The 72,089-nt window shown below is 35.3% G+C and overlaps 4 protein-coding genes across 5 annotated transcripts in view; 3 read left to right on the top strand and 1 right to left on the bottom strand.

Moving 5' to 3' along the window:
• The window catches only part of LOC115699906 (zinc finger BED domain-containing protein RICESLEEPER 2-like), a 7,554-nt gene extending 3,768 nt beyond the window's left edge, over window positions 1-3,786 (top strand). The window contains exon 2 of the mRNA XM_061101942.1: window positions 1,109-3,786. Coding sequence (XP_060957925.1) covers window positions 2,121-3,368 — 1,248 coding nt within the window. The 5' untranslated portion in view covers window positions 1,109-2,120 and the 3' untranslated portion in view covers window positions 3,369-3,786. The remainder of the gene's footprint in view (window positions 1-1,108) is intronic.
• Window positions 3,787-21,382: 17,596 nt separating this feature from the next.
• On the top strand, window positions 21,383-22,471 carry LOC133030122 (uncharacterized). Its single transcript, XM_061102340.1, has 2 exons — window positions 21,383-21,787; window positions 21,864-22,471. Exons 1-2 carry the CDS (start codon window positions 21,389-21,391, stop codon window positions 22,050-22,052), a joined length of 588 nt encoding a protein of 195 aa, XP_060958323.1. The 5' UTR covers window positions 21,383-21,388; the 3' UTR covers window positions 22,053-22,471.
• A 10,148-nt stretch (window positions 22,472-32,619) lies between these two features.
• On the top strand, window positions 32,620-62,963 carry LOC115701535 (uncharacterized). Of its 2 annotated transcripts, XM_061102339.1 has the most exons (9): window positions 32,728-32,922; window positions 33,010-33,104; window positions 43,849-43,950; window positions 44,640-44,887; window positions 56,575-56,727; window positions 56,802-56,958; window positions 57,447-57,586; window positions 57,675-57,710; window positions 61,543-62,963. In XM_061102339.1, the coding sequence occupies exons 3-9, from the start codon at window positions 43,872-43,874 to the stop codon at window positions 62,404-62,406; spliced, it is 1,677 nt and encodes a 558-aa protein (XP_060958322.1). In that variant the 5' UTR covers window positions 32,728-32,922; window positions 33,010-33,104; window positions 43,849-43,871; the 3' UTR covers window positions 62,407-62,963. The 2 variants fall into 2 exon arrangements, with proteins under 2 accessions (XP_030485211.2, XP_060958322.1); XM_030629351.2 differs by lacking the exon at window positions 33,010-33,104 and having other exon boundaries at window positions 32,620-32,922.
• Window positions 36,093-36,935, bottom strand: LOC115699905 (uncharacterized). The gene has a single exon (XM_030627448.2). It carries the CDS (start codon window positions 36,933-36,935, stop codon window positions 36,093-36,095), a length of 843 nt encoding a protein of 280 aa, XP_030483308.2.
• Window positions 62,964-72,089: the final 9,126 nt, after the last annotated feature.

Below are 72,089 nucleotides of genomic sequence, written 5' to 3'. Positions count from 1 at the left end.
TTGCACTCTCTTTTTTTTTTTTTTACTAACAATCAGCCCATCAACAAATGAAAAGTCAAGAAGTCAAAACAAAAAAAGAAAAATGACTAATTTACCCTTAAAAAAAAACTTAAACTAAAATTATAACCTAGGGGTATTTTGGTAATTTTTTTTACTAACTCCCCAATCCGACATTCTAATAAAATTCTAACTTAATCCGGGATATTCTCAAAATAATTCTTTCATTTAATGTCGTGACATTGCTAACTACATAGCTAAAATTCCACAATTACCGGGCCCAAAATAACGTATTTCATTAATTAATTTCTCAAAAATTCATCTAAGTAAGATCATAATCCTACTTCATTTTCCAAGTAATTACATATTTAATAAAATATGTCCATTTAAATATTATTTATTTTCTGGGATATTACAATTAAACAAATATTCTCTTGTTAAAAATAAATAAGAGCATATATGCTTGTAAACATATTATCTAGAGTAGAAATATAGAGATAACATAAATGAATAAGAGATAATTAAAGTACGTACCTTTGGCTTTTGTAATTATATATTAGAGGTTGCTGAAACAAGCACTACTACTACACTAGACTAGAATCTTTCCTTTTTTCTTTTCTCTTTTATGAAAGAAATAGAACAAGTATTTTTTTTTTTGAGATTTTTTTTTCTTTTGACCGAAAGAAAATGGAATTAAAAAAGAAGAATGAATAATAGATTGGTTAATTATATTGAGTGTTTATGTAATCTTTCATGTAAAGTTTTTGTGAGAAATTAAAAGTTTTTCCCATCAATTGAAACTATTGTAATAGTTGTTTTAAATTTGTGATTAAGAATTGAAAAAGTTTTATGTTTAATTCACTAAATATATAGTTTTTGATTGAGATGAGTTTTTCAAAATATGATGATTGTCATTAATAGTTGTTTAAAGCTTTGTTTGGTTTTTAAAAATATTTGGAGAAGTCCATAACAAATTAGTATATGTAATGTGTTTTGTTATTTTATTTTGTTTGTTTAGTATGCTTTATTGTTTGTTTAGTATGCTTTATTGTTTGTTTAGTATGCTTTATTGTATGAATTTTTAGTAAAGTTTTTTTTTTCTTTAGAATAGGTCATGATGAGTTTAAATAGAATAGAAGAGCATGTTGAAGGTGATTCAAGTACTGACAATGGGTGTAGTAGAAATGATGATGATAATAGTAGTGATAAGTTTGTTGATTCTGGAGTTGGAAGAACAAAGAGACAAAGAAATGAGAGAAGTAGGAGTAAGAGTATGAGTAAGAGTAAGACAAGCAAGGGGAAGATGAGGGAGAAGGGGAAGATAGAAAAAAATGAGAGAGTTGAGTCAAGAAAAAAAACGATTGACATCAGATGTGTGGGATCATTTTAAGATGATACCAAAGAAACATCCCAATGACAAACCAAGAGCTGCTTGTAATTATTGTGGGATAGCTTATGCAGCAGACACAAAATTAAATGGGACTAGCACACTGCGTAATCACATAGAAAATCAGTGTAAGAAGTACCCACTAAGTGTAAGAGTGGAAGATCAGAAACAAAAACTCTCATCACTCACTAAAAAATCTGGTGGGGAAGATACTGAGGAGTGTGCTAGTAGCTTAGTTGCAGTTTCATGGAGCAAAGAATGAGCTAGACAATCCTTAGCTAAGTATATTATTCTAGATGAGTTGCCCTTTATACATGTTGAAGGGGAAGGGTTTCGACAATTTGTGAAGTATATGCAACCAAAGTTCGACCCTCCTTCTAGGATAACAGTTGCAAGGGACATTTATCAAATGTTCTTATCTGAAAAAGAGAAGTTGAGGAATATTTTGAAAGGCCAAAGGATATGTGTTACCACTGATACATGGACATCAATCCAAAACATTTGTTATATGTGTGTAACAGCACATTAGATTGATCGAAATCGGGTCTTACAAAGGAGAATAATAAGCTTTGTTCAAGCTCCTAACCATAAGGGTGACACTATTGCAGTAGAGTTGGTTAATTGCTTCAAAGATTGGGGAGGGTTAAAACTTTTCAGTGTAACTGTTGATAACGCTTCTTCAAATGATGTGGCCATAGATAAGTTGAGAAAGAAATATGAGAAGAAGAAAGACGTCATGGTTTTAAATGGGAAGATGCTACACATGAGGTGTGTTTGTCATATTATAAATTTGATAGTGGGGGATGGGTTGAAAGACGTGCATACATCAATTTCAAGTATTAGAAATGTTGTTAGGTATGTTAGGTCCTCACCTGCAAGGTTACAGAAGTTTAAGGAGTATGTTGCCGATGAAAATATTGAGTCTAAATCTCTTCTATGCTTAGATGTGCAAACGAGGTGGAACTCCACTTATTTGATGTTGGAAGCTGCGTTGAAGTTTCAAAAAGCTTTTGAGAGATTGGAAGATGATGAGAGCTACTCCAATTACTTTAGTGATGGATTTAATGAAAAAAGAATAGATGGTCCACCAAGTGATGATGATTGGGCAAATGCCAAGGTCTTTGTGAGGTTCTTGAATACATTTTACACATTGACACTAAAGTTTAGTGGGTCTTTGTATTCTACTTCAAACTTGTATTTGGATCGAATATCTGATGTTCATAGACAATTGAAAAGTCTAGTTAATTGTCAAGATCCCATACTGAGTAAGATGGCTGGCAATATGCATAACAAGTTTAACAAGTATTGGGGGAAAAGTGAGAGAATGAATCATGTGTTGATACTTGGTATGGTGTTAGATCCAAGATACAAGTTGGCATATTCAAGACATTGTTTGAGTTTCATTTTTGATGAGAACGATGTTGATGCTTTGATTAAATCTGTTGAAGAGACTCTGCGGGGCATGTTTGCTGAATATGGTGAGAGGTTTACTCCTAGCACCAATGGTAGTGGGTCACAAACCCCATCTCAAACTTCTAGCAATGTCTTAGAGTTGAGCTCATTGAATGATGAGGATATTGGTGTCAAACAGTTATGGATCCTACAACAACAAGCCAAACAATGTGGAGGAACAGAGGTGGATACTTATTTTGTGGAACAAACAGAGGATCCAACATCTCATGACTTTGACATATTAGGATGGTGGAAAGGAAAAACTAAGAAATATCCCATACTATCTGAAATCGCTAGAGATGTGCTTGCTTCTCCAGTGTCGACTGTTGCTTCGGAGTCGGCTTTTTCCACAAGTGGTAGAATTCTTGATAATTTTAGGAGTTCACTAACTCCTAAAATGGTTGAAGCATGCATTTGCTCCAAAAATTGGTTTATCTCTTCACGTGAGCCTGTGGTTGTAAGGCAATACATGGATGAAGTGCAAACCTTTCAAGATTCAATTGAAGGTGTGCCAGGTAATGTGGAATTATAAATTCACAATATAATGTTCTTATTTTAGTTTTAATTAATTTATTTGTTCATTATATTTTCTTATGAATTTTGTAGAGGATGCTTCTACTATTACATCAGAGTCTCTAGCTGAAGCAAGTCAAGAAGGTGCAGCAAGCTAGATGGATGAAGTGCAAACTTTTCATGATTGAATTGAAGTTGTGTCAGGTAATGTGGAATTATAGTCACAATATAATACTCTTATTTTAATTTTAATTAATTCATTTGTTCATTACATTTTTTTATGAATTTTGTAGAGGATGCTTCTACTTTTACCTTGGAGTCTCTAGCTGAAGCAAGTTAGATTGGGCATAAGCTAGACTATGCATGTTATTCCTTAAATATTGTTGTTTGTAATGAACTTGGTCATTGGACTCTTTATTTTTATTTTTATTTAGACATTGGACTCTTTATTTTTATTTGGAAGTTTGACTATTTTAGTTTGAATTTTATGTTGTAATATGGACTTTATTATGGATTTTGATCAACTATGGAACTTATTATGGAGTATGGACTTAATTAAGGACTTTGATGAATTATGTAATTTATTATGAACTTAATTTAAGACTTTGACGAATTATGTAATTTATTATGGACTTTATAATGATTATAAGTTTTATATTTGATTATAGATATCAAAGTATTGTAAATGGAACATATAATAAGTGGTCAAACTGTCGAAAATGGTAAAAAAAAAGAAACATTAAATCCAATTTTATGGGCCTTGTAAAGCCCAAACCGTTTCAAACCGTTTAAAAACCGTTTATAACCGCGGTCGGTTACAGTCGGTTTTTTGATGTTAACGGTCGGTTACAGTTTTGTGAACAATCAAACCGTAACCGCCTGGTCGGTTTGGCAGCAAGTAAAAACCGACCGTAACCGATTGAATTTCACCCCTAATCTCTGCATGGTGAGCCCTCAATGCCTCCATCTCTTTATCTCTCCATTTAGCGAACATACACCTTTGTTCGTCGAACGTGAGATTTACTGCAGCACGCAGTTCGTCCTAATCATGATGCAGAGTGTTGTTATGACCTTGCATGAGTGCGAGCGCGTCTCGGAGATTTTGTAGTTCAGTGGCATCTCCGATGGTCGTCTGGGCGTTGGTTCCTAGCGGAACAGTTGTATTATGGATGCCCTGGTTGGGTGCAGAACTGTTATTCCCAATCTCTTGCACACCAGGCACAATTCTAGTAATTGGAACTATTTCACCATTCCCCACGCTTCTCGTCTGTCCGGGATTAACAGCAGGCGGAACCCTTGAACTTCCTGGGTTCTGTGATGTAGGATCCAGCGTGTGTGAATTTGCTAGGTTAGATTGACCTCTACGAGTTTGCACCATCGTGTTGGCGGTTGGATGTCGAATAAAGAGCGATTTGTGATCCTTCTCTCAAAGAAAGCACCAAAATATTGACTTCGCTTTTAGCCAATGACAATGAGTCTATTTTATAAGCGATAAACGATATGCAGTAACAGATATGTGATAAAGCAATAATAAGACACAGGAATTTTATAGAGGTCCTGTTGAAATTATTTTACCAGGATCTTAGATCTACTCACAAGTATGTTGATTAACATCCTAAATATGAACTTCTAAAACGATTATAAGTAAACACATATAAAATATGAGAAACCTTACATTGGGTGCAGCGAAATAATAAGTCTCCTTCCACTCAGATCTCTAACCCTTGTATCCTTTATGTAGCAGAGTATTATCAAGATCTGAGCCCGAATGTCCTTCTTTGTTGAATCTGGATTCTTCACGATCTTCCACACTATGATTGAGGTACCACTTGTTGTGTGTGGGCACTACTCTATCACTAAGGGGTTTCAAAATAACCAAAGAAGAAGAAGGAAAGAGAGGTGGCGGCTGGGTTTAGAAAGATGGCTCAGGTTTTTCTTTGAAAGGAATTAGAAGCATGTCATTATTTCCTAAGCCATCACTATCTATTTATAGTAAGCCACATAGGGTTAGGTTTGAATTATATGGCATTAAAATAATGAAAATATTAAATGATAAACCCTATACAAGTGGCCGGCCATGGCTTGTGGATATGGGCCTCACTTTTGCAATTTTGGTGTTTTATCATTTCTGCATCCCATTTTCTCAAAAACGCCAATTTTCAAATTCAACCATTTAAATGTCAATTTCAACTATTTAATAACTATAATTAATTATTAAATAATATTGTTATTTATTATATTTATTAATTAGACTAACCAAAGTCTCTTAATTAACAAATATACCCTATAAACTCTTTCTTTACAGTTTCCCCCTTACTTAGTGATAAGTTCACAAATAGACATAGTCTAATTTGAGAATTATAATTGATTAATCAAAACCAATTAAATGAGTCTTACAAGTAGTATTGTCTCAACTAGTGTGGGGACCATGGGCCTATATATCCGAGCTTCCAATAAGCAGATCAAGAATATACCTCTTAAATTCACCGACTTATTAATTCTTCGTTGAATCCACGCATAAAACTTAGAATTGCACTCTCAGCTATAAAGAATGCTCTATATGTTCCACCATATAGACACACTATTAATTATCCATTGTTATAATCCTAATTTGATCAATGATCCTCTATATAGATGATCTACACTGTAAAGGGATCAAATTACCGTAACACCCTACAATGTATTTTATCCTTAAAACACTTAACCTCGTATAAATGATATTTCAGCTAACTGAAATGAGTACTCCACCATTTATTTTCGTTTGGTCAAGCTCGAAGGAAATCATCTTTTACTTTCTATTCGCCAGATAGAAGCTATAGATTCCATATTTATGTTAGCGCTCCCACTCAATTGCACTACCGTGTTCCCAAAATGTACGTATCACGCTGACCCAAAAGTAGGCTTAACTAACAAATCAAAGAACACGAATAATATTCTTGAGATAGAACCTAATCATATCAGAATTAAGATCATTTGATCTAGGATCAACTAGGTAATAATTGAATTGAATAGATTTTACGGTAAGTTTAATAAATCTATGTCAAAGGTCAATATCGGTCCCTTCCGATGCATACTCCATGCATCCAACCCAAGCTTTACTTTAACCAATGCTGTAATACTCGGAATTAGAAAATTGATTAGCAAAACCCTAACTAGATAATTATGTATAATTGAGAAATTATATTATCATATAATTTAATATATGTGAAATTATATGAATTTTAATATGTTAAGACCCCGTTGGTGAGCTAGGGCATTTTGGTAATTATGACTCGAGAAGGGTAAAATGATGAAATTAATTTAATTACGTGCTTAATAGGACTATATTATTATATAGTATGCCTGTGTTGTCTTTTCAGGTGTGTTTTGACAGGTTAGCGCGGTATAGTCACAACCGGGAATTTCGGGCCGAACTGGGTTCAGGCTCGAAATGTAAATTGGATTGATTATTTGGCATTTTATTTGCTGAATGATAATCTGAAATTAATTGTGAATTATTTATGCATGAAATGGCAAAATTACCCTTGTGAGGGTGTATGTGTGAATTTAAGCCATGAGGGCAAAATGGTCATTTTGACCTTTATTTGATAATTAGTAAAAAAAAGTGAATTTTGATGAAATGAATGAATTATTCTGGTCTTTTCTCTTTCTCAACCAAACCCTCTCTCCCTCTCTAACCCTTTCTTTAACTTCAAATGAATTGTTGAGTTTGTGAGTGTATTGATTGGCTTTGGAGCTTGGAATTGGAAGAATTTTAGGCTTAGAATTGAGGTATTCTCTAGCTGAAGTGATTTAGAAATTGTTGTTGTAATTCTTGTTGGTTTTAATTGTTGAAATGCATATTTGGAATGTAGAGTTGCATGTTCTTGATGTGGGTTGAATTTTTGGTGATTCTTGGTGTAGAATGGCATGATTTTAGTTGTTAAGCATGGATTCTAATTATAGTATATTTTCTACTGCTGAAGCATGTATTTATGAGTTGTTTTCTTGGCTGGGAGTTATTTAAATTGTAGGAGATTGAAGCTCTTATTCAAGAGCTTGATGTTGCCATGAACATGTTTGAATTCTATGATTTTTATGCAAACTAAATGGTGGGATTTTGGATGCATGAGATATATGTTTTTGACCCTATAATGTTTGCTAGCTGCTGTAAGTAGTAAATTGAGATTTTAATGGTGAAAAGCAAGCATGGAACTCAAGCTTGGTGCTTTAATGGCACTTTTTGATTCTTAGTGAAATTATTGTGTTTTGTAGGAGATTGAAGCTCTTATTCAAGAGCTTGATGCTGAAGCATGTATTTATGAGTTGTTTTCTTGGCTGGGAGTTATTTAAATTGTAGGAGATTGAAGCTCTTATTCAAGAGCTTGATGTTGCCATGAACATGTTTGAATTCTATGATTTTTATGCAAACTAAATGGTGGGATTTTGGATGCATGAGATATATGTTTTTGACCCTATAATGTTTGCTAGCTGCTGTAAGTAGTAAATTGAGATTTTAATGGTGAAAAGCAAGCATGGAACTCAAGCTTGGTGCTTTAATGGCACTTTTTGATTCTTAGTGAAATTAGTGTGTTTAAGTTGTGGAATATGTTTATTATGACATATAATGATGCTCTGGAAAGTTTGGTAGTGTTTTGGGATGATTTGAGTCAGTTTTGGGGGTTTAAAGATTGAGAAATTTCGTGTTCTCTGCCCAGACAACCGGAATTCCGGTTGGTTCAGGGCTGCTCCAACCGGAATTCCGGTTGGAGTTCATCGGAAATGTTAAATTTTGTTTTTGCCATAACTTTTGACTCGGGACTCCTTTTTGGGAGTTCTTTATATCGTTGGAAAGCTCGTTTCAAGCTCTATGTGATTATCTGTGTTTGAAATGCCATGAATTTATTTTATGAATGTGAAATCAGGGGTTAACCCTATTTGTGAAAATCCCGGATTGTGTGTGACTAGGATTACCGTCACCTGGTCAGGAGCACCTGGGGATTTGGAATCTCTGCCTTTGAGGGACAACAGGTAAGACAGTGATTAGCACGTAGAGTATGCACAGTGGCGCTTATATTGAGAATGATATGTATGAATGTTTAGTAATCGGGATAAGAGTTATTATCCTAATAGGAACGGTCTAATAGCCTAGAGTTATTAACCTAGTGATATATATGTGTATAAATGCCATGCCATTTTAATTGAAATGAGATTTAGGGATTGTGCGCTCAAGGCATAATCAGGTTGGACTCAGTACTCATAACCAAGATGAACCACTTCTAAGGCCTTAATGTATTTAGACGTGTGAGAGTAACACGTGGGTCTACGTCATGTAGATTTAATTAGATGTGTGAGCGCAACACATAGGTCTACGCCACGTAGAAATAAATGGGCATGATGAAATAATGATCAGGTCTGTGCTATACAGACATATGTGAATGAGCATATTATATTTGTTATGATTTATACTGTCTTGCTGGGCTTGGCTCACGGGTGCTCTACTGTGCAGGAAAGGGTAAGTCAATGGCTGATCAACCATGAGTTTGAGGAGCTGGACGAAGAATGTACATGTTCAAGCCATATCAGACCAAGCGGGTTAAGGGTCTATCAGTGGTGAACTTTTGAATTCTATTTTGCCGTTTAGGTCGGCTAGAAAGAAATGACTTGTAATAGCGTTTGTAAATATTTTTGGGATCCCAACTATTTTATAAGTTTAAATATATTACAAGTTTATTTTTATTCTGTTTAATATAAAAGTTTAAATTCTGCGCTATTTTGATTAGTAATCCCGATTAGAGGATTAGGGTTTCATAAGTATTTTGGGTAGCGTGCCTAATTATTTAGGGCGTTACAAATGCTCTGGAAAGAACATAACATTTCTCCAAATGCAAGTAAACTCTATTGTAGATTGTCATATTAGTAAAACCCCAGTGTTATGATAAATCTAGGAATCTTTAATCACATAGTCATGTTTACTTTCCATTGTGCTGACAATACAATAAACAAGAACAAGTATGTGAAAAGGGTTTTGATGAATTTATAAATCAAATAGACAAATAATTGATAAGGTGAGCCAAAACATACACAAATGAATGAAAAATACTTCTGTTTCTTTATTAATATTGAATAATACGGATTACATTGAAATGGAGTTTTATTTAGGGCATAAAACCCAACAGGTCCAGTGTAACACCCTAACTATCTTAGGCGTATTACGTGATTTTTAAACGTACTGTGCAGCTCGTTGCTAATCAACGAGGTTTATGGAAAAACGTGATTAATTAAAATTTTGCTTTTTCATTAAACTTATAAACCATTTTACAAAAGTCTCGGGATCTCGATTTATAAAATATTTACAAAAGTTTTAACTGATTAACTTTTACATCAAAATAAAGTCGTCTAACGACAGTTACAAAAATCTCGGCCCGTCTTTGTCCCGAGGGATCGTACGCTCCAGGCCTAACCGCCCCGACATGTACAACCTCATAAGCTCGGCTCACGGTCCATCGGCCCATGTACGGCCTTGCCTTTACCTACACATGAACGTAAACGCGAGTCGACGGACTCGGACAAGAAAAGCATAATAATATCATACATAAAACTGACTGCCGTGTCCAACACGATACTGAGTCCCGCTACGCCATGTCCAACATGGTGCGAGCACTACCGCCATGTCCAACATGGTGCGAGTTTAGAACGTTCAGGGGACGGTACTATTGACAAGTATCCTCCTGATCGGTCGAACCGGTCATACTCCGGCTGCTGGTCATACTCCGGCTGTCTGCAGACGGGATAGGTCAATAGCACCGAACCACCAACCAAATGTCGGCTGATCGGTCGAACCGGTCATACTCCGGCTTGGTCATACTCCACTGTACCGACGTGACGGGGTTGGATGGTTCGAAGCCTAAATACATAACTAATGTAATCTAGCGGGCTTCCTACATGCACGCTAAACATGTAATCTACATATGCATACCGTTATACTAATCTTACACTGGATTCCGATTTCGAGTGTCTTAGGTCAGCCCGAGCCCAGAGAAGGCTGAGCGGCGGATTACTGGCTCCTAAACCATAAAAATCACAACGCTATAAGTGACACGCTAAATCACTTCCCGGGGACTAAAACTCGAAACTAAAAGTTTCCCTATCGATAAAAAGCATGGCAATACCCCTAAAAACCCAAAAACGAGGAAAGCTAGGGGTCTGAAAAATCCCCCAACCGAAGGCCGGTTGCCCAACCGAATTCCGGTTCGGGAAATTCAGACCCCCATCCGAATTCCGATGCACAACCGAATTCGGTTCCTCGCAGGCAGCCAACTAAAAATCCCATAACTCGACCAATTCAACCCCAATTGGTCCCAAACTTTCCAGACCTGTTCTAAACTATCCCTAGAACAAATCCAAAGCCTCAAAATCACCCAGAAAGCACATATACAAAATTCACCATTAAAGACCAAGCTTTGAGTTCAAAAACTCAAACTTGGTTAAATCCACTAACATGCATCCTAGCCTAGTTAATTCTACTTAACTAAGCATAATAACACCTCTGAAAACATACAAGAACATCCAGCAATTCACAGAAACAAAATATAACATTTCTTTCCAAAATTCATAACTTTTTCACATAAAAACTACAAGCTTGAACAACCTAACTAATATGCTTTCAACACAGCTCAATCAACATCAATAATCATGCTTTGAATCACACAAATTAACCACAAAAACACAGCAGCAAAATCAACTAAAAACTCATGCATGCATCATCATTTTTCATCATATTTTCCAAGAAAAACCAAGTAAGAATTAAAGCCAAGAATTACCTCAATTAAAATCACTTGATCTTGCTAAAATAACATGAAATCAACAAGGAAATCCAGCCCTAGCTGCTCCCCAAGCTTGGCCGAACAAGAGAGGAAAAGAGAGAGCTTTGTGTGTGTGTTTTGAAATTTCTAATTTTTTTCTCTAAGTGTTGAAATTTGTGGCAAAAGGAATATAAAACACATTACTCATTTTATTTCAGCCAAGTAATAATAAAATAAACATTTATTTTTTTCCATTTAATAAATCACATAAGACAAAACACTAATGGGGCAAAAAGACCATTTTGCCCCTCCACCATAAAACCATGAAAATCATACTAAAGGGGTATTTTTGGGACATTCTAAATTCCCGGCCAATCCCGACATTCCCAATGTCTAAAACCCGTCCCCAAATACTAACATACTAAGTTGTGATTTCTACTGAGCCAAACGCCGAGTTCCAAAATACCGGACACCGGAAATGCGAAATATAAAAACTACTGATGACATAATCATGCATATCTGAATTCCATAAATAACAGTAATAAATTATTTAAATAGCTATAAATAATTTCATAATTAACATAAACAACTGCTAATTTCCAAATTAACTAAGCGGGCTTTACATCCAGCCCCGAGCAGTTCGGTAATAGCCTAATCCTCGTTATTTGTGTTGACTTAAGATCAAGGAAGAAGATTCTTTTTCTTATAGCTCTTACAACAGTATCTCTGAATATATAATTTTTAGATAATAGTATAGTCTTAGCTTAACTGCTTTTCGACTGATCCTTCGCCCAGTGAATATGCATCACTATTTATAGGGCTAGGAAGCTTGAGGAGGAAGACTTTCCTCTCTCGTTACAATGCGTATAAACAGAAAGATCGTGGGATCAATGCTGAATGCAATGATCGTGGGAATGAGGCTGAATACACTGATAGCGGGATCGTGTGTATGCCGTATCTACGTAAATTGATCCCTGAGTTATAGGGATTGAGCTGATGACTCATGATGCGAAAACTGAATTCGCTAAGTGTTGATTGCTCTGCGCGGGTCGCTGGATATCTTGCTCTGGGCATGCTAGCGAGGCATCCTGCTCGGCCTGTCTTCCCGAGCAGATGTTCCAAGTGGACTCCACGTGTCACCATTCCCGTGATGCCACGTCAGAGTGCAAAATTTGGGATAACAGACGGGAATTCTTCAAGTTTATGTGAACAAAATTGATGAGGAATTGTAAGAGGTTAATAAAAGGGGTGGAAGTAAGAAATGTTCTAATTGAATATCTATTAGAAACGAATACTTAACTTGTTAATAAGTTAAGTCAGTACATCAGTTTAGGAGGTCCCATAGGAGGAATAGAAAGACATAATTATGAATTATGTACTGTGGGATCTTACGGTTTCGACCGAGTAATAATAGTTGGACATACCGAACTAACATGTTGTCTATCAGTGTAAACAATTTATACGATAAATGAGGATATTGAATTCATACAAAAAGAATAGTCTACTCTTGTGAAATCTCAAAGTTGATATCTTTGCTTATGATGTTAAGGATTAATGAAGGTTATCGAGAAGTATGGGGATTGAAGTGAAGATAGCATAATATTTTTTTTTATTATTTTTGAAAGATGGGTAATCTGGGAGGATCAATGGAATAATAGAAATGTGTTGTGAGCATATTTGATAAAGGTACTTTAAGAAGTGTGGTACGAGAAAAATGTTGGGCACCTGTTCACTGGAGTAACACAGGTGATAAAAGAACACGATGGACCGAAAAGTTCCAAGGAACTTATAAAATCATAGAGTGAGTTCGAGTTGTATGCTCATTTCATTGAGCATACAAAAAAGCTACGCTGATTTAAAGTGTAGGGATATTAAATTTCAAATGGGAGACTCAGTATTTCTTTTGAGTATTACCTATGAAAAGGGTGCATAGATTTAGAAAAATAAAAAATTAAGCCCTAGATACACCGGTCCTTTTGAAATATTGGACCAGAAAGGCCAGGTGGCCTATTGGTTAGCTCTACCACCCGCATTGTCCGGGGTGCATAATGTCTTCCACATTTCTATGTTGAGAAAGTATGTGTCAAATCCGACATGTATTTTGAGTTACGATGATATTGAACTCCAAACAACTTATTTTATGAGGAAGCGACTTGGGAATTAGAGTCGCAAATGCATGAGCTATATCCCCAAAATAATTAGGTAAATTTTGAGGACGAAATTTTTATAAAGAAGGGATGGTTGTAATATCTCAATAAGCCTAATGGTAAGTAATTAGAATTTATAATTATATTATGGGTTAATTAGGTGGTAAGTGGGATTTTTATCCTACTAATCTAGTTTAACATAATTTTTAAATTCGCTATAAGTGAATAAATAAGCGTAATTTATAAATTACGGAGATTTATATAGCATGTGTGAATGTAATTTGAGCTATATGTGGAATAAAAATATTTTTAAGTTTGGCTACCTTGGAGACTCAATCGGGGGCAAAAAAAATATCATAATAGGTTTCATTGGTAGATTTGACGGGAATATTATGATAAATTGATAGTGTAGGTATTGAAGTAATTAAGACTATACAGGATTTGACTTAGCACCCTAGAAGTATAAATTTCTTAATGGCTAAAAAATAATAAGATAATTATAAATAATAAATTTTTTATTAATAATAATATTATTTATATCTTACTATTATAAAAGTGTGATAATGGTGTGATATTACTATACCACTTTTGCCCCTTACAAACATATATAATTACATTGATATTAATAAAGTCAAAGTATAAAATAATATGATATATATAGTCAAATCTCATATAATATTGTGATAATTCTAACTCTTACTACATAATTCATATTAGTAATATGAATATGATAGTAGAGAAGCAAAGTTTAATATTTTGTCGTTTACTATCTCATTTACCTTTTTTAGCACTTAATCATAATAATAAAAAAAAAACTTTCTAATTTTGTTTTATTATTATTATTACTACTCACCTCAATAAATTAACTAAGTCTCTTTTAATTGGAAATTATATTAATTTAACTTTATTGATATTAATAAAGTAAAGTATAAAATAATGTGATATATAATCAAATCTCATATAATATTTTGATAATTCTAACTCTTACTACATAATTCATATTAATGAATATGATAGTAGAGAAGTAAAGTTTAATATATTGTCTTTTACTATCTCATTTACCTTTTAGAGCACTTAATGATAATAAAAAAAAAATAACTTTCTTATTTTGTTTTATTATTATTACTACTCACCTCAATAAATTTAACTAAATCCCTTTTAATTGAAAATTATATTAATTTAACTTTCTTATTTTCTCTAATAAAAAAATGCTTATTATATAAAAATAAATAAGTCTAATATTTATGTAACAATTTTATGATTTTTTTTTTATAAGCCAATATAAAAATTATGTACAAATTATATAAATAAGGTGTAAAATATATCAAAATAATGACCATCTTATATACGACTATACTTGTATATAACTAAAATACTTAATTTAAATATTTATTCTTACACTTGTATAATATTAACATATGTATTTTAATTTGTAATTAAAGAACTAGGCACGTGCATCGCACGTGCTAACCTCACCTAGTATATATAAAACATATATTAAGTTAAAGACAATAAACGAAAACAGTACGATACGAACCTTTCTCTTTTTTTGACGAAATCCTCTTCTCTCTATTCACTTTCTTTGATTTTCAATCCGAAACCTAGCGATCTAAGCTCCAGTAGTAACGGAATAGCAAATCCTTGAAGAATGAAAACTTAAGGTATGGTTTAATTTTGTTTTAAGTTAAAAATAATTGGTTTTATATAGTGACTTTGTGATTAGAGTAGTTATGGAGATTCTGACATTATAGAATTGTTCTTTGGTAGCTATGAGACTAGTTTCGATGTTTACTTGTTGAATTTGAGGTAATTTTGAGTTAGAAGTTGAGTTTGGAACTTTTTAAAGCTTAGTTTGAACGTTAATGACGTTTTCCATTTAAGGGATCGATTTTAATTTCTGTTACATAAAGATGGTAGTATTTATGATATATATGTACCATGTGAAGTTTGAAGTGATTTGGATAGGTTTCGGCGGTGTTTCAGTGAGTGCAAAATTTGGAATTTTCGTGTTCTATCGTTTTTGGAAATTCCTAAGAGATAAAAAACTGTATTTTTGTCATAACTTTTCACTCGGATATCCATTTTGGACATTCTATATACCGTTTTGAAGCTTGCAACAAGCTCTATCATATGGTGTATGTTTTAGAGCCAAAATATAAGTTCTATTTTAGTGTAATTGTGCTATGAGATTTGATAAGAAACCCTAGGTGTTCTTTGCAGCTGCAAAGAAGTGTTTTGGGATAAACACTTATTGGATTATTATTGTTGTGACATAGGGTCGAGGTCATCGGGGATAGTTCTCCACTTGGATTGGCCGACATGTATGAATCTGAATTAAAGTTAAGAAAATTATAATGTACTACATGGCCTGGCCCGGCCCTAGGCATACGCGGGCTAGGCCGGTGCCTAGGGCCCACTCTTTATAGGGGGCATTTAAAATTTTAAGACCTTATTATTTGATTATTATATTTAACTAAATTAACACCCAATATAATTAAATTAGGTTCAGCGTAGTGGCAGCCGAATGATAAGATTAATGTTGACAGCCAAACTTCACATTTTAGTATTAATTTGGGATATTGGCGGCTAAACCACTTGAATTTTACCGTTTGTAACACTTGACCACAAAAACCGAAATTTTGGCGGTTAAACTACCTAAACCCTGAATCTGTTTTGCTCTGCACACTTCCGTCCAAAAATCCCAGTTAAGTGCCACATTGGACTGCCTACGTGTACACAAATGTACATGTGGCAAATTTTTAGTGGCCCACGTATTATTACTTATTAAAATATTATGAAAAAATTATAAAAAAATTACTTTATTTTATTCTTTTTTTTTCTTTTTTTTCTATTGGTCCATATTTTACTTTTTTCAAAAAAGAAAATCATTAAATAATAATAACAAAATAATTCATATTTATAATTAAATACATTAACTTAAAAAACAAAACATTTTTCTTCTTTAAAAAATATCTGACCAGTCAGCCGTCATCTTCAACAACATCAGAATACAATAATCAAGCTCAAAACTAAAATCAAATTTAAAAAAAAAACTTGCAAACCTACCATTCATATATGGCTGTCCAAATCCAAAAAGAAAATAAATAATCGCAAACCATATATATATAAAAGAAATGGAGATACAGAAAAATATAATTAATTTGCTCATGACCCAAAATTATAAACATAGATTTATTCCAGTCGCACAGCCAACGTTAATGGCGGACAGAGGAAGACCTCCGACCCGTGTCTCCGATCTGGCATCATAAAACTCCCATCACAGACGAAGTCTGATCCGATTTGTTGCTAAGCCATCTCCATTCTGCAAAGCCCTCACAACCACCATGGGAGTGAAAGAAAGAAGAAGGTTAACGATGGATCTGAGCATAGAAGAAGAAGAAAGAGAAAAAGAATAAGAATAAAAAAAAGAAAAAGAAAAGAAATGAAAAAGAATAAAATAAAATCATATTTTTTTATTATTTATTTATTTTTATAATTTTAAATTATTTTTATAATATTTTAAGAAGTAATATTACGTGGACCACTAAAAACTTGCCACGTGTACAAGTGTGTACAGGTGGACAGTCCACAGTGGCACTTAACTGTGATTTTTGGACGGAGGTGTGCAGAGCAAAACGGAACCAGGGTTTAGGTAGTTTAGCCGTCAAAATTTCAGTTTTTGTGGTTAAGTGTTACTAATCGTAAAGTTTAGGTAGTTTAACCGTCAATATCCTTTAATTTTTTTTAAAATAAAACTATTTAAGAAACAACTACAAACATATACACTTAATAACTAAATTCAAAGAAAATTAAATACATAATATTATTTAAGCTTTCTTTCTAAATCTAATATTTTATAAGCTTATCTATTTTTTTTTTTATTTTCTTTCTCTCTTGTTTATTTTCCTACTTCTCTTATCATGTTTTGTTTTCTATTTATTTTGCTTCAATCAAAATCATTTTTAATATTATGAAACAAAACATTAATCGAGATATAATATTTAATGTCAATAATAATAAAAAAAATATTTTTTTTTCTTAAATATTTTTTGAAGTGATTTAAATTTATATCTTTTTAAATATCTTATTATAATTATGGACTATAATTTAATGTAGTTGTTAAAAATTATTTTAGCTATAGGTAAATATAAAATCATAGTTTTTTCTTTTATATTTCTTTTTATGAATTTGATGTATTGTATGGTTGAAATTTTGGCAAGATTAAAATATTATTATGGATGATAGAGCAAATTTAAAAATACAAATCTGTTATTTTAGATTTTTAATATATTTTTTTTTTTTTACTTTTATGTCATGAAATGTAGCATATAAATTTTTTATGTTAATTTTTTTATTTATTTATTTATTTATTTATTTATTAAGGGGCCCAAAATTTTATATCGTCTTAGGCTCCAATTTCTTCAAGGCCGGCCCTCCACATGGCATGACATGTTTTGTAATCATCAATTGTCTCATTAGTGATAATGTGAATGTGACATACAATCTCACTTGATTAGGTGATATGATATATGGATTTCAGATTATAGTATGGGTTTGCTTGATTAGGCAATGTGATATATACCTAATTAGATGATATGATGCCAAACTATGGTATAGGTTTGTCTGATAAGGTGATGTGGTATACGAATGCCAAATTATGACATGGGCTTGCCTGATTAGGCAATGTGATATATGTAAATGATAAATTCTAGGCTATTGTATAAACTTGCTTGAGTAGGTAATGTGATATGTGGATACCGATATTCAGGCTGTGCCTGTGAGGCAACCGTTATAAAGTCATGACTATGAACTGAAACCACTGTTACGTTTCTAACTGGCAGCGTACCTTATTAGATACACGCGACATTAATATAAAAATGCCTGGTTATGGCATATATCGAAACCATTATTAGGTTTCTAACTAGCGGCGTATTATTAAATACGAGTAGCAATAATATGAAAATGCCTGGTTATGGCATAGATCGAAATCGTTGTTAGGTTTCTAACTGGCGGTGTACCTTATTAGATACGAGCTACAGTAATATGAAAATTCCTGGTTATGGCATAGATTGAAACCGCTGTTAGGTTTCTAACTGGCAGTGTACCTTATTAGATACGGGCGACAGTAATATATGAGTACCAAGCTATAGTACAGGTTCGTCTGATAGGACGATGCGATATATTGGTACCAGGTTGTGGCACAGGCTCACCTGTTTAGGTGGTTCAATGATATTATATATGATGTTGTATTATGACACGAGCTTGCCTGATTAGACAATACAAATATATGAGCATATCTATTTCTATAATTATGTGGTATAGTGATATTATATATGATGTTGTAATATTCAAACTGCAACCACATTGCGAGATCTTAAACTTGCAAAAATCACACTAAGATAATGCGGTGTGATGCGGTGCAGTTTGAACAATTTGCACTATCATCGTATCACATTACAATTAAAATTTTAAAATAAATCTAACAAAGGTTTAACAATATAAAATAATTATTATTAAAATTTTAATATTATAACATATAAACTAATCCTTAAGTCATTATATTAGTTTGCCTCTAAAAAAATAATGTAATATACATAGATATATATTAGGGGTTTTTTCATATTTACACTTTAAAATAGTTTTTTTTTTTTTTTATGTATTTTTATGAAATTCTACATAGAAACTCTTATTGCAACTAGTGCTGAAACCTAAAGCAACAAAAAATCGTGTACAAACCACCCTTATTGCAACTAGCGCTGCAACTACCTTAGAAACTAAATTGTAAATTTAAAAAAAAAGTTAAAAAAATAGTATATAAGATAATTCCCCTATATTATTTATATTTGTTGAAAAAATAAAATAAAAATCTTAGGAAAATTTGAAATTCTATGCTTAAAATACCATTTAATTTTTCCCCTAAATGCATAATTATTAAAATTGGTACTATATGACAACTTTCCTAATTTTCCTAAACTACCCCTCACATTTTTTACTTTCAGCATCACCTCTCTATTCCTCTCTCTCAGCCGAACCAAGAGAAAACCCAAAACTTTCAGCCGCCGTCGAAGCTCAACCCCCAGAACGGTCCGTCGCAACCCACGGTGAACCCAGCTCTGTCGTCTAAGCTTAACCCCGAGGAACGCTAAAATCCGAGCAACTCGCAACCCCGACCTCGGCCGAAAATGTCGAAGGTATGTAGGTTTTGTTTTTGTTTTTTTTTTTAGATTGGGCATTCGGATTGTTTGTGATTGTTTGTGAATGGTTAGATTTAAGAATTTTGTTGTGAAAATGGTATTCGGATCCGTGAAAATGGGATGGGACTGGTTGTGAGATTGGGCATTCGGATTGGGGAAGAAGCTCGGTCCGATGGTCCAGTTCGGTCCGATGGTCGTGTATGGGTCCGATGCTTCCGTCCGATGTCCCTTGGCTCGGGGTTCGATGGTCCGATTTATAGGGTCCGATTGTGTGATCTACGAAGGGTCCGATGGGTACCCTATCGGGCCAGTCGGACCCATCGGACCCGAGCATGTTTTTTTTTCGTTTTTTTTTAATATTAATAATTTAGTAATTGTTTTATGTATTATTTTATTTGTATTGATTTATTAAGTATTGTTTAATTAATTATTGTTTTATTATTAAAAATTAATTAGTGTGTTTTGTTTTATTAATTATTGTATTTTTAGTAATTATTAATTAATGTTTTATTATTAATTATTAATTATTGAATTAATTTGTATTGTTTTATTAATTATTATTTTTGTACTAATTGTTAATTATTAATTATTAATTTTTATTATTTATTAATTATTGTTTTATTATTAATTATTAATTTTTGTACTAATTGTTTTTTATTATTTATTGATTAGTGTTTAATTATTAATGATTAATTATTGTATTATTTTTTTTATTGTTTTATTAATTATTAATTATTGTTATAGTATTGTTTTATTTGTTATTGTTTTATTAATTATTGTTTTTTATTAATTATTTATTATTGTTTTTTACTAATTATTAATTAATGTTTTATTATTAATTATTAATTATTGAATTAATTTGTATTGTTTTAGTAATTATTATTTTTGTACTAATTGTTATTTATTAATTATTAATTTTTATTATTTATTAATTATTGTTTTATTAATAATTATTAATTTTTGTATTAATTTTTATTGTTTTATTAATTATTTATAATTGTTTTTTATTATTTATTGATTATTGTTTTATTATTAATGATTAATTATTGTATTTTTATTAATTATTAATTAATATTTTATTATTAATTATTAATTATTGTATTAATTTGTATTGTTTTATTAATTATTTTTTTTACTAATTATTAATTATTATTTTTTGTATTAATTTTTATTGTTTTATTAATTATTGTTTTTTTATTAATTATTTATTATTGTTTTTTATTATTTATTGATTAGTGTTTTATTATTAATGATTAATTATTGTATTATTTTTTATTGTTTTATTAATTATGAATTATTGTTTTAGTATAAATTATGAATTATTTTTTTTAATTTTTATTGGTTTATTGATTATTGTTTAATTATTAATTATTAATTATGATTTATTGTTTTATTAATTATTGGTTATGGTTTTATTATTAATTATTTATCGTTGTTGGTTTTTTTTTTCAGGGAACTGCACATCTTATAATTCCAGTGTCGGACCACTACACAGGCCGTGTCACATGGCGCGGGGGTAGTTACTACTACTTGAAGATTAAGGCTAAATTTGAAGAATTCAACCTATGGGACAGAGTGAGGGAATCCCCTTTCAAAATTTTTTTCGAGAGAGCGCCCATCCAATTTTCAGGAGCATTTTTTCACCAGTTGATGCTTCACAAAATAAAATCTCACAAGCCGGACGAGGTGCATTTCTATGTGGGAAGGAAGAGATGTAGATTTGGGAGGGTGGAGTTCGGCTTGGTCACCGGGTTAAACTTGTTGCCCGGCCCTACTGAGGAAGACATCAAACAAAATGGAAGCTCTAACCGGTTGATTCAGGAATATTTCAACGGTAGTGCTTCGATCAGCTTTGGCCAACTGCGCAGAGTTTTTGAGAGTTGAACAGAAGCTGATGATGTCTACAAGTTGGGGATGGCCTTGTTTGTTATGGGTGTCCTCACTGGTAAGGATGAGAAGACTGTCGTTCCTCCTTTTGTGATAAGAATGGTTGATAACCTTCCATTCTTCTACGAGTACCCCTGGGGAAAGATTTCTTACACCAAGCTGATGGAAACTTGTAAGAAGGATTACTTGGATGTGAAGAATAAGATGTTGAAAAAGATTGAGAAGGGAGTCACTCAGAAGAAGGCAAAATACTCAGCCTACGTCTATGCTGCAGCGTTGCAGTATTGGGCATACGAGGCCATATTACAGCTGGGCAACGAGTATGCAGTGAGGAGGTCGCATCGCTTTTCGAGAATGGTCAACAGGGAGAGTAAGCCGAACACTACACTCGGAAAGGATGAAGTGACCAGATTATTTGCTAAAAATGTAAGTTTGTTACGCTTTATGTTGAATTCATGTTAATTTCCATATATTATATTAATATATTTGTTATATTTTTCAGTTGACAGTGTACTCCATGTTATGTCCTCGGCCGAACGAGATTGAGTTTGTGAGTTACATAACCGGGGGTCAGCCTCCGTTATTTGTTGACTTGGAGGAACTTGTGTTGGGTGAGGATGGGCAACCAACACAGGATGCTTTGCGAAGCCAGGCCGAAAAGCTTGCCTCCACATTGGAAGAACGAGCATAGGCAGCCCGAATATTTAAAGACTCTACACCACCTCCACCGTCTCCTCCACGTGCACCGCCTGCAGTTCCAGATGGGTCTGGTGTTGACCCATCTCCAGCTTCAGTTCCTGATAGGTCTGGTGTTGACCCATGTGCAGCTTCACAGGATCCTCCTGTTCCCCCGTCAGCTTCTATTCCCAGCACCTCAGAGGCTCGCGATCCAGTATACCCTGCCATTTTGGCAAGGTTGGAGACTGTGGAGAGGGGGCAGGCCGCTCTGCTAAGAGGACAAACAGCGATTATGGATCAGTTGAAGACCATAATGACGCTCCTGCAAGATCTTGGAAGGCCGGGAGCAGATTCACAGCCACAGCCACAGCCACAGCCACAGCCACAGCCACAACCGGAAGAGGAGGCTCGGACACCAGAAGATGACTTCATTCTCCTAAATGATTACCAACCGGATGATGATGACATGTTATGTACACCTGAGAAGACGAATATCACCAGCATCGGGGATACTCAGGATTCTGAGGTGCAGGTGTTAGAGACAGCTCTAGAAGTCATGGAGAACCGGAGGAAGAGAAGGCGGCCTAGGTGGTTCGCTGAGTACACTGAAATGAAGAAGAAGGCTAGGGCTACTTCGACACTCGTGAAGGCGGACCCACTTAGAGTGGTTGATCGGAAGCTGCTCAAGACTTTTCACAATTGGGTACTCGGCCAGATTGGGAACAATTACCCGAGAGAGTGCTTCACCGGTCGATACCATTCGTCTTGGTTCCTCGAACTGCATACTCCGAAGTTTTGGCTTGGGAACGATGTAAGTTTTTAAGACTTTTTTACTGCTTTTGCTTTTAAAGACTTTATCTAACTCTTTTTTATTTAATCTCTGACATATTTAATTTTCATGTTTTAGCATTTGGATGCGGCATTCCATTTGATGAGGAGGCGGCAACACTTTTATCCCGAGGCCTACCCAAATAGATGTGTCATAATGCCGTGTATTTTCCCAGTAGGAGTTATTGCTCAGTGGGAAGCTGCGGGTGATGAGCAGGCTAACTATCAGTGGGACGAGAGCATATTAGATTTGATTCGAGGGGATGAAAGTCAATTCTTGGCCAGTTGGAAGAACAAGGAGAGAATCTATATGGCCCTGTACTTCGATGGAGCAAAGCATTGGGTGGCACTAGAGGTAGATCTGGATCATTGGTTGTTGAACATATTTGACTCGAGCCTCGGATCGATTTCCCCGAACGAATTGAAGCGTCACCTGGAAATGTGGGAAAAATTACTACCAAATTTGCTGCTGCAGGCCAGGTCATGACATGATCCTCGTGCCTCAACTTACCGCCTCAGAGAGCCAGGTCAGAAATTTCACTTCAAAAGTCATGGATCGGGCCGTTGTTCCACAGACAAAGACTAGGTAACTTAATTACAATTGATTTTTTTGTTATTTAACTTGAATTTAATTTGCATACTTTTATTTATTTACTTTTTATTGTCTCATACAGCGGTAACTGCGGGATGTACGTGATAGAGCACATCGAGCATAGTATGCTGGAGACTACGTTTGATAATGTGCACGATGAGAATATGAAGAAATTTAGAGAGCGGTGGTGTGTAGATTTGTTTTACCAGAATTTAGCATGAACAAATGTGTTTTTTATTTGGTATTTATTAAGATAACAATGTAACTGGTTTTTTTTATTAGTATGTTTATGTTTTTTTAAGAGTTCATACAAATTTTACGCCTTTCTTTCATGCAACAAATTATAATAATTATGTAAACATAAAATATCACAAATTCGAATATTTAAAATAGTCCAACATTAATTCAATAACAATACATAATAGTCCAACACATCACGATACAAATAAACTAAAATAACATTTTTAACCTCGGTAGTTGCAAGTGCTTCTGTTGTGCCCCTTGGCACCGCACTTGCTACAATTTCGTGATTTGATAATCCTTTCACCGTTACAAGCAGTTCAGTTGTTCTTAATTCTTCCAACCTTTTGCTTCTTGGGTCGCCCTACTGGTTGCTTCTCAACATGCACTCCAGCTGTCATGTTCTTGATGTCATCAGGCAATTCCCAATCATCCTCGTCACCAATTGGCATAATTGTTCCTTCATATGTCCTCCTCCAATATTCAATCGTGTAATATGGCGAGCATAGTGTGTACGCGCTAATACTTCGCTCCTGAGATGCAACACATGCATGAGGACAAGGAAACTTCATGCACTGGAACAAGCCGCAAGTGCAAGTATGTTCCTGCAAGTCCACTACACCACCGGTCATAACTGTTCCTCCAGGGTGAACCTGCAACGTGTAAGGCCCGCATGAGTCAACGTTCAAATAACGACCTTTTTCAAAATGCAATGTCAAGTCCTCCTCCATTTCTGGTGCTAGGGGTTTCGTCCACTTGTCAGCTTTTTCTTTTCGTGAAGCAAACCACTTCTGGACTTTGGACCTCAGGAATGCTACAGCAGCAGTGATCGGGAAGCCTCTTGCATCCTTAGTTGTGTTGTTGAAGCTCTCAGCCCAGTTGCTCGTCATTACATTGTAACGTACCCCTGGAAAGTACGACCGGACCCATTTTTCAAATCTAATTTCCTCAAGATATTGTGCAACCGCTGGATTCATGGCCCGAATGTTCTCAAATTCTCTGTGAAACTCTGATCTTGAATACGTGTAGGCACACGTGTAAATGTGATTCGTGAAGACGTCAGTCTTGAACTTGTGGTTGACGTTCATAATAATGTGGTGGTAGCATGCACCGTGGTGTGCATCAGGGAACACGATATCCAAAGCACGAACAATGTTTTGATGCCTATCCGAAACAAAAGCTAAGTTTTCAACATCACCAATCAATTCTTTCAATTTTCTCATAAAATAGGTCCAGGAATTGTGGTTTTCACTGTCAACTATAGCAAAAGCTATCGGAAAGATATGACTCCCTGCATCCAAAGCCACTGCACACAACATTTGCCCACCATACCTAGTCTTCAAATAAGACCCATCAACGCATACAACAGGTCGACAATACTTGAAGCGACCATCTTCTACCACAAAATCCGTGATGGCACCTGGATTCCGCAACTGTAGCATGTGCAAGTAACTAGGTAATTTCGAGTACGAATCTTCAGGTGTACCCCGAGCTAGGTGTTGTGCCTTCTCTCTGCACCTCCATGCCTTTTCGTAACTCATTTGGATCCCGTAATCCTTGTGCATACTTTTTCTTATATCAGAGGGCAACTGATCCGAGCCGTCAGTTGCGAACTTATCCTTAATTAGATGGGCAACTATTACAGGTGATGCTTGACGGTTATCTTTTCCTCGAAGATCAAGGGAACATGTATGTACATTATGAAATGTACTCACCTCAAACATGTTAGAAAGTACGTTCTTCTTCGCTCTTAATCTCCACCCACAATCTGTATCCTTACATGTGACGTACCAAATATCAGTACTGGACTTCCTAATGTAGTAGTCAAACCCTTTCTTCATTGCATACAGGCCAACAACCATCTTTAAATGCTCTTTGTCTCTAAAAAACTTTCCCACATGTAACTCCCCGCCTGGTGTGCCACCCGTAGATATATAATGACTATGATCCTCGATGTCTTCTCTTGTATACATTTTCTCCTTGAATTTACCGTAACTTGTCGAAGAAGAAAATGGATCGCTCCATCCAGTCACATTGGTCCCTCGAGCATCAGTAGGACCACTAATATCATTGGTCTCTCTACCATTATTAGGACCTGTACTGTTAGTAGTTCCTCTAGCATGACTGGTTTCGCCTGGACGACTACTACTAGTACCAGGTGTTTGGCAATTTTCTCTACGGGGCATTCTTTTCTGTGTCGGTGGCCTCGGTGGTATTTGGTACGATAGTGGAGTCAAGTTCAAAGGTACAGCAGCAGCGGCCTCTGTACCTTGGTCGTCTCTTACGCCATCATTGCCCTCAACATAACATTCAGGGTCTGGACCATTAAAAAAACCATCGATGAATGGCATTTGTGCTGCAATATCAGCACTCGGCATCATATTGTTTAATTCAGGTAATAAATCTGCAACCAACACCTCTGGATTTGTTTCTGGAACAAAACTCCCAACCTCGTTACGATTATCCTTAACAGAACTTGGTGTGGGACTAGGATCTACGCAAACATTCTTCTTTAACAAAGTCACAAACAAAGGAGTAAATTCATCTGGCTTCTTCGCAAGTGTAGATAAAAAGTACCTTGCACGTTTATCATTTCCAATAACTTCAGGGCGATACTCAAAGCCTTTCTTGTACTTGTAATGTACTTCCAATTTCAAGTCATACTCCACTTTGTTGACATCCAGTTCTTCGTACAAAACATCAACCAAACCTGAGTAGCTTAGGTTCGGATCAATGTCAAATGTCAAATTGTCGCCCCGTTTATAAACCCAATCTCTAGCATCAAACTCCCAAACACCATTATACATAACACACGCATTAACAGTTGAACCTGCCACATACATTCAAAAAAACACAGTTATAATTTACAACAAAAATCTCACAAAAAAAATCTTAATTAATCATGAATAACGAAATAATAATAATTAACTTATAATAAAATAATAATTCATATTTAATAATTAATAATAAAACAATTATTAATAAAAAAAATGAAAAATAAAACAATAATTAATAATTTATAAAAAAACAATAATTAATAATAAAAAAATAATTATTAATTGATAATAAAATATAATTATAATTATTACTAAAACCATAAAAAATAAAACAATAATTAATAATAATTCATAATTAATAATAAAACAATAATTCATAATTCATAATAAAACAATAATTAAAACAATAATTAATAATTAATAATTAGTAATTATAATTAATAATAACTAATAATTGATAATTAATAATAAAATAACTAAAAAAAATAAAATAATTCTTAAAACATTAACTAAAATAATAATTAATAACTAATAATTATTAATAAAAGAATAATTAATAACACAAATATTAATAAATCTCTACAAAATAAATTAATCATACAATAATAAATAATAAATAATAATAATTACAAAAAAAAAGAAAATAAAATATTGCCGTAGGGTCCGATTGGTCCGACCCTCCTTTAAAAAATTCAAAAAAAAAAAAATACAAAAACCAATCGGGTCCGATGGGGTCCGATTGGTCCGACCATCGGACCCATTTGGGGAGGCATCGGCCCTTGGGTCCAAAAAATAAAAAAAAATAAAAAACCAATCGGGTCCGATGGGGTCTGATTGGTCCGACCATTGGACCCATATGGGGACATCGGACCGAGTGTCCAAAAATAAAAAAAAAATTACAAAATATATATCGGGGGGCCGATGGGTCCGATGGTCGGACCCAAAAAATGCAGAAAACCAAAAAAAATCCAGATTTTCACAGGCAGCAAATTTTTTAACAGAAAAAACAGCAAAATAACAGCAATAATCCACAGATCAAGCATCAAAACAACATTCTAAACTAAATATAACAACAAAAAACAAGATTAGGGCTGAACATTTTGAGCGAGTTTGACCCGAACCCGAGCAACCCGCCCGAACCCGAACCGGTGAACCCGCAAAGTTTTTTTTTTTTAAATTTCGGGCGGGTTGGGTTGAACTCGGTACCCTTCGGGTGGGTTGGCGGGTTGAGATTTTAGGGGTACCGGGTTTTCGGGTTGAACCCGTGAACCCACTTTATAAATATATTATATATTTTTTTTATTTTTTTTATTACTGTTTTTAACTTTTTATATATATATTAAATTAATAATTAAATAAATAAAAAATCCTAAAAAGTAAATATCATTATCATATACATTTACTACATTACATTCAGACAAACCCTAAAAAATTTCACAGCCTCCATTTCCATTCCCACACCAGCCACTGCCACTGCCAGCCAGCCACCACCAGCCATCACCCACTCCACCACCAGCCAGCCACGATCCTCACCACCCACGCCACCCGCCGACGACGAGTCGAAGACGCAGGGGAGGGATCGACGACGAAGACCTCGGCTCCTCCTCCTCTTGGCTCCAAGATCGGTGACTCCTCCTCCTCGGCTCCTCCACGACTTCGTCCGTTCGAGTCGTCCACCGCCGCACCACTCCGTCGTCGCCTGGCACAGCCCCACCGCACCACCGTAACTCTCGTAATCTCTCTCAGCTTATATATAAATATATATATATATTCAGTTATATTATATATATATATTACTTGAGTTATAAATATATATTCTTTACTTTTCTTTCTTATTTCACATGTGGATCTATTACAGAATACAGATTACTAACAATAGTTTTTTTTTTTATTTGAATAATTACTAACATTAGTTAATTCTTAATTATGTAAATTTTTAGTTTATCTCTAAGACTCTAATACAAATTCTGTTTTCTTCTAAAACATTTTAATATTTGAGTACATATGAAATTTATATTATAATATTGTAGATGAATAATTTTGTTCTGTACCTAAATTTCACACTCATTTTTGTATGTGAGTTATAATTTATTGTAATTAACTCACTTTTTAAGTGAATGATATAAATTATAAAATTAGAGGGTAAAAAAATGCCTAAAAAATGTCCTTTTATTTTAATTTATTGTTTTTTTTTATTAATTTTAATTTTTTTTAATATGTATAATGTATAAAATGTGTGACATGACAGTGAATTAGTCCGGTTTGCTCGAAGGCTCGATGCTCACGCTCACTTTCACTAAGTTTCTTTTGCTGTCAAACTTTGCATTTCAAGGTTAGTGTATTAAAAAATTAAAATTGTTCATAAATTGTTAGAGGAGTTTGAATATCTTAAATATTCATTCATAGAGAAGCAGGTTTTGTGATTAATTATACTGCGGTGATTGTAGAATATGCATGTTAGACGAGTTTGAATATTTTAAATATTCATCCAAAGAGAAGTAGGTTCTGTGATTAACTGCGTTTATGGGTTGGATAATTAGATTACCATTTATATATTTTAAATATATACCGTTTTGTTATTTGTTTGATTTTAACAGGTTTGAAAAAAATGGTTGATATAGTAGAAGATAATGTTAATGAATCTGGATCATCACCATCTGCCAATGAGGAGGAGAATCAATCAAGGAAAAGGAAAACAACAAAGAAAGCAACAACAAATAGAAAAAAGCCTCCTTTGCCTCCTAAGGCTAAACCTAGTGGTAGTGGAAGTGGAAAAAGTAATAGAAAATCGTCACATGTTTGGAAGCACTTTGAAAAGTTGCCAAAAGTTAATCCTAAGGATCCCAATGGAGCTCCTAAGTGTATGTGCATTTATTGTGGTAATGAGTTCAATTGTGCTACTAGCAACGGGACGAGTCACTTAAACAACCACTTTCGAAAAACTTGTAAGCAAAGTCCTTTTAGAAATGATGAGGATAAGCAGAAGGTGCTAAGTTTCGAGCCGCTTAAAGAAGGAGAAAAAAGTTTAGTTGCGGTTGCTTTCAACAAAGAAGCATGTAGAGTTGCCTTGGCAAAGTATATTGTGACTGATGAGTTGCCCTACCGACATGTCGAGGGGGAAGGTTTCAAAGAATTTGTTCGGACCTTGCAACCAATATTTGAAATCCCTTCTAGAATCACCATTGCAAGGGATGTTCTCAAGTGTTTTTGTGAAGAAAAAGAGAAATTGAAGGATATTTTGAAGAGTCAAAGGGTGTCCATCACTACTGACACATGGACATCAATTCAGAATCTCAATTATATGGTGATAACGGCACATTGGATTGATGATGATTTCAACTATCAGAAAAGAATTATCACATTTTGTATAGTTGAAGATCACAAGGGAGACACAATCGTGGCACAAATTCATGAGTCTTTAGATGCATGGGGCATTACTAAATTATTTGCAATCACAGTTGACAATGCTTCTTCGAATGATGTTGCTATTCGGAGCTTGCGACAGAAGTATGGTCAAATGACAGATGGTCTCATATTAAATGGGAAATTTTTACACATGAGATGTTGTGCTCACATCATCAACTTGATTGTTGTGGAAGGTCTAAAGGAAAAGAGTCATTCAATTTCAGCTATAAGAAATGTCGTGAGATATGTGAGGTCTTCTCCTGCCAGGTTGAAAATATTTAAAGAGCATGTTGAGAAGGCTAAAATTGAATGCAAAGGTCTCTTGAAATTAGATGTCCCAACAAGGTGGAATTTTACTTTTCTCATGCTTAATACTGCTTTGAAATTCAAGGATGCCTTCAATAGTTGGTTGAAAGATTTGAACTACAAGGCCTATTTTGAGGAGTTTGACAAAGATGGAAACAAGAGGGACGGGCCGCCTATTGAATCAGATTGGGAGAATACAAAGGTCTTTGTGCGATTCTTGGGAGCTTTCCACGAAATCACTATGAAGTTGAGTGGCTCAACATATGTCACTTCAAATAAGTACTTCATTACGATTAGTGGAATACAACAACAGTTGTATAAGTTGTCACTTGCAGAAAATGAAGACCTATTATTAGTGAGCATGGCTAAGAGCATGAAGGAGAAGTATGATAAGTATTGGGGAAGCATTGATAAATGTAACGAGGCACTCTTGATTGCCTTAGTACTTGACCCAAGATACAAGTTGAAGTATCTCCACCATTGCTTCCATAAATTGCATGACCCAATCACGTCAAATTTGATGGTGAACAAGATTGAAACAAGTTTGAGAACTTTGTTTGAGGCGTATGGTGGGTGTGAGCAATTACAACAACCATCATCAGTTCCAGCGAGTCAAGGTGAAGACATTACTAGTGTTGATACTACTACTACATTCTCAACAGATTCTTATTCATTTCTTTCGGATGACATGCATGTTGAGTTTCTGCAAGAGAGGATCGAGCAATATGGTGAAGTGTCAAAAGATGAATTAGATAAGTATTTCATCTCTGATGACGTTGAACCTATAAAAGTGGGTCAACCTGACCGCTTTGATATACTGAAATGGTGGTGTCTAAATTCATCCAAATATCCAACCTTGGCAAAAATTGCTCGTGATGTCTTAGCTGTTCCAGTTACCACTGTTGCTTCTGAGGCGGCTTTCTCCACTGGAGGGCGTATTTTAGATCCTTTTAGGAGCTCATTGAATCCAACAACTGTGGAAGCTTTGATATGTCTGAAAAATTGGTGGAGCCAATCACATCAACCTATAGTTGTTCGTGAATATGAGGAGGAAGAAGAAAGTCTACCGACAATCGAAGACCTTGCCATTGGTATGATTATACTCTATCATTATCTACTATCTAGTATTTTTAACTTTATATTTTATATAGATTATAATTATTAAATTAAATTAAGTCATTAAATTTTATACTAATAGTTTTGTTATTAAAATTACAGATAGTACTCCCACTAACACCACCGCCACTACTTCTTCAGCGACTGCCACTTCATCAATGCAGTCAACTAACTTCACTTAGATCTTAGTAAGTAGTAGTAAATAATAACTAATAAGTATTAATTGATCATTTGCCCATATCTTCTATATATTTAAGTTGATTTCATTGTTCAAGCTAGCTAAATCTTGTCGCGTGTTTCCATTTTGAAATACAGATGATGTCCTGCCGGAAAAAGAGAGGAGTCGAAGCCAAGTCACCCAACAACTTTCAAGTCATTATATGGACTTTGGATTTATAAGCATTTTTTAGTATTGAGACATTACTATGGACTTTATGGACTTTAGATTTTCATTTTATGGACTTTATAGATTTTATGGACTTTATGGACTTTAGATATGGATATTGGATATGGATGTATTTTGAAATATTTTAGTTTTCACTTTTATCATGATTCATGAATATGAATATGAACTTTGATTTGATTTGATGAACAGGTTGTTTGTTTGTTGGTAAGATTGATTAATGCATCTTTTCTTCAATAGTATATAAACAAATTGTTATATTTATATATGCTTAATTTAATAAATAAAAAAATATAAAAAAAAATTAATTTTTTTTTTAAAGAGTTGACCGGGTCAACCCGCCAACCCAGTAAACCCGACCAACCCAAACCCGCCAACCCGAAACCCGCCAACCCGCCAACCCCCCAAATTGTGCCCTATTCGGGTCCGGGTTTGGGTTCATTTTTTTGAACCCGAAACCCGCCAACCCGAAACTCGGTAAACCCACCCGATGTTCAGCCCTAAACAAGATTACACGAACAAAAAAAATTACCCATTGCTTGTACAATGTTGCTCCTTGTATGATGCTCCCTCCAAATTTTAAAGAAAATAGGTAGAAGGGGAGTTCGGCTGCTTATAATATAGTGTAATGAAGAGAATGAGTGAAGAGTAAAAAATTTTATGGTGAGAAAAGGGGAGTTTGGCTTGTTAAGGGAATGGGATGAGAAGAAGAGAGGGGGGAGGGGGGTAATGTAATGTGGGGGTAAAATTGGGTTTTACAAAAACTTATCCCATATTACAAATATTACATAGTATTAGTTTAGGATATTAATTTTTTGTTTTATTAAGCATGAAATTTCAAATTTCTCAAATCTTATTAGAAAAATTAGTAATTTTATTATATATTAGTGCGATATAATGTAAATTATGATTATTAAATTTAAAATCATTCACATTGCAAGGCGCGATTTGATAAAAATACAAACCATAACCCTGCTGTAAAAATTTCAAACTGCAATTTTTATGTGGTGTGATTAGGTGCGGTGGGGAACACGCCTAATTATACTATGCATCATCCTCATCTTCCGATTTTTCAATTTTAGTTTCATAAGAAAAATAAATAAAACGAAAAAAGGACCTTCAGTCTCTCTCTTCTCTGTTCACGACAGTCTCCGCATCTCTCTCCTGCTTCTACCCCTTTCTGCCATTTTAGGGTTTTGGAGCTTCGCGTTCTTAGGTACACTAATTTTATTTAACTTCTTATCAAATTTATTTACACTCTCTAATTCACTTGAATCCTATTATTTTAATGTACGTGTTTCAGATTTTTCCTTTAGCGGAATATTTTATCCTGAGCACCTATTTGCAAAATGTTAGTTAAGCCTCTGTTTTGGTTAGCACGATTCCGAAAGTGATAAAGTATGAATTTTTAGTGTACGTGTGTGTGAGTTTATTTATTTACTTTTCTATTATTTAGTTGAAGTAATTAGTTGAAGTAATTGTATGTTTGAGATGCTGTCTAGTTTCGGATCTAACAAAAAATAGTAAGTTGTTTTCTCTTATTGTTGGACAAGGTTTTCTCTAAGATTATTAAAAAGGAGAAAGGAAAATTCTTGTTATCAATTATGCTGCTATTTTTAGTATTAAATTTTGTTTATAAATCCCGTCTCCCTCCACATTTTCGTTTGAATGTCCCTGTTGTCCGCGGTCGCCATCTTCATAATAATTTCTATTACTCTTGTTTTCTTTCTGCCTATACATTTCCATTCTTCAGACTGAGCTGTCCAGGGATTGCATTCTTGTTTCATAATAATTAGAGAAAGAGTACCTATATTATCGATGACTTATCTTCCTTGGGTTTTGAATTGTTGAGTTAGTTTTGAAGGCTAATATGTATGTATATTGTATTTTATATTTTTTAGTTTTTGCACGGTTATTATATTGAAATTCACGTTCTGCATTATATCTTAGAAGGTCTTCATGCCATGTTTCAGATATGAGAAAAACTTGTATCATTGGGTCAACAACTTGAGTTTTTAAGTTTTGTACGTTTGGTGGTCCACCTTCTCTTTTTCTTCTCTACCCTTAGAACAGGGCGGTGTTCAGTAGAAATACTTTAGAAGAATAGATGGACCCAAAAGAGGAAATTAGAGAGAGAGAGAGAACCATCTTAGAAGGAAATTATTATCTTATCAAAGTACTAAAAAAGATTCTAGTTCGGGAAACTAATTTAATCCAAAAAACAAATTAATTTGAATTTATCTAATTAGAAGTTGCCTTAACAATGCTCTATTCTCTCCCCTTTGTTTATGAGAGTAGCAAATCCATGCAACTCATGAGATTCAGAAGGCAGGGTGTATTTGTGTCACATGAACATTGCTCATGGGAAGGAAATATTCCATAACCCCATTGGTTGTGGACGGAATCTAGGTTTTGATTTTCTCAACTGTAGTAATAGTGGCAAAAACTGTCGCTGGAATTTTACAACATAACACAAGGTATTCATGTTGACTTCAACAATTGATGGAGGCTCAGTAAAGATATAAGAGAGAACAAGACTTTCTGATTATGTGGTTATAGTGACTACAGACATGGCAATGCGATTATTGGAGGAGTTGCAACTGAACAAGGAGACTCAAAGGTAGAAGTTTAGACGTTTTCTTAGAAGTAATTCATTGAGATCTTTGTAGGTTATAGCTATTTCGGATAATTGCTAGGGAGTTGGACACAATACCACAAAATTGGGGTCTATCCCTATTAGGTTTGATAATAGTTGGCTACACCATAAATTCTTTAAGGAGTTTCAAAAATGGTGGTGAGAGAGCAATTTTACTGGTTGGGAAAGTTATATGTCCATGAAAATGTTTGAGCTCATTAAGCAGAAGGTGAAGCAGTGGAGTTTTGCAGAAATGGAGAGTAAAAGAGCAAGAACACTTGAAAAGAATCCAAGAGTTTTACTTGACTGTGAAGAATATGGAGGTAGATGGATTCAACTCTTGAAAGATTAAAGAGAAAAGGTAAAAGGAGAATGGGCTCAATTGATAGACGAGGAGCGGACTATAAAGTTCAAATCTAAGTTCTAATGGGCCCAGGATGGTGATGGCACTTCGAGGCTCTTTCATGCTAGAAGGGCAAAAAATTTCGTTTCCAAATGAAAAAGTTGGTGGAACCATTTTAGAATTGGAAACTTGAAATAGAAGATGATGTGGTGGACTTATATAAATCTTTGTATGCAGATTGACTCATGATTACTTTGTGGGTTTTGAGGGATTGGAATGAACAGTGGTTTTCCCCATAGTACAACAGTGTGGTTGGAATGATGAAAAGAGGAGAAATTATAAGAAGAGGTCGTTTGTAAGTGTGATGGAAACAAAGCTCCAAGGCCTAATGCGGTTTATAAGGAGAATGTGGATTGGTTTAAAGATGATTCATTATAAGTTATTGCTGAGCTTGAAGAAAACATAGTGATTAATTGAGTTACTAATGAAACATCTGTATCATTCCTAAGAAGGATAAATCTTTAATATAAAGGATCTTAAACCAATTAGTTTGGTAACAAGTCTATAAGATTATTTGAAAAGTTGTCTCTATGAGGTTAAGAGAGGTGTTTGGTCGAGACAATTTTAGAAACTCAGGGAGGCAGATTATGGATATGGCTTTGGTATCTAATGAAGTTGTAGATGAGTTTAAACATTTGAAGAAGAAAGGTGTAGTCTTGAAAGTTGACATTGAAAAAGCATATGATTTGGTAGAATGGAAGTTCTTGGAAAATGAGGCATTGGATGATGGGATGTTTGAAACTGAATTCTTTTTTGGGAGGATATTTGGTCTGGCTTGGAGGCTTTGAAGCATTGATTTCCTGCATTAGCAAGATAAAGTTCTAAAAGCAGCATGGTATTTGAGAGTTCATAGTTGATAATAGTAGGTCTTCAGTAACATGGTACTTGCATTTCTTCATGAATTTAGGAGATAGAGAGATTACTGAGTGAACTTGCTGTCTAGAAAGAATGGGCAGCATCCAAGTGTGTAAATAGCTTGAAGATTGTAGAATTTGGCAGGGAAAATAATACAGGAATTTTCTCTTGCAAGTCAGCTTTTAATTTGCTAGGAGATTACAGTCTAAATTAGACTGATATTCTTTGGAAATTACATGTCCACCTTAGTTATTTTTTATTTTATTTTTTGTAGTTGATAACTTGATGATGTGAGATAGACTGAAAGTGTAGGAATTTTTTCTTTTTTTTTTGAAAAAGAGAAAGAGGCCTTTGTCTAAGACTGACCCCTCCCCCGTTATATATAGATAGCCTCACTTGTGGCGGAGGAATACCATGATTACAAGTGCTATATCAAAAACATATAAAACATTTGAAACAAAACCAATCCAACGCGACATAAACAGTTCAGGTACTATGAAGCCACATTACACAACAATCTCCAATCTCTATTCAAATCTAAGAATGAAAACTGCTCGAAACTTTTAGTTTTATAAACCCAAACAGCTGTCCAAAATCTGACTTTTTCCCATAAATCTTCAACTGAGGCTTCAATCCCTTCAAAAATTCTGTTATTTCTTTCGAGCCAAATAACCCAAATGATTGCTAGAACAGCTGTCCTCCATAGGTATGATCTACCCTTTCTACCCCCCACCTTGCTCACCATCATTAATGGGACTGATCCGGGAAGTACCCATTGGATCTCAAAGGCGTTTAGCAGCTTTATCCAAAGTCTTTGAGCAAGACAACACCCCAAGAACAAATGTGCCACTTCTTCATTACTTTTCTTACAACAAACACACCACCCCGGGGACAAGCAGATAAATGGTCGCCTTTTTTGCATCATAGGATGCACATTAATTTTTCCTAATGCCACCAACCATCCAAAGACTTTAACTTTAATAGGACACGTGCTTTTCCATAAAGTCTTCGTCCAAAACAAATCACCAAAATTTTGGTCTGAAGTAAACCAGTTGAATGTTGACTTACAAGAGAAAATTCCACTAGGATCTGGTTTCCATAATCTGATATCCTCTAATATGTTGAGCAGCCTAATATGTTCCAGTAGTTGCAATAAAACAATTAGATTAGGCATTTCCCTCTCCATCAAGTTTCTTCTAAACTTAAAATTCCAGCTTGCAACACAATTTCCTACCTCTCCTTCAATGGCAACAAGATCTTTTATACTTGAATTTTTTGCCTTTGATACCACTGCCAGGTCAGAAAACGACTCTTTAATGTTGTATCTCCAATCCATATATCTTCCCAAAACCGAATAGTTGTGCCACTGCCCACTTTGAATTTTACCAATTCCAAAAATTTACCATAAAGATCTGAAATATCCTTCCAAGGACCTCTTGGAGATAGTCTATGACCTATTTAGTATCCCAACAATTTTCTGCTCTCCCATAACGGCTTTTGATCACTTTATGCCAAAGTGAGTTTGATTCTAAAGGAAATCGCCAAAGCCATTTCATAAGTAACCCTTTATTTCTCATGTCTAACCTCCGATAGCGAGACCTCCCTCATGTTTAGGTCTACACACCTCCTCCCAGGCTACCAAATGATCCCCACCCATTGAATCTCCTCCTTCCTAAAGAAAATCTCATCATTTTTTCTAACGAGAGTAAAACCGCTTTTGGAGCTTTAAAGAGAGAGATAATAAATCAGAAGAGATGAAAGAACTGATTGAACCAAGGTAAGTCTACCACCCCTGGATAAAAATGAGGATTTCCATCCATCAAGCCTTTTAGCACATTTTTCCAATATCGGTGCCCAAAACAACTTTTTCCCAGGCGAGCCACCTAAAGGCATTCCAAGATATGACATAGGCCAATTCCCTACTGCACATCCAATCTGATTAGCACACAAGGCCACCACACTTTCATGCATAGAAATACCCAACACTTGGCTTTTACTCATAGGGTGGTGGTCAGTAGATATGTTAGGGTTGATAATCTCTGGGACTCTAAGAAAGGAAGTCGTCTATCTCCTAAAGGTCCGTGGAGAGATATCTCAGATTTGTATGACGAGTTTCTGGGTTTGGTACATTTTAAAATAGGAAGAGGGGATAGAATTCGGTTTTGGGAAGAAGTCTGGATTGACGATTATCCTTTGGTTAGTGCATTCCCTGATTTAGCAGTGATTTCAAAAGGAAGGAACGCTCCTATAAAGGAATTGATAGTTGACGAGGGGTTACCAAAGTGGGTGGGTGGAGAGCTGGAACTTCAAATTCAGAAGGAACTTAATGGATAGAGAGTTACCAAGCCTTATTTCATTGATGCAAAAAGTGGAACATGTAAAAGTGTTGAGTATCTCGGAGGATAGCCGTATTTGGAGACCAAATCCTTCTGGTGTTTTCTCTTGTAAATCAACTTTTTCCTGGCTGACATCAAATCCATCAATTAGGGGCTTGGATTGGACAAAGTCCCTATGGAAAAGTTGTGTTCCATCAAAAGTTAAAGTGTTTGGCTAGCTTGTGGCTTTGGAAAAAGTAAATGTCCATGATAAGGTGCAAAAAAGGAATCCTTTTCTTTGTATTTCCCCTGGGTGGTGCGTCTGCTGCAAAGGCAGCGGAGAAAACGTTGGCCACCTTTTCTTGGAATGCAAATTTATTCGACGATTATGGAGATATGTGTTGGGAGAATTTGAATTGTCTTGGGTTATGCCAAGGTCTGTATCATATTTGATAGCGTCCAAACTAACCGGAAGTAAACGCAAAACAAAGCTATGGAAAACAACGATATTAGCAACAATTTGGGCCGTATGGCTAGAAAGAAATGCCAGAATCTTTGAAGGGACTACTAAATCAGAAGCGGATGTGTGGGAGCAAGTTAAATTTTGGACAGCTACTTGGGTCTTTAGAACTAAACATTTTGAGGACCTATCCCTTTTAGATTTGTGTAGAGAATGGAAAACATTTGTATAGGGGCAGTAGGTGGTTGTATTTATTTCTTTTTTTCTTCTGAGGCAAAGTGGGGGAGTACTCTTGCCTTAGAATTTTGTTTTGTTATTATTTGTAACCATGGTTTTCTTCCACCACAAGGGAGGCTTTTAATATATTTCGGGGAGGATCCTGTCGAAGACAAAAGGATCTTTTCTCTTTTTCAAAAAAAAAAAATACCTTCAACTCCCCATCCCAGTCCCCTCTCGGATGTATATAATTTGGAGAAGAAATCAACTAATTCAGATACTATTTCTTCCTCCTTGTCAAGTGTCTAGCCATCCATTCTTTCAATTCTTGAGATAGCGTTCCTTGCCTTCCTTGCATTTAATAAATTATGGAACATTCTTGTGTTTGCATCCCCTTCTTTTGCCGATTTACATTTCGATTTCAGCCATAGACTTCTTTCTTCGTCAACTATATATTGCTGCCACTCCCTTTTAAGATTTCTCCTCTCCTCTGCAAGAGATTGATTCCACAAGTTACTCCCCTCTTTTTTATCCAGCTCCACTATTCTCCTTTCTACAGCATTTTTGGCCACCTTGTTATTTCTATAAGCCGATTTGCTCCATTCCTTGATATTTTTTTGCACTTTTTTCAGCTTGCACATAAGTTTAATTCTTGGCCAGCCATTAACACTAGCATTTTTCCACCAACCTTCAAGGAGCTTAGAGAAAGAGTTGTGTTCCAGCCAAAGATTATCGAATCGAAACGGGCCAGGCCCTCATTTAGGAGGATTCGAGTCAATAACAATTGGATTATGATCTGAAACTAATCTCACCAACATTTCTTGACGCACAAATGGAAACAATCCATTCCATTTGCAAGTATAAAGGAATCTATCCAACCTACTGCAGATGGGTGTAGCTCTAAAGTTAGACCACGTGAACCGCCCATTATTTAGATTAGGATCAATCAATCTCATTTCCCAAATCAACTCATCGAAAACCTTCATACTCTTAGTACATGAGTTGCTATTCAACTTCTCCCCCACTCTTCGTACCACATTGAAATCCCCCCCAAACACCATGAATATCCACAAATAGAATAAAGGCTAGCCAACTCATCCCAAAAATCTGACCTTAATTTGTACGAACAAGGTCCATATAATCTCGAAAACCACCATGGATCTAAACTCTCAGCTTGAATCAAGATTGAAATAGAAAAATTACCAATCAATGAATCCAAAACCTTGATATTTCTTGTGTCCCATATTAGCAATGTGCTCCAGATCTTCCAATGGCAGGGCTTAAAATCCATGCCTTAAACCGTGACCTCCAAATACTGCAAATAAACCTTCTATCTACATCTTCCTTCTTCACCTCTTGTAAGATCACCATATCCGGACTAGCCTTACATATTGTCGCTTTGATTGCCCTTCTCTTCTCCTTGTCCCCACTACCTCTTATATTCCATGAGAGGATCTTCATTAAACTTTCCTGACCAACCTTGATTTTTTGAAGCTTCTATCATAATTGACATTGAAAGTCAGACTATTCAATTCTCTACTTTTCTTTCTCGTTGGCTTCCTTTCTCCTTTGATCAAATTGTTGTCATCATTATATTGCAGGATTTCCATTCCCATCTCCGCCATGGATTGAACAATGTTAGACCACGAATGATCCTCATGATAGTTTGGTCTTGTGATCTGTCCCTCCTCGTGTGACTCAGTAGTTAACTGCCTTTCATGTTCATTCTGTCTCCACAATTATTTGATATCACCAATAATATCTTCTTTCTCTTCACTATTCTCGGCCTCAGAATCTGCTCCTTCCCCCTCCGAACATTCACTCTCTGAACTTAGCCCCAACATTTCATCTTCAATTGACTCTACATCAGCCTCCTCCCCCTCAAAGTAGAATTCTTCTTCTGCTGATGCTGCTGTTTCACTTCTGGTGTGTCCCATTGACTTTCTTTTTCTGATATAGACCTTCCCAAACTGTTCAAACCCCTTTTCTTCTTCTTGTTCTACCTCTGTTGTTTTTTCCAGAATAGAAGACTTATTGTTTTCTTTATTACTTCAAAATCTGCCCAAAACATTATAGTTGCAGCTCTAAAATCCGCTTGAGACTTTGGTGTAATTGATTTTAATCTCCCTTCAAAAAAATCATTGATAATCTGCTCTGGATTTTTTTTTACACATATAGCCATCTTTTCTTTTCCTTTACTAGCCCACGGATCCATTCTATGAATCTTGAGATTAAAAGGTGACTTTATCTCAGGCCTTATTCCAATCCTTTTATGGGCCCAAAAAATATTAAATGGCCCATTATGGTAATAAATCAAAGGCCCCCTCTCCCTATTATCCCCAGCCAAGACCATGTTAGATTCAAAAATACTATTATCATCCAACCCCTTTCGGCCCAAATTAATTCTAGGGCCCAAATCCATTTGAGCTGTAATTCCCCCTGGTGTACACGTGTCCCTAATGAGATTAAAGGGACAGGTATGAGGAATTTTAAGGAGGGTCGGTTCAGATCGTGCAAAATACGAGAATATACATGCTGTACATTAATCGTCCCCCAATCATCCCTTTTGCCGACTTTGGGAATCGTAATCCCATGCGATTCAAATCTTGAGAGTCGACTCCCAACATCGGTCCTTGTAATCTCATTAAATGCCTCAGACCTCCTCTATTCTGGCTTTTCCACTTCAGCCGGCCTTCCTACTTCCCCGTCGACGGCCGCCACCTCGCACTCCACCTGTGCGTCCTCATCTATATCATCTTCACTGCCTACCTCTTCGGTTGAACACTCCCTGTTTTCTTTCTCATAGGCCAGTATCACACAATTGTCCAGGTTTGCCTCACACACGTTCTCTCCTTCTATTCGATCATCATCTCCAACTTTTTCCTTTTCTCCTTCAATACATCCCCATCACCAAATACCTTTTCATTATCAAAATCTTGGTACCAGCATGTATTGAACCATCCATGGAACCTGTAGCTTAAATCATTGAGCTTGAAAAGCTTTAATTCGTAATTCCTATCCTCATGGTTAATTGATAATGATTCCGGTACAAAACCGAACTCATCACCCATCAATTGGAGTCTTAAGTGGGATAAAACACTAGCTTCAGCCGTATCCTTGTCCACATCCATTAAGCCACCACACATATCTCCAATTTTCCTGAAAATTCTCATATGCCAAAGGTTCAAAGGGAGCCCTTGAATACCAATCCAAGATCCTTTGCATTCCACCTTTACATTATTCTTTTGGTTCTCCCAACTCCAAGGAGAGAATGTAACATATGATTGAGCCCCCGGAACATACATTCTTTGCACGTTGACTAACTCTTCTTTTTCCATCTCATCCTTACACCAAGTAATACATTTATCATCAAATAATTGACTAACTATCAGCTTTCTCTCTAGCTCTCTTGAAAAATTAAAGAAAATAGTGCTCCAGTCCCGTGAGTGTTGTCCCTAGCAAGGAAAATTGCCAAACTCCAATCTTTAGGTTGAGCTTTTGAACGCATATATTCATAGAATTTAGGTTGATAAAATCTCTTCTCAGGGATAGATTTTTTGGTTTGAACCCGAGGTTGATTTCTGGATATAATTCTCTCCATTCCACTTTTCCCCTGTTTCGAACCGCAGCATCCTTGTTATGCTGAACCTTCAATGCCGTTTTCTCCATCTGTTTTACCACATTCCCCCCCATTGGTTTCGTAGCATGCTGCCCCGATCTTTTGACGATATTAACCCAAGATTGAGAGTTCATCCTGCATTCTCCTATCTTCACTTCTTTTTGCTGTTTTACTCCATCATGAACGTTTCCTGGCTTCCTTTTAAGTACACCAAAGAGACAATTATATAGATCAGACCACCCTTTAGCTTCTGTTTCTTCTGGAATAATGACCATTCTGACTTTGTTATTCTTCAAGGTTGAGATCTTCAAGAAAGCTCCATTAGAGTTAGTAAAGAATTCCATAAAATAGCTTCCACTATTGTTTCTGAAAAATCTTTTGAATGCTACCCTTTGCTGTCCATTTTTCTTTTTTAGTTCCTCTAGAGTTTCAATCATCCAGACCACTGCATCAATTGATACCCCTATCTCGTACCCAAAAAGTCTTGTTCTCTCACAAATTCTAACCGAACCTCCATCTTTTGACAAGGTGATCATAAACGCCTTGTGTTTGGTACGAAAACTCCAATACTTGTGAAGTTTCTGATCACAATTTGGATCAGAGAAATTTTCCCAGCCAACACTAGTGGGGTGAAGGCCTTTTTCTTCCCAAAACCAGTGGGGTTTTGGTGTTTTCCATGGCTAGAAGGGCCATGGAAACGCCTAGTATGCATGAAAACGTTCTCAGAAAGAGGAGAGAGAAGAGAGCATATGGAAGTCAGAGGACTGGAAGCATTCTTGAAAGTGCAGGAATTTCTTCAAAAGAAGAAGCCATTTATGATATTTTCTCCTAGCTAGTGTGTGTTGTGCAGAAAAGATAATAAGAATAGCAAACACCTATTCAACAATTATGGCTTTTTCTTGAAATCACAGTACAAACTAGTAAATGAGTTAGGGTTGTTTTGGGGAATGCCTGTTGTTTGTAAGGAAATTTTGATGTTCCGCATTATACAAATAAGTTCTTTCGGTCACTGCTGTGTTGGTTTTTCTTTGGGGTATATGATGGTTGGAAAGGAACAAGTAGATTTTTTGAGGAACAATGCCGCAAATTGGTTATGGGAAAAAAAAATAGGCTTTGGTTAGGCGTTTGAGGAGATTTCATTATCTGTCTTATCAAGAGAATGGAATGTCATTTTGTGATTCTTTTTTTTCTTTCTTTCATGTTGCTAGATTTTGTTTACATTGTTTCTTTTGTATCACCTATCTGTGTAGGTGATGCCAGTGGATTTTTCACGTCTTTGTATTTTCCTTTTAAATCAATACAAGCCAGCTTTTTTTCCCACAACTCCTCCTTCCCACCACACACATGCACACACACCCCCAAACACCAAAGAAAAGGAAAATATTAAATCCAAATAATATTTAATAATAATGTCATTTGATTTGTTCCTGTTTTGCATTACACAGTAAATGCATACCAAAGAAAAAGAAAAAATTAAATCTAAATAATATTTAATAATAATGCCATTTGATTTGTTCCTGTTCTGCATTACACAGTAAATGAAACTTATAATTTTTTTTGTTCTTTCTAGTTGTTATTGCATCATCTTGACTGTTGTGATTGTAGTACAGTGATAATGTTGTTTTCCAAATTGATACAGGGAATGTAAAAGAGTGTACCAGTATGAGCAACGAGGTTTTTGATGGCCCGGCATTAGCTGAGAAGTTGTCTAAACTTAACAATTCACAGCAAAGCATTGAATGTATCCTTGACTTGGTGTCCATATACTATATCTACATGGTTATGGTACTATTACTGTTCTAAAATGTCTCTTGATTCCCTGTAGACCTTTTTTTACAAACCCTTAATTTTTTTGGGTGTCATAGTTGGTATTATTGTTTAACAATGTATTTGTTGTGCAACTTTTTTTTTAATAAATTTTGCTTTCTATCTATTTGTGAGTCATTCTCTATGCATGCATGTGCATTTACTTGACTTTTTTCTTAGTATTTGTATTTGTATGTGTATTTTATTTTATTTACAAATAAACAGTTGCATTACGCAAGCAGCTTTTATAGCTTTTCTAGTTTTTTTTTTACTTTCCTAACTTTTCTTATCCGGGGAAGCCATTATAATGTTTTGGTGGAGAATTTAGGCTAATGATGGCCTACAATGTTAATGTATATGGAAATGACTGGTGCTTTATACCGTCTCAAATAGCTTGATACCTCTATTACAACTCATTTCAGTTTATCCAAGTAAAAGACCAATCTGTAGAAACGTTAGATTTATGATATGGTGAAATGCAAATTTTACTATTCATTATTTTATAATTCCATGATTTTAGCTTTTCTTCTTTTGTTTTTTATTCCATAAGTAATGAAAAAGGGGGTTGAAGGGAAAAATATTGTTCTGTTTTATTGCATGGATTTTCTTTAAACATCTGATCAGCGTTGTCTCGATGGTGTATCTCTTGCCGAAAGAAGGCTAAGCCGATAGTTGAAACATGGGATAAGTTCTTTAACTCTTCCCAGAGAGAACAACGCATATCTTTTCTATACCTGGCCAATGATATCTTACAAAACAGCAGAAGAAAGGGCAGTGAATTTGTGAATGAATTCTGGAAGGTTCTTCCTGGAGCTCTCAAGCTTGTTTACGAAAATGGAGATGAACATGGGAAGAAAGTGGCAACTAGACTGGTAGGTTCATTATTGTTTTGTCAACTGCCTTCTCCTAGCTCTTGTTTGTATACATCAGATTAATATTGCTTATCTAGTAGAAATAATATTGCTAAAATAAAAGGAATGAAAATTGCATATTGTACTTACAAGCCAAATAGCCTTGTATGGACAACTGGACAAGATTGAATGTATATTCATATTCTTTCATAGCCTTGTATCATAGCATTCCTAGTGGACGAGGTATAATAGCTAGTAGGTACTGTAGAAAATATTGCTTTTATTTCTTGGTATCTGTTAAGATTTTTTTTTTCTTTTTTTGAAAAAGAGATAGAGGTCACTTGTCTTAGAATGACCTTGCTCATGTTTATTGATAACCCTCACTTGTGGCAGAGGGAAACCGTGGTAACAAATATATTTTGATATAAAACAAAATATCTACTTCATAATTGAAAACTCTAGCAATAGATAATCTAAGTAAGTGGTGTCCCTTTAGAATGGGAAACCAAGTTGTACATTTTATGTAGTTACTATATTATATATTTAGACTGATAAGCCCCTGGTCAGATTTGTTTACCATAGAAAGAGAGGGCTTAAAGGCCAGGCTTAAGTCTTTTAGTTGAGTTTTATTCAAATTGTTTTAAGGAAGGGTTGAGTTATCTTTTTGTATTGGTCACTTTGGTTTAATTAAATCTGCTGATGTGGCAAGCTTATTATCTATATATAGGAGATTAGAACTTAGTTAAGGGTGTAGAGCATTAAGAATTGAGTGAAGTTTTTTGGAGAGAGCAACTCTCTTGAAAGGTTGTGTACTTGGAGAGATTGGCCTCTTGAAAGCTGGGTGTAATTTGATCATTATTCATAAATAAAAGGCAATTCTTTGAGGGATTTCATCCTGGGAATTCTAATACTTGATAGTAGATTTCTAATCTAAGAACTTGTATCAATTTGGTGTGGTGAGCTACTGACAATGCTAAAGAAACCAGTAGAGAAGAGTCAATTGGAGTCCACCCTTGAAGAGGAGGCTTTGAAGTTGACGATGCTATCGGTCTAGGAATCAATTCTAGAATCGGTCACGGAAACTGTCACAAATTCCGTCTGGACAATTATTAATGACTCGGTGAGTGAAATGAGTCGCTAGCTTCATGAACAATTGCAACAACAGCTACAACTCATTTTGGAGGCCCAAGAACAGTCAAGAAAGGTCCAAGAACAACCAAGAAATGATCACGGACAATCAAGAAGTGTCCAAGAACATGTGGGAGAAGCCTTCTGCCGATCCGACACTCGAGATGCGCTTGAGGACAAGAGTCCTGGTGCTTCCTGCATCTTCAACAGTGGTAGAAATCCCATAATAGTGGATGCCCCAATGGAACGAAATTATTACAACCACCATCATCGAAACGATCAGTGACTCCAGAAACTCAAGATGCCAACCTTCGAAGGGGAAAATCTCGACGGGTGGATTATGCAAGCAGAGTGATTTTTTGCTTGCTGCCATTACGAGGAAGAAAAGGTCGAGGCAACGTTTATCTCTTTCTCGGGTGACACGCTCCTTTGGTATCAGTTTGAGAATATAAAGCAAGCAATCTTGAGTTGGGAGGAGATGAAACAATTGGTGTTGAGGCACTTCCGAGATACACAAGCTGGTTCTTTATATGATCAATTTGTGGCGGTAAGGCAAGAGGGTACAATAATCAAATTCAAGAGGCAGTTTATCCGACTTCTGGCTCCTCTGGATAATGTTTCACCTGAAATACAACTTAGTACTTTCATTAATGGCCTTCGTCCCACTATCCGCGCGAAACTCCGGCTGCAACGACCAAGAAATATGATGAGGAAATGGAAATCGTCCAAGACATCGAGGAAGAGGTGAATGCAACCACCCACTATAGACCAAAAGTTTTTGGTTTCAGCCGCACTACGACACCACCACTTCATACTTCCTTTACCTCAACACATATGAAAGACACATACCAAAAACCAGTCACCGATACCTGGAAATATACCGATAGTCAGATTCAATATAAGCGAGATAAGGGCCTTTGTTTTTGTTGCGATGATAAATGGTCATTGGGACATCGCTGCAAACAAAGAGATAAATGTGGTAATTATTGCTGATGAAATTGAAGGTATTAATTCAGAACAAGGTTCAGAAGAGGCTAACGAGGGTGTGGTTGATTTAGAAATGGCAGAACTCAAGGGCACAGTGGAGGTTTCTCTACAATAGCGGGCCTTTTTTCAAATAACACTATGAAATTGAAGGGGTTGATCGAACAATGCAAAGTGGTCATCTTAATTGATCCCCGCGCCTCACACAATTTTATCTCTGAAGTGTTGGTGGATAAACTCAAGCCTATTACTAAGACTAGTCAATACGGTGTTACAATGGGTAATGGAGATTCCATGCACGATGAAGGAGATATGCAAAAATGTCCACCTACATAGAAATTTTTGATGATTTCCTACCCTTAAAATTGGGGAGTGTTGATGTTATTTTGGGACCACAATGGTTGGCAACTCTAAGGATGACACACACGGATTGGAAACTTCAAACAATGCAATTCTAAATTGGCAACCAACAAATTACTATCAAAGGAGAAATTTCTCTTGAGAGAAGCCTTATCTCACTCAGGACCATGTCTAAAAAATGTATGTTGAGGGGAATGGTCTTTTAATTGAATTCAATTTTGGGGGCCTAGAGGAGAACCAAATAGCCAAAGATACTTCGGAGTTCCTTCAACCGATTTTGCTCAAACATGAAGGGGTTTTTGCTCAACCTAGTGGCTTACCACCAGTTCGGAACCATGAATATGCCATCAATTTACAATGAGGTGCATCTCCGGTAAGTGTGCGACCCTAACCGATACCCACATTTTCAGAAGTCAGCAATTGAACATTTAATGAAAGATATGATGACAACTGGCATCGTATAACCCAGTAGTAACCCTTTCTCAAGTCCGGTGCTATTGGTAAAAAGGAAAGATGGCTCATGTCGATTTTGCATCGACTATCTGGCACTTAATCGTGTCACCACTCCAAATAAGTACCCTATTCCAGTCATTGATAAGTTACTTGATGAACTTCATGGTGCCTCAATTTTTTCTAAATTAGACTTGAAATCAGGTTATCATCAAATACGTGTCAAGGCTGAAGATGTTCACAAGACAACATTTTGGACTCATGAAGGGCATTGCGAATTCTCAGTCATGCCTTTTGGGATGACCTACGCGCCAACTAAATTCTAATCATTAATGAATGGCATATTCAGACCCCATCTTCGCCACTTGGTTCTAGTCTTTTTTGATGATATATTGGTGTATAGCAAATCCGTGGAAGAACACCAAAAACACTTAGATGAGGTCTTGCAAAGCCTAGCCTAAAATTAGCTCTACGTCAACAAGAGAAAATGTGACTTTGGAAAAGTTGAAATATCCTATTTAGGACACATAATCTCCAACAAGGTAGTGGTAGCCAACCCCGAAAAAGTGAAGGCCATGTTGGATTGGCCTACACCTAAAACTTTGAAAGCTTTGAGAGGATTCCTTTGCCTTACTAGGTACTACAGGAAGTTCGTGGAAGGTTACACTCTGGTGGCTCCACCACTAATTGACTAATTAAAAAAGGACCAGTATAATTGGAACAAATTGGCAGAAGAGGCATTCCAGGAACTCAAGCTTAAGATGACTCAAGTTCCTGTCCTATCGTTACCAAATTTCTCAAAACTGTTTGTGATCGAAATAGATGCCTTCGATCATGGGTTAGGGGCTGTTCTTCTGCAAAACCATCAACCTATTGCGTATTTCAGCCAAGTTTCAAGGGCCCAAGCTAGACGAAAATCAATCTATTAAAAGGAATTACTAGCCGTTGTTTATGCTATTTCCAAATGAAGACCGTATCTAATGGGCAGAATTTTTTTGGTTAGAATTGACCAACAAAGTCTTAAATACCTGTAAAAGCAGCGGGTAATTGGAACGAAGTATCAAAAATGGGTCTCTAAACTAATGGGCTTAGATTTTGACATTGAGAATAAGTGTGGAGCCAGTAATAGGGTCGCTGATGCTTTGTCTCGCCAAACAGATGTAGCTGATTTGTAGGTTTTCGTGACAGCTGAATGGCCGCTTTGGCTAGAAATTCAGCAAGAAATAGCAGCTAACCCTTTTCTTGTCCAACTTCGTGACGGTCTTCAATTGGGCCAACACCAACACCATGGGTTTACCATCCTAGATGGCATCCTCTATTACAAAAGCGTCTGGTCATTCTAAAAAAATCTAACATTATTTTACATGTATTGAATGCATTTCACAAAAGTCCGATTGGGTGTCATTCGGGTGAGCTGAAAACTTACAAGCGTATTGAAGCTGAATTGTATTGGGAAGGAATGCGTTGTGATATTCGAGACTTTGACGGTGCCTGGTGTGCCAACAAAATAAGCTCCTCACCACTTCACCTGTTGGATTACTATAGGCGCTGCCACTTTCAACACAAGTTTGGGACGAAGTCACAATGGATTTCATCGAGGCCTTCCCAAATTTGAAGGAGGAGATACAACAATGGTAGTTGTGGATCGTTTGACCGAGTATGCTCATTTTCTGAGGCTTAAACATCTCTTTACTGCTGTATCAGTGGCTGACCTTTTTATGCGTGAAGTTGTCCGGCTACATGGTCTGCCCATTTCCATCATTACTAATCGAGATAAGATTTTTGTGTCATTTTTGGACCCACCTATTTAAGTTGCAAGGGACATTCCTCAAATGAAGCACTATCATCCCCAAACCGATGGTCAAAATGTCACGTTCGGTCTTTTGGTCTCTTAGACCATCTCCAATGGAAGATCTAAAATTTGTGCTAAATTTGGCATAAAAAATGAATTTGTGCTACATTTAGCTCACTATTTACAATTGTGCTCCAATGCACAAGATGTAAAATAAGGAAAAAACAATTAATTATATTGATGGTCATTTCATATTTTTTGAGAATATACAAAATTTATTATTTTTTATCCTTTTATTATTTAAATATTGGTAATTTGGTAAATAAAGTAAATAAAGTTTAGTAAAAGTCAATGAATCATAATAATTAGTGGCATTATAGTAAATAAAAAAGTAGCATTTATTGTGGGCTAAATTTGGCACAATGCTATATCTTGTGCCAAATTTGGCACAACTTTTAGCATGTGCCAAATTTAGCACACTTTTTAGAACACCATTGGAGTATAGTTTTTTTTAGGTGTGCTAAAATATAGCAATACACCACTTTTTTGGCACTCCACAAGGTCGTACATTATACTCACGCTTTTTAGGCCCAAACATAAGGAGGGTGTATTAGAGTTAGTCTCACATTGACAATGTGTGGAAATAAAATACCATATATAAGATGAATAGGTTACTCCTCCCATTGCCAATTGGTTTTAAGATAGAACACCATGCATCTTATCCTAAATTCTAACAAAAACAAACCCAATCCTTGGAAATCTAAAAACAATCAAACTGATTATATGACATCTAAAGTTTGGTATGATTTTGTTTTTCAAAATCTCACTTCTATGATTTTCTATGAGAAAAGGTGTATCATAATGGAGGCCTATCATTGCCTTCATTCAAACTTTCACCTTATCCTTAAGGTGAAAATGAGGCAATTGCTGCTGTAAGTTGTTGTAGCTCTGCCAAGTTGATTAAAAAAAAGGCAAGTCCTTCCATTTGATCAACAACCATACTTTTCCCAACACATATGAGTGGGTGTTTCGTATGACAATCACCTTTTCTGAGTCAATTACCAACTCCAAATCTTGGCTCAGTTAAGGGGGCAGTAATGGGATGAATTAATCATGCCACGAGCACGCCAAATTTGAGATACATGGAAATATTCAAGGCCAAATTTTATCATTTTTCAACTCTTGCTTCGAAGAATCCCAATCAACTTAGAGACAAGTAGGTTTTGATATCCAATTGGCTGGTTGATACATGGTAGGCATCAACAACCTTTTTACCAGTGCCTGACTTACATTGCAACCCATAAGTTTTTCCATTCAACGTTGATATTTTGGAATTACAGTGTGTTTGTTTTATTAGGAACTTTAAGCGTTGGCATGTGTGCACCACAAATTGTTGGTCAAGTAGGAAAGGGCACCATTTTTGGATAGCAAAACCGTGACCATCATTTCCTCCGCACATACTTTGCTTGTTGGCCTTAGACTTGGCTACAGAAAGCCACGAGTCACTGTTTTTGCATCAAAACTGCCCCAACATTATATACTGAAATTGCGGTCAAAATTAGGCACCATCAACACTGGAATTGTGATCATGGCTCTTTACTTGTTGGCCTAGCCTGGCTATATGAAGCCACGAGTGATGCCTCTGCACCAAAACTTCTCCAACATGATGTGAAAATTGTGGTCAAAATTAGGTAGTGATAACACTTAAACTATGATGATGGCTCATTTGAGAGTTTCAAAAACCACATTTGTGGTTCTATCATTCTTTAGTTGTGTTTAAGCAATCTCACAATAACTTCGAACAAACTTGCAGTAGTACCTAGGAACTCTCAGGATTCCACACATTTCTCAAATGTTCTTAGGCTCTAGCCAACTTATATGACTTGCACTTGGATTGATCCACGCCATCCCATCACTTGAGATTGTGCGGTCCAAATGCTATCCCTCATAGACATACACTTCTTGAGGTTGGCAAATAGCTTATGCTTACACAAAAGCCAAAGGGTGATGGATAAATGTCAAGAATGATCATTTAGCCGGTGTTTATACACCAAAATATAGTCAAAGAGTACCAAGACTAATTGTCATAAGGGTTGGGAATGTGGGTGAAGTGTTGGTGAGCCAAAGGGCATAACCAAGTAACTCATCCAAGAGATCAACTTTATGTTTGACTTAGATTTGGTGATGACTTAAGGTTGATCTTTGAACAGATAGTTGCAACAGTGTAATTCATTGAAAGAGTTCATCAATGATCGAAATTAGACAACATTGTCATACAGATCAATACTTGTTAATCGTCTTAGAACTTACATCTAAGTACACCATTTATGTCACCAGATCAAAAAACAAATAATCATCCCATGCCCGTCATGTTCAGTGGTGCTCAACTCATCTTGCCATCAACAAATCAAACTTTGATGTAATTCCAAATCACCTTGTACAAAGTATTACCCATAGTAAATTTCATAAAACGTGTTTTTAAAATGATGTTAGTCACCCCTCAACGAGTCCAACCAATGGCTACCCAAAATGAGGTTTGTGCTACCCAAATTAAAAAGAAGAAAATTGAGAGGAAGCTTTTTTTTTTTTTTTTTTTCCATTTGGTGACTAAATTGTTCTCAATATCTTGTGAAGAGAGATTATTATCCAATTGCCAAATTACTTGAATTTGAGGACATAAGATATGATCTCTAAGGATGTGTTGAACATATTTAATCGCTTACGATCCTATCATATTGTGATATATAATTGAGTATTTAGTTTATTGTTGTGGTGTTAGGACCTAGGTGCGTTACACTTATGCTAGGAGGGCTAAGAGAGAGCACTACTGCCCAGGGGTGGATTGGTCTTTCTCTTGAGTGAGGGTACTTATGTAATTTGTTGAATAGTTGCAAGCTGTTTTAAGGGAGGTGAGTGAGATTTATGGGGTTTATGCATGTATTGGGTTCATATAGAGCTCTTAAGCATTTAGCTAGTGTTGAATACAGGGCACATCAATTGGTATTAGAGTCTACGATCGTGGTGACTGCCGAATATCAGAAGTTCAAAGAAATAGATGGAATATGTGGGGGAAGATGAATCTCAGGCAACAATTCCAAATGAATTAAATTCAATGAAAGAGAAAGTCGACTCCCATGATCAAGGAATTGTTATTATTTCAGAGAAATTGGATTTGATTCTGCTGGGCCAAGCACATATGGCTATGGAATTCATCGACGATCCACGAAGTCCGGTAGGTAAGGTTGGCCAGCCTCCGATTGGGTCTGCACAAGGGTCCAGTAGTAACAGTCGAGAAGTTGAAGGTGGTAGATAGTGTGAATCCAAGGAAGATTGAACTGCCTGTGTTTACAGGTTCGGACCCGGACGATTAGACTTAATAGAGCCGAATGCTATTTTAGTTTGCGACGATTCTTAGTGGAACAAAAATTGGAAGGCGCGATTCTTTGTTTGGAGGGACCAACTCTTCGTTGGTTTAGATGGGAGAATCTTCGTCGGGAAATTCAAAGTTGGGGTGAGTTGAAATTTCTTCTTCTCTAACGATTTTTCCCAATTCATGAAGGCACTGTGTATGATTGATTTCTAAGTTTACAACAAACTACCACGGTACAGGAGTACCGACAACAGTTTGAGACGTTGGCAGAGTTGCTGGGCACGGTGGCGGAATCCATGCTTGAATCAACATTCATGAAGGGATTATCGATGGTGATTTAGAGTTCCCTGCGTATTCTCGAACCAGTCGACTTGGAGAAGACGATGGAGCTGGCTGAGACTACTGAGGCCAATCAGTTGCGGACTTGGGCCTATTGTGTTGGGACAGGTAGAGGAGCAGACCCATCTCGATCATCAGGGGTGAATCACTTAAACTTATTGGGCTTCTTGAAAACTAGTTTAGTGGGCCTCAATAAATGGTTGGGTTTAATACTTATAAGGGCAACCCAAAATCTGGAATTGATGGAAATAACAACCCTTATTTCCAGGGAAATTCCAATCGCGTAACGACTATGTTGCTTGAATCAACAAAAGCATATCGAAAGATGACAGTCTAAAGTTCAGGAGAAGAGGGCCAAGGGGTGTGCTTTAAATGTGATGCACCATGGTCCTGGAACCATTGATGCAAGTCACTAGAATTGCAAATTATTTTGGTACAAGATGAAGTTGAGGAAACACTTTAAATGTGATGCACCATGGTCCTGGAACCATTGATGCAAGTCACTAGAATTGCAAATTATTTTGGTACAAGATGAAGTTGAGGAAACAGAGGGATCAACAACCATGGAAGACTTTTTGGGTACAAAGATGGATGGATTAACTTAAGCTCAAATGGTGGAAGTTTCTCTAAACTCAATGGTTGTGGGTGGAGTTGAGCCATACTTCTACCAGTGAGAATGACGTAGAAATTCCAGGAGTGTTGGTGAGTTGTTGCAGCAGTATTGAGGCATTTTTGACATGCCTAACACGCTGCCAACGCCGCGGCCTTGAGATCATGCTATTTGCCTCTGTTTGGGAGTAGCACTGATTAACATCTGCCCTTATCGATACTCGCATGTTTAGAAAGATGAAATTGAAAGGTTAGAGTTGGAAATGCTAAAGGTGGGAATTTGCCAGCCAAGTGTGAGCCCGTTTTCAAGTTTCGTGTTATTGGTGAAGAAAAAAGATGGGAGCTGGCGCTTTTGTGTGGACTATCGAGCCCTCGACAAAGTGTCTCATCGCGGAAACAAGTTTCCATACCCATTATCGACGAGCTAATTGATGAGTTACACGAGGCACAAATATTTTCTAAGTTGGATTTGAAATTGAGCTATCATCAGATTTGAGTGTGGTTTGATGACATTCCAAAGACTAACTTTCGAACTCATGAGGGTCACTACCTTTGGTCTCACTAACATGCCAACAATGTTTCAAGCCAATATGAATGAGATCTTTAAGCCTTATTTACATAGATTTGTGTTCGTCTTCTTCGATGACATCTAGGTTTACAGCCCGACCATGGAAGCACATCTCACTCACTTGCAAGTGGTTTTGGAAGCCTTGGCTAAACTTTAGTTTTATGCCAATAGAAAGCAGTGTTGTTTTGCTCAACAAAAATAGGAATACTTGGGTCATATTATTTCTGCTGAAGGGGTGTCGGTTGACCTCTAATAAGATCCAAGCAATGTTGGATTGGCCACTACCCAAAAGTTTAAAGGCTCTTTGAGGCTTCTTGGGTCTTACGAGGTGCTACCATAAGTTTGTGAGAGGGTATGACTCCATTGCACAACCTCTTATGGAGCAATTAAAGAAAGACCTACTTCGTTGGAATAGAGAAGCCACCGTTGCCTTTGAAGCTCTTAAACATGCCATGGTCATTGTTTCAGTGTTGGCTCTACCTGACTTTTCTAAGTAGTTCGTAATAGAGGTGGATGCCTTTGGTTATGGTCTTGGGGCTGTTCTAATGCAAGAGGGCAAAGCCCTCCCCTATTTCAGTCAAGTGCTGAAACTTCACGCCCAATTAATAGTCCATTTATGAAAAGGAGCTCATGGCCATAGTGCTCGCTATTCTTAAATGGCGACCATGCATGTTGGGTCGAAAGTTCTTGGTTCGAACCGACCAACAAAGTTTGAAAATTCTTTTGGAGCAGTGTTTAGTCTCTATGGAGCATTATAAATGGCTGGTGAAGTTGTTGGGCTATGATTTTGAGATCCAATGTCATCTCGGGGTAGCCAATAGAGCTGTTGATGCACTGTCGCGTGTTTTACCAGTTGTGCATGCCGTGCTTACTACATCTTCTTGGTTGGATTGGGACCTGGTGCGCAACAAGAATTCAGTAATGACCCTTTCTTGGCTAAGATCCGAGCTGATTTGGAACAAAACAAAGAGGTTGTCGGGTTATTGCTTGAGCATGGGTGACTTGGGTATCATGGCAGGGTGGTTCTTGCTGCCTCTTTTCTTGAAAGAATATCATGAGACTGCCATTAGGGGGCATTCGGGTGAGCCCTGCACTTATCGACGCCTACCAGTTGATGTTTTTTGGATCAGAATGAAGCAGCAAGTGGTGGATTTTTGTGAGGCGTTGTGAGGTCTGCCAACTAAATAAAACAATTTGTCTCTAGCTGGTTTATTACAGCCATTACTGCTGCCCGAGCAAGTTTGGGATGACCATGGAGTTTATTAAAGGATTGCCTTGTTCTGAAGGGGTGGATACTATACTCGTTGGGGTAGATCGTTTGAGAATGTATGGCCATTTCATTCCTTTCCGGCATCATTTTTTCGCCAAAACAGTGGCTGAAGCTTTTATTAAAACATGTAGTCAAGCTCCATGGCATTCCATGCTCGAATGTTTCCTTCTTCAACAATTTTCCGTAGATTTTGTGATCGAAAGTAGGTCCTCATTTTAATGGACCAAAAATCATAGTTTTCTCCATGGAAAATTGGAATCGATAGAGAAGAGCGATTGGACTCCAAACTCATGTTGATGAGTGGAAAAGATTACGCCCAGTGATGATCGAACGGAGCTGTGATACCACTGATGGTTTGAGAATAATTTTGTATTGGTTTAGATTTGAATAGGTGGATATGAGAAATAAGTGTTTAATGGTTGTTATGGTAATTGAAGTAGTGATGTTGATGAGTAGTGTTGATTTAGTATATGAAAGTGGTTTGACTTAGAAGAAAGGGCTCTATGAGAAGGTAGTAAGCTTTATTGATAGTTTAGATATTGGTTGTTACACTAGCTCCTCAACCCAAGCATGGTATTTATAGGGAGCTAAGGTTAATACTACAAGTTTTTAGATTTTTTTATTTTGAATTACAATTTAACTTTTTAAGAAATTTTAGAATTTTTCAAGTTTTTTAGCTTACAAATATAGTTTCTAAGTAATTTTAATTTTCTCTAATATTTTTTTAGCTTTGTATAGTTAATATTAAAATTTTCTAGATAAGAAAAGTGTAGATATGTGTAGCACTTTTCATCACTTTCACTCTTGATATCAACATGCTATGTTTTTGTTTGATCAGGTTGATATTTGGGAAGAAAGAAAAGTTTTTGGCTCTCGAGGGCAGAGTCTTAAAGATGAAATACTGGGTAAAATCCCTCCTACATCTGTAAGCCAAGTAAAGAGTTCGAACCCTATCAAGATAGTCAAGAGGGATGCACATTCCGTACGGATTGTAAGTACATGATTTTTTATATAATATATATATATTTTTATTGTTCTTGAACATGACTTTCAGTGACATTCCAGAAATTGTCTGTGGGAGATTTGCCAGAAAAGATTATTACTGCATTTCAATCTGTTCTTGATGAACATGTCAGTGAGGAAGCTGCTATAAAGAAGTGTAGCACAGCTCTGCAATATGTCGGCAAAATTGAAGAAGATGTTGAAAATGCCTCGACTCAAGGTAAAGAATTCACATCCAGGTCTTGTGCACTTACTATATATAAATACTAAATATTTCCATTTCATTAGTATATATAAATACTAAATATTTCAAGTCAGTTTCATAATACCAGATCATATCTGAATTCTCTTCTGTGTCTTCATATATTCTATTTTTTCCCATCAACCAAAATGGCTAGCAGCCTAGCAGATAGCCACATTTTGTAGCTTACCCCATCAACTCAAACCCTAAAACTAGCGTCTGATGTTTTGTAGTTTGATTACTTTTAAGCTTTTTATTCCAAATATTATATGTTTTCATTTAAAGAGAAGAAATTCATTAGAAGGTATATTAGTATTTATACCTATTTCAGGTGGATGATTGATTGTCTTCAGTCTTTTGTGGACATTTAGAATGGTTAAACAATTTTTCTTCCTCCGTTTATCTCCTCCACTTTCCTCTCTCATCATTCTCACACATTTGTTAAAAAAAAAAATTGTACTCATCAGGAAATCAGCAGGGATCTGGATATCTGGATGAGCTGCAAGAGCAGGAAAATTTACTCATTCATTGTATTGAGAAGCTTGAAAATGCTGAGGCAACGAGGGTTTTGTTGGTTTCGCAGCTCAAAGAGGCACTTCAGGAACAAGTATACGTTATTCCTATTTGTGCTCATTTTCCTTTGCTAAAGTTTAAAAGTTCATGTTGGCTTACTTGCTTTTATAAATTTTTTACAGGAATCAGAGCTAGTTCACATTCGCACACAGTTGCAAGTAAGAAACACCTATCTATTTCTTGTCACTTAATTTTATTTCTGTTGGCTGTGAAGAAGTCGATATCATATTCAATTTCCCTTTTTTTTTCTTCCCTTTTTTAAAGGGATAGAGGTCAAATGACCTGACCACCATCCTAATTTATTAATAGGGTCCTCATGTAAGGCTGAGGAAAACCATGTAATAACAAGACTTGAAAGTTCCTTTATAAAACCAAGAGGCAGGAACATAAGTCCTAAGTTACAATTGGATCCATTTAAGCGTAAATTTAAAAGATGGCATACCTCTAACGCAGTAGGTTCCCCCACTCCCTACAAAGATCTAAGAAGCAAAGATTCTCAAAATCCTGACTTAAAAATCCACGTGGCTATTAAGAATGTAATTTTCTCCCACACAATCTCTGCAGAAGACTTACCCTCAATAATTGGAATATTCAAAAATTTTCTATTAGGTTTTCATCAGGTTAAGTTATTGGATTAATTTCAGATTTTTCTAATCATTAGAAGGCATTTTCATTAGGTTTTCATCAGTTAGTTTAGATTCCACATTTTAATTGAGATCATTGGATAATGATTTACTGAAGATGGAGTGATGAAATTCAGGTAGTCCTCTAGCTGTTTTGCATTTTGAAATGCGTAGCTGTTTTGAAATTCAGGTAGAGATTTACGCTGGAATTGATTATATTAAACTAGAGAGGTTCATAGCTTAAAATAATGTAAAAGCCAAAACTTGGATTTTGTTTAGCATTTTGGGCTGAAGAACTTAAATCACTTAATTCAACAAGAACATATGCTGAGTGTTTGGTAAAGCTATAGATTAGAAGTATTGTGAGTTGGAAAAACAGTAATTGATAAAGGGATGAGATGTAAAATGGTCCTAAATTTTAAAATTAAGTTAGTAGATATTTTTTTTTAAAAAAATTAAAAAAATGACCAAATATAATAAATTAGCTAATAAAAATTATAAAAATACATTTACTACATATTATTTTCTTAAAAAATATATATAGTAATTAAATTAAGTTATATAATTTTTAATATTGCATATTATTATATTGTAACAAATACGAATATATACAACAATATTTGATACATCGTATTACTGAAAATTAATATACCGTAGTAATAAAATTATATATCACAAAGAAATTATAAGAATACTAAATTAATACTCAAAAAATTATATATATCATGTTAATAAAATTATATATAGCACTATTAAAATATGTATACATATTAAAATTTTTTTATATAATGAAATAGATACTAAATATTATCTTAAATAAATGATATATTATAGACAATAAAAATCATATACCATACGATACAACATAATATATATACTTAGTAATATAATATTATTAAAAAAATTGTATATACCATATTAACAAAATTATTTACAACCATAAAATAATTATACTATACTTATAAAATTATATATCACTTTTATATAATAAAATAAAAACTCCATTAAAAAAAAAATAAAAATAAAAACTAAACATGCATAATCTAAAATAAAAATAAAAATAAAAACTAAACATGCATAATCTAAAATAAAATGATATACTATACAATAAAATTTATATACCATATAATAAAAAATATATACCTTACAATCAAAATATATATATATATATATATATAATAACAACAAATAAAAATAAAAATATATAGGATGCTAATAAAATTATATATATTTTCAACAAAAATACAATTGAAAATAGAACTTAAATATTATTTTAAAAAAATAACATACCATATAACAAAAAATACATATGCTATTCACTAACTAGGCGTTTGCTATGAGGTGTTCAAAATAATTTGATTGTAGGAAATATTATGAAGGAGAATATGATTATAGAGAAATGTGTAAACTGTGTTTGGATGTGTAGGGTAATATGTAATCATATTCCCGTTAATTGATTGCATTGTTTGATTGAGTACAAGAATTTTATATATTATTTTAAAAAATTAAAATAAAAATACTTTTTTATTATATTTATATAATCTTAATTATACATAAAAATAAAATAATTATTCATTAAAGAAATATATTTATTAATTAAAAAATATTAAATTTTATTGTATTTTTTATTAATTAAAATGAATATTTCTATGTATTTTATCTCTCTATTATTTATTTTTGTTCTCTATATCATTTATGTACACCATCCTCATAAAATTTATCTATAATGCATATATATATATATACTAGATAGATGATACGTGGCTTATGTTAATTTTATTTTAGTTTTTAGTTTTTTTTTAATATCATAATTTTAAGATTAATAATATTCAATGTAGTGATAATCATTGAAATTTGAAAGCATAATAGTGATTTAAATAAAAACAAAAATTACTATTATACTTTGTAATAGTAATTAAAAAAAAATTATTATTCGTCCTAAATTTATCTTTAGAATTAATGAAAATGCTCTGGTTAAACTATCAAAACATTCAAATTTAATTTAAAATAATATTTAAAATTTAACTAATTCTAAATATCAAAATTTGAAAATAATTTTTAATAAAAAAATAAATAATATGAACAAATTTATTATTAATTGCAACACCTTAGGTGGATTAATTATATTTAGGTTTAACTAACTACATGGATGCTGACTTTTTACGTGGCAACATCTAATAATTTGTTATTTTTTTTATTTAAAAAAAAAATCACCCTATAATTTCTTATAAACTAAGAATTATGTTATATAGCCACATTTTATATAGAATAGAAAAATAACTCAGTTAACAAAAACCAATCTCACAGACTAAATAGATACCGTAATATTTTGTTTATAATAAATCATAATATTAATAGTATTTAAATTTATTTATTAATTCAAAAATGCTATTTAAATTAATATAATGGAGTGAAATAATTAATCCCAGCAATTTTTAATGTATCAACATTACCCTCCTTAAGAGTATTTATATTACTAAGGGAATAACTTTTCAAGGTTAAACTCTCAAAACAAACATATATACTAACAATAATAATAATAAAAATATATATTACTAATATATATTACTAATATATATATACTGAAAATATATATTATTATTACTAACCATCAATAAGTAATACCCATCAAGAAGTGTTCCTTTGACTTAATACCCACCAAGAAGTGTTCCTTTGTTGGATAATTTTTTAGAAAAAACATGTAGTGAAATCTTAATTAATTACTGAAGTCCGTATAAGCAAGAATGTTAAAGTTGGGATTCTGCCAGCTTAGGCCTTGGTTTTCTTTTGATAATCCATATTTGATACTGTCTACTACACTTTTTTGATCCTTAGTAGATAAGAGCTTTAAGCTAAGATGTAATTGCATGAATATTGGTTGAATGATATATTATATGATTTGATTTCATGCAGTGACTTAATGACCTATGATCATAGAACCGCTTATGTAAAATTTTGTTTTATTATTCTTTAAAATATGAGTGAGTATACAAAATTAAAAACTCGGAATTATATTTGAAAAATACAATCTTGTTCTAGCGGTAGAACCCAATTTTGAACTCAAGTTGCGAAGTGAGTTGCAGATTTCTAGATATTAAAGGGAAAAAAGATACTGACCTAATGAAGTGAGTTCTACAAAATCTAATTCTGAGCACATAGCAAAGTACAATAATTAAAATATTTGTTAGAATGTCTGGGTTCCAATTCTATTTGATTCGACCACTGTTTTAATCTCTTCCTTCCATTTGAGATAGAATTTGCAGCTTGTGATATGTACTTATTATGCTATGTTACTATTGTATCTGTGAGTATCTGGAAATAAATCATCTGCAACAAATGGTGGTGACAATCTGTCTTTTCTATGCAGGCTGCTCGTTGCCACATTGAACAAGCTAGTAATATCAGAAAAAAAACCTCAAACAATGCTGCTAACCACACAGCAGAAGCTATGAAAGGAATGGAGCAGAATCAGTCTTTTGTTCAATCAAGCAGTACCCAGTCTCATCCTCTTGCACAAGCAACAGTTTCTTTTGCACCTCTGAAAGCTAATGATGAAGAGAGCAAAAAGGCAAGAGCTGCTGCTGTTGCTGCTAGGCTTGCTGCATCTACTTCCTCTGCACAGATGCTTTCCTCTGTACTTTCCTCTCTTGTTGCAGAAGAAGCTGCTTCTATGAGTGGTAGCTTGACGTCAGGTGGATTAACTCCAGGAATACCCTTGTTCCCTTCAGAAAAACGACAGAAACTTGAAAAACCAATGTCTGTATCTGATGCTAGCAATGCTGATATAGGCAGTACTGGTTATTTTACCCTACCACAGCAGTCAGTTGCCAATATGCCACTTACACCATCATCAGGCATGCAATCCCTTTCTCAAGGAAAGCAGATGCAATCTACTTTTTCCCAGCCACCACCCCTGCCGCTCCTACCTGTTCTTCATTCTCCTGCTACTCCATCACATCAATATGTCCAATCCACTGGTCTTATGTCAGGTGTAATGCCTTTTGGATATGGATCAAACACCCTTCCACCCCCACCCCCTCTACCTCTACATTTTGGTATGGGATTGCCAAGGCCAAATCCTCAATCACAACAGCAGCCACAGCCGCACCAGTCACCACAGCAGCAGCAACAACAGCTGCAACCTGCCAATGGAGGATTTTATAGACCACCAGGTATAGGGTTCTATGGGCAAAACCACCAACCGACTACGCCACCAGTTCATCGGCAGTGAAGTCTTGTAAGAAATTTGTTAACAGGGCAAGAAGTGTGTTCCAACTTTGAGGGCATTTCAAAGGAGATAGGCAAAATGCAAGCCAATACTGCAACAACAGTGGCAATTACGTTACCAAAATCAACAATACAAGCTGAAACTTTTAGACAGATTGTTCTGTAAAATATTAGGAAGTAGGAAGTAGTAGTTTCTAGAAAATATTTCTCCCATAGGTAGTGGTTGCTTGGTGGATGCATTTTAGCATTACATGATGTTCAGTATATTTAACTAATTCTGATTGGGAAATTACTAATATGAGCTTGAAATTGTTAAAGGTGTCTGGTCCTATCAGCTGGGCTTAGACAGGCTTCTTCTAAATTTGAGGCTAATTATTTAGCAACTAATTTATATTTGAGGCAAGCTCCTGGGCTTTGTGGGCTTCTCCTTTTCCAAGGAGAGTTGTCTGTCTTTACAATTGTATAAGAGTTAAGTCAAACTGCTCTGATAGTAAAAGTAGCCGTTGTAATTATGTGCAATGATAGTGTAAACATAATTTTCAACTATTTTTTTTCCTTCCCTATTTGGTAGTTGAATTGTAGTATGCATAAGTATTGTAGCTGCTGTGCATCACCATTAGCTGGTCGAAGTCATTTTTTGTTCTCATATAGGAACCTATTTGTTTGTGTTAGTAACACCTTACGACTATGGCGACTGACATTGAAAATTATACAATGGGAAGGAAGATTTACCAAGGATGGTTCAGCCATGAGGACGGATCCTTCCCTGAGGATTGTTCTGACTTCACTAATGATGGCCCTTGCAAGAGGTATCCTTCACCAAGGATGGTTTCACATTAAGATCGATCCTATATGGGAGATCATGTCTTCTTGGCTATGCATTTTTCAGCTGCCATCCCAACTTGTTCGACAATCGTTAAATCTTAAGGGACCATAGCCTTTGTTTCGGTGTTAGCGACAGTGATGAGCATTGAAAGGTCACTAACCTCATTTTTCTCGCGCTCTTCATTAGACCCTAAAGTTTGGGCTTTTATTATTGATTCTTGACTTTGTACCATTTTACTTTCTGTAAATCAATAGACATTTGTGCCATTAGTAGCGTCATTTGATCAACTTCAATTATCCTAGTTGTCTTTTTAACAGTTGACCTCTCACTTTACTATTGATAATTATTCAGCCATATCTTTAAATAAACTCATAGCCTTCGCTAGTGTCTTGGATAGAATTTTACTGCGTGATGTGACATTATCAATGTGTGACCTCTTTTGATTATTAAGCCCATTGTAGAAAGCAAGACTTGAAACTAATCTTCTATACCATGTAGTAGACACTTTCTAAGCATCTCCTTGAATCTATCCCACACATCATATAGTTGCTCCACTATTTGAATTGGGTGACTTCTGCCTTTAGTTTAGAAGTCTTGGAAGGAGGAAAGAATTTGGTGAGGAGCTTTTGAGCGGTCTCTTCTATGCAAGTGCATTAGGAGGCAAAGATTGATACCATGAACAAGCCCGGTCTGTCAAAGAGAATGAAAAGAGCTTGAGTCTGATTATGTCTGGTGGAACTCTATTTATCTTTATTGTGTCACAAATTTCCAACAAAGTAGACAAGTGAATGTTTGGTTCTTCATGAGGCAAATTAAAGTATTGATTTTGTTGCACCATACTGACTAATGCATGTTTCGGTTCAAAGTTGTTCACATTCACTTGCTGCCTTCTCACTCCCAAGAAATCATCATTGACAACCGGCCTAAAATAGTCACAAGGTCAACGTTTGCCACAAGATTGGCACAATTAGCAATGTGATTATTGTTGTTAATGTTGTTAAGTTTGTTGTTGACTGAGGTTTTTGGCAACCAATTAAATAATAGAATGAGAAGAGCTCTATAAGCCTTAATGCAGGTGCTCGTTACGTGGTTTGGGCATTAATGAGTCTTAGTCCACGAGTCTTTGTTATTTATGAGAGTATTTTTACAGAGAATGTTCTTGGTGAATCTCTTTCTCTCTTCTTTACTCCCTTCGATTCCTTAATTATTCGATCCACTCCTTTTTCATTCTATTTGTGGGTATTTATAGTATTTTTTGGGAGATTCCCTAGAAAGGGATCACTTGTCTTTTTGTGTTAGCCTCTTAGGGGCACAAATTCCTAGCAAATACAAAATAGGAAATACATGACATATGCCGTAAGTATCTTAGGGAGTAGGTGAATATAATCCTTTATCCTCCCTTGATTGATGTGAGTCTTCATAATGTAGCCGTCACTAGACTTGTTGATTGTCGTGTAATCGTTGTAAAAGGGACTTACGCCATCTGTCAAATCCTCTTATGGAGGTTCTAATACGTTTCCCCCCATGCAGCATTAAATGCAAAGTGACTGTTCGAACAATCTATTTCCCTCCCGGAGATGCCTTGTTACAATTCAAGCCTCCCGGAGAGTAAAGACGTGTTTTATGCTCTCCTCCGGGAAGCTCACTCTGTGAGATGCACTTCTCTCCTTATGACTTAACCAATTTTTTGGGAGTGGATGTTCTTTGAGATCTACGTGTCGCACGCAGCCGCTGCCACGTATTTTGGGAAAAATGAGAGGCAACATTTACCCCCTAGTCTCATTTAGTAAAGGGTAAATGAGGCTTGTACAAGGCCTCCGGATAGCTTATAAATGTAATGGCACGTGCCCTAGGTGTGTGGGTTGCATTTATGACTGTCATCATTGATATTTATTTGTTTTTGCAGGCAACACTTCGCTTCCTGTCTGTTGATAGACCTGCGCATTTAATCTTGGTGTCAGAGAGGTGCTCAAACGTTTTCAACCGCCCTTTTTCTTCGTTACACCCGTTCATCCCATCCGTTGGATCATAGAATGCGAATCGATACCAATTCCCACCGTACAGTGGTGTCTGATCATAGCTGCCTTGCACCCCTTCTGGCCTATAAAAACCAGCATTTCCCCTTCGTTGGGATACTCTCGCCATTTTGACTCAGATAACCCCTTTGAGAAAATTCCAAAAATTATCGATTTCTTGCTGCTGTTCCTCCGTCGTTGCCAATCTAAGTTCTACCGTCAGACAACATCAACTTCTAGCTCATTACCATTGTGTAAGTTTTCTGGGTACACTCCACTTTCATTATTCATTTGCATGTTAGGGCAAGATTTAGGCCAGTGCCTTTATTTTAATTGTATTTGATTTCTACGGTAAGACGGACGTGGTGAAGACCGTTGTATGTGTAACACGGACGTGGTGAAGACCGTTGTATGTCGTAGTTTTTTGTACGTTATCGTCGTTTCCCTTTTGGATTTTGCAAAAAACTTCTTCACTTGGGGACTGTCGAGAGTATGAGACAATTTTCATACGTTTGTCCCTCTCTTTTCTTTCTTTTCTCTATTTTCACTGCCTTTGGGATATTTTCACCCGATGTTTGCCTAGGAGAATCCCTGGGTTTCCTATCTTTGGCAGACATCTGGAGGGGGTCTCCTTCTAGCGCTTAGGGGACCCCCATTCCCTCCTTTTATGTTAGGGTTTGGTTTGGGGGCTAACTGCTGGATTTTTTTTTTTTTTCAGATGAGTGAGGTTCTCCGCGACCTTCACAAGCACGGTTTCTTTGGTTTTAATCAAGAAATTTCAGTGTTTTACCTATCCCAAGACAGGTCTGTCCCTACAGCTGGAGCAAAATCCTCGGACAAGGCGTCCAAGACCTTAGCCACCTTGGAAGAAGTGATAAAAGGTCCGGTGGTCCACAAAAAAATACACCTGACGGTCCACAGGCTGGGAGGCAGACGAATTGCACTAAACCTTGACTTGTGCCTACCAACTGGAGAAGATAGTTACGGTCGTTGGGATCAAGCCTTCTGCATCTGGAGTCTTTCACCGCCTCCCCAAGGATGAAGAGACGCCCAATCGTAATTATGGCGACTTTGGGGTCTGGAGTCAAACCCACCTCATGTCCGGGGCCATGCTACCTCTCTAGGACTATTTTATTGATTTTTTAATTTTTGTTTGCCTTGCGCCGTACCAACTCATTCCTCAAGTCTATCGCTTGCTTTTAGGCTTGTATGTTTTTTACGTTGCTAAGAGTTGGGCCCCGCCTAGCCCGGCTAGAATTCTTTATTTTTATGAACTCTTATCTGTCCCCAAGAAAGGGGACAAACTTAAGGACGGTTTCTATAAACTCCAGGCCCATTCTGCCAACGAGGGCCTGGTACCTTATAATTTTTCAAAAGAACGTGAAGGAGTACTGCCATCGATTCTTCTTCTCCTCCGGCTTCAAAGCCGTTGAGCGCCCAGAATTGCTCACTGAATGGGTCAGGGCCCCTCCTATGCATCATACCGCCCCTACTCAACTCTTTCTTCAACATGCCAAAGTCTTCTCCACCTATGATAAAGACGGGTTGAACGTAGGGGATTTGGTCACGACTGCAAACTGCAAGAGGGCTAAGTTGATTTCAGAGGGCCAGTCAGTAGATGACTTCAACTTATCCAAGGTCCTTTGCCTCAACGTAAGGTGCTCCGGGACGATATCATTGCTTCCGCAGAGGATAGGTACAAGAAATACCCCTTTAGGAGGGAACAAGAGTCAGCCTACATCAAAGCCCAAGCTGCTTCGGGGATGGTCCTTCAGATAGAAGTTGGAAAAGAACAGGCGACCTCCCGGCCTAAGTTCCCTTTCTCAATTCCTAACGCTAGGGCACCTGATGCCAGCACTTCCGAAGCTGGTAATCCCCACTGATTGTTCATCACGTTCCTTTTGTTCAGGATTACTTTACTTATAGGCCGGTGGAATTTGATGACCGATTATATAAATTTAGAATGCCCCATTCTCGATGGGTGACAACGCTAAGAGTTTTTTTCAACCTTAGTCATTTCCTAGGCCGGTCCCGAATGGGTTGCGGTCCTCCCGTACCCATCCCCTTGGATAACTCTACCTATCTGTCTTCCAGTTGGTTCCTCCCCTCGGACAGCTTTCTAGGGGACGACGACACCAACCTTTTAGTATATACCTTTGCTAAGGCAGAATTAGATCACAAGGGTAGGATTAGTTTCATTATGTTATTCTTGTATGCACGACTTTTTGGTGATGTTCTAACATCTTTACTTATTTCCTTAAGCAACGAAGCCAATGGAGGACCTCCTGGATGTACTTGCCCAAACCTATAGGCCTGAACCCGGCATGCCTCAGTCGCGCGACCCGGTGGTGACTTGCGGGAGATCTTCCACTAGCATTCCCGAGGACCAAGTCGTCTTAATTGACGAGGAAGAAGAAGAAGAAGGCGAGATCATCCCTCCCCTGGACCGCAAGCGTAAAGGCAAGATGGTAAAGACAGAAGCTGCTAAGAAACCGAGGCGAGTGGATACTCTTGCTCCCAGTGTTGATTCGGGGTTTCCGTCCGAGGTGGACGAGTATCCTGTGCCTCCCGATATCATCTTAACTCCCATCCTTGATGACGAGGAAAGGATGATGTATGTGTGATTTGGATGTGATTCATGTTGATCTATGTGTTTATTGATGATTGATTGATGTTTGTGAAATTTTTTATGAAAAACAATTGGATTTTTGTCCTGGAATTATTTTTATTGGATAGTATGGGAAAAATTAAGCAATTTACTTTTTTACAAAACTCAATTTCAATTTTATTTGAATTAGTTATGATTTTTTTGAAAATTTGGAAAAAAATCAGAAATCGTGTGCACCACACACGCCCGCGATCACCGAGTTTCACTCGGTCAGATGCGTGTTTGGACACTGCGTGTCTGAAGAAACACGCACGAGGTTGTTTGAATCCCCCCATCCGCGCGTGGAAAGGCTGCATGCAGCCTCCAGGTCCGAGTTTTCTCGGCCAGATCCTCCTTATGAGCGCGCGGATGGTATGCATTGCATACCATCTGCACCAAATCCATTTTTTTTTTTCAATTTTTTCAATTTTTTATGGAATTAATTTCGAATTTTTTGTGTAGTTTTGTATTTAGATTTTTATTTTTTATATTTCAAATCTAATTATCAGAATTAAATTTATTAATATTTTTAAATTAATTTAAGATATTAGTGAAATTTGAAACTTGAAAATAGGTAAAAATCTATCTTTTTGCTTAGTTTATTATCTTATTTTTAAAATTTGATTATTTTATCTTATTTTTAAATTTAAGGTCAAATATTTAATATTTTTTCATAAAATGACCTTATTTGTAATTTAAAATAAGATTATTTTAATCATGAAATTTTAAATTGAAATTAAGATATTTTGCTAACTTTTAAATTTTGTTATTTTATTTAAATTAAATTATAAAATTAGAAAAATGATATTTATTTATCATTTTATTTTATTGAATATTTAATTTTATTTTAATAACATGAAATTTCAAAAGTTGTTAGCATCTTTTTGAAATAGATATTTAGGTTAGTTGAAAACCTAATTTTTCTAATTTATAGGTTAATTTTCGAAATTAATTATTCAATTTAATTTGAAATTTTCGAAAATAATATTTTAATATTTAATTTTTTTTTGAAATTAATTAATTTAAATTAAATAAATCCTATATCCAACCATACAATGTGTTACATGTGTGTGTTTTATATTGTTTATTATTAAAACAAATTTTATAAAACTTATTATTGTTTGATCTAAATTGCCATGGTTAACATGTTGACAGATCCAATGATCTGATTTTAACCAATGGTTCAATTGTCAATAGGTCAAATAAATAATTTGTAACATGTAAATTTTGCATTCTTCTTTCATCTGTGTATAAACCTAGTAACATGATAGGATCCATCCAAATTAGTGTGCCTGTGTGAGCCTATATGTTTGCTTTGGGCTTAGATGCATATAGGTATCCCATTTAATTTTTGTAATTAAAATGGACTAGGTTGCTAAATAAAATTATCACACATGATAGATTTTAGGGCCAAGATGCAAAATGGCCATAAATCTAACAATTAAGTTAATAAATGTCCCTTTTTTTAAAAAAAAAATTAACAAAATGTCCAATCTGTTAAAAGTTTGATAATGAAATTACAATTATAACCTTAAATAATTAAGTGTTTGGTATAGTTATTTTGCACAATAGTATATCGTTTTTATGTGCAATAATATATTAAAAAAAACTGAAACGTAGTATATATATATATATATATTTTTTTTTTTTTTGAAATAACTGAAAGGTAGTATATTAGTTTAAGATTGTAGTATATTATTTTAATGTGATATGGTATATAATGAACGAAAGACGAAAATTAAAAAATGTGGAATATTAGTTTAAGTTTGAGGTATAGTTATATTTCACTAGGAAATATTGTCTTTATGTTCATTAGTATATCATGAAGGAAAGAAAAAGAAAAAAAAAACATGTGAAATATTAAATTAAGTTTTTGGTATATATATATTTTTTCCACTATACTGGTGGTATATTAAGTTTTCACTATAGTATTTATGCTTATGATTACAAAATATAGTTTTTATATGCTATTGTATATCGTGGAAAAAAAATCATTTAATAGTATATTAGTTTAAGTTTATGTTATATTTATATTGGTCTAAGGTATATCGTTTGTATGTGATATGTATATTGTGAAGGATAGAAAAGAAAAAAAACTATTAAATATTAATTTAAGTATGAGGTATCGTTATATTTGACTGAGGTATATTGATTTTATGTTCATTGGTATTTCATGAAGGAAAGAACAAGAAAAAAAAAACTTGTGGAATAATAAATTAAGTTTTTTGTATAATTTTTTTTCTTCACTATGCTGGTGGTATATTAATTTTTGACTATGATATATCTGCTTATGATTGTGGTATAAGTTTTTGTATGATATTGTACATTGTGGAAAACAATTTATTTAATAGTATATTAGTTTAAGTTTGTGATATATGTATATTCATTTAAGGTATATTGTTTGTATATCATACGATATATTAATAAAAAAACTAATTATATGCTTAAGTAACATATTAGACAAATTCTACAACAATGACAAAATCTAAAAGAATAAAACATATAACACATTTTATATAATGAAAAAATAGTTGACAAAAATTCAGTAGAGAGGTTTTGATCTATTATTTTTCATAATTTTTATTAAAAGAAATATAATACCTTTTATATAATGAAGGGTATTTTAAGTATTAAAAAGTAAAAAAAGACATTTGCTTTATTATTTAAAAAAAAAGACATTAACTATCTATAAAATTAAAAATAAGGTCATTTACTTGCATTTCTCTTCTTTATTCATCTCATACATCCCAAAGCTACATTGATATACATCATCACGTTTATCTTAAGAGAAATGGCAGCAAATGACCTTATTTCTCATTGTAATGAAAGTTAATGTCTCATACATGCTCTATCTTTTTCGATTCGTTTAGATTTCTTCAAACTTTTATTCATTCATCCAGAAAGAAGATCAAAGATTGTTCTCTCATCAAATTTTTTCTCTTAGTTTGCTGAATTTTTCAACAATTTTCTCCTAGTTCCTCCCAATCGAAAGTGTAACGAAGCTCTCCTCGTTTTTTTATCGGATTTCATGCCTCGAAAGTACAGCAGCTGATTCCAAACAACGACCAAAGTTTCTTCTCTCACAAATTTTTCCGTTTACTTCGCTGAAGTTCTTTGACTATTGCCTCCCGATTCTTTGCTTTGCTCCCTTTAATTTTTGAAATTTATTCATAAAGGTTTGTCTTTATCCTCTATTCTTTTAGTGTCATATCTTTTTTCTCATTAATGTTTTTCAGATTTTATTTTTATCTATTTGATAATTTTTTTCTTATGCTGCTCTTTTATTTTTATTATAGTATTTACCGCTTAGATTTTGATGTAGTTGGCTGCTATCTTATATGTTATTTAGGTTGTGGTATATAATTTTTATTTGGATGTTGTACTAATATTAGGAATTGGCTACCAATGATATTTCACATTTAGTTTTTTTTTTTTTGATGAATCAAAGCATTATATTGCACAAACCAATTTAGAACCTAAGAGCACTCCAATAAAACAGGAGCCTCAATGTTTTTGAAAAACCGTGTTTTTACAAATGTCAGTTGTATATAAGAAAATATAAAACTGTAAGTGTTTGCAGCAGCAGAAAGTAATTCTGCTACAGCAAAACTGAACAGGCAGAATATAAAATATTTGCAGAAAAATAAATAACTTGACACAAGAGATTTATACGTGGTATCAGTGTTCTCACGAACACTCCTAGTCCACGGGGCCACGCCCAGAGAATGAAATCAATTAACAAAGTATCAAAATTACAAAGACAATTGACTTAAACAAGTTTAGACTCCCTCTAAAGTATTGCCGCAATCCTTTGTAATCCACTTTATGAATCTGACTTCTTGAAACACCTTCAAGCCCGAACTCCCTTCGTCTTTGAAGTGTGAGTGTTTACTTCCTCCCGAAGTAAGGCTTCAACAAGTCTTCTCCCGAAGACCAAGTGCTTACTTCCTCCCGAAGTAAGGCTTTATCAAGTCTTCTCCCGAAGACCAATCTCTTGTTCAGTCAAGTAGTTCTTCACAACCTCTAGGATAGAGTAAGAACAGAAATAGAACAACTAGAACCTAGATGAACAACTAAGCTCTCACAAAACAAAAAACACTCTCTTCTCTCAAAAGATAAATGTAAAAAATGAATAATGGAAGAGGTAATTCGAATGGTTGCTCTCTAGGCTCTATTTATAGAACATAGAAACCAAAGAG

Source organism: Cannabis sativa, chromosome 8 (assembly GCF_029168945.1).
Source record: "Cannabis sativa cultivar Pink pepper isolate KNU-18-1 chromosome 8, ASM2916894v1, whole genome shotgun sequence".
Classification (NCBI taxonomy): Eukaryota; Viridiplantae; Streptophyta; class Magnoliopsida; order Rosales; family Cannabaceae; genus Cannabis; species Cannabis sativa.
The sequence above is the reverse complement of the archived record's forward strand: the minus strand, read 5'-3'. Positions and strand labels throughout refer to the sequence as shown.

Bases quoted from the DNA above. Each gene is read 5' to 3' on its own strand.
- LOC115699905 (XM_030627448.2), bottom strand. From the start codon at position 36,935: ATGGATTGGAGATACAACATTAAAGAGTCGTTTTCTGACCTGGCAGTG.
- LOC133030122 (XM_061102340.1), top strand. From the start codon at position 21,389: ATGGCCTTGTTTGTTATGGGTGTCCTCACTGGTAAGGATGAGAAGACT. The intron at 21,788-21,863 runs GTAAGTTTGTTA...TATATTTTTCAG, and splicing joins CCAGATTATTTGCTAAAAAT to TTGACAGTGTACTCCATGTT.
- LOC115701535 (XM_030629351.2), top strand. From the start codon at position 43,872: ATGAGCAACGAGGTTTTTGATGGCCCGGCATTAGCTGAGAAGTTGTCT. The intron at 43,951-44,639 runs GTATCCTTGACT...ACATCTGATCAG, and splicing joins TTCACAGCAAAGCATTGAAT to CGTTGTCTCGATGGTGTATC. The intron at 56,959-57,446 runs GTAAAGAATTCA...TGTACTCATCAG, and splicing joins TGAAAATGCCTCGACTCAAG to GAAATCAGCAGGGATCTGGA.